The 72,089-nt window shown below is 30.8% G+C and overlaps 3 protein-coding genes and 2 pseudogenes across 3 annotated transcripts; 1 reads left to right on the forward strand and 4 right to left on the reverse strand.

Moving 5' to 3' along the window:
* The window catches only part of LOC131171129 (mitogen-activated protein kinase kinase kinase 20-like), a 934-nt pseudogene extending 746 nt beyond the window's left edge, over positions 1-188 (reverse strand).
* Positions 189-16,130: 15,942 nt separating this feature from the next.
* LOC110668002 (mitogen-activated protein kinase kinase kinase 20-like) lies at positions 16,131-17,317 on the reverse strand. Its single transcript, XM_021829029.2, has one exon. The coding sequence runs from the start codon at positions 17,315-17,317 to the stop codon at positions 16,421-16,423; it is 897 nt and encodes a 298-aa protein (XP_021684721.2). The 3' UTR covers positions 16,131-16,420.
* Positions 17,318-20,185: 2,868 nt separating this feature from the next.
* Positions 20,186-23,176, reverse strand: LOC110668000 (pentatricopeptide repeat-containing protein At1g71420-like; annotated as a pseudogene).
* Positions 23,177-30,764: 7,588 nt separating this feature from the next.
* Positions 30,765-34,198, reverse strand: LOC110667958 (pentatricopeptide repeat-containing protein At1g71420). Its single transcript, XM_058131257.1, has one exon. It carries the CDS (start codon positions 34,061-34,063, stop codon positions 31,769-31,771), a length of 2,295 nt encoding a protein of 764 aa, XP_057987240.1. The 5' UTR covers positions 34,064-34,198; the 3' UTR covers positions 30,765-31,768.
* LOC110667959 (major latex protein 149-like) lies at positions 34,144-35,826 on the forward strand. Its single transcript, XM_058130587.1, has 2 exons — positions 34,144-34,213; positions 35,552-35,826. Exons 1-2 carry the CDS (start codon positions 34,144-34,146, stop codon positions 35,824-35,826), a joined length of 345 nt encoding a protein of 114 aa, XP_057986570.1.
* The last annotated feature ends 36,263 nt before the right edge of the window (positions 35,827-72,089 follow it).

Raw genomic sequence — 72,089 nt, forward strand, 5'->3', positions numbered from 1 at the left:
TTCTGAAGCGAACTTGAGGAAGAGACCTCCGCTGATTTAACAGCCATAAGTGGTGGATAAAATGATTTTCTTAATTTGGCTTTCTTCAAAAAGGCGAGATAAACAGACCCAAACCCTCCTTTGCCAAGCAACGGCCCTCTCCGCCATCTGACTCCGTGATTATCCGAGGTATCTTCTTCGATTGCCATAAGCTCTTGGGTTCAAAGCAATGTAATCTGCGATGCTTCAACGATACTTAGTTACACAAGAGAAGGGATTTTACCACCATATAACATCGACGTGAAATTAAAGCTTTATATTCCTAGTTGCCACCATTTTGAAACCTAACTTGAACTAATAACTAATTTTATGTCTTTTGATCCATAAATAACTAAATAATTAATGTTAAATTACCAAAAAAGAAATAATTATAAATAAAAATATAAAACTCAACTTTTAACTCAATTTTTTATTTTAAATTAAAAAATTATTTTACCAAAAATTTTGGTCCTATAAATTTAAAAATAAAATTTTAATCTAGTAAGCATGCCTAGCTAGTCAACATGCCACGTAAACTAACTTAGATCACCTTAACTATTAATTGGCCTATTGCTAAATTTAAAAAAGATAATAAAATTTTTTGATAAAATTAATAAAATTAAAAAATTTTGATTAAGTATGGAAAAATATTAAAGATTTTGACTTTTTTAAGTCAATTCAGCCATAACTAAAATATACTTCTTACAAGAAATTGTCAGTAAATTTTGCCATTTATTTTGTAAATGCTTAATAATAATAATAATAATAATAATAATAATAATAATAAATTTATACAAACTTTTTTAATATATAAATTAATTAAATTTAAATTAAAATAAAATTATAATAAATAAAATTGAATTTAAATTGAAATAAATTTAATGTGAAAAAAAATTATAAAAAAATAATTAATAATTAGCAAACCTGGTCTAGAAAGTTTGCAATGGAATACTTGTAATTTTAGATTGTACAATTGCATATCTAAAATTAATGATAAAAATTAATATTACAAATTAAAAACTAAAATAAAGATTAAGTATAATTAAATAACAAAATAATTATATATATATATATATATATATATATATATATATATATATATATATTCGAATAATTATTTATTTTTTTAAATTAGGCGATGTTCGTTTTATTATGTATAAAAGATTAATTCTTTTGGATTTGTGGTTGTTTCTCTTTAACAGTATCTTTTCCAAAGATGAAATTGAAATGGGCCTTACTACTACATTAAACATTTGTTAATTTAAATAATTATTTTTAATAAATAATAATTTTATAATTGTATTAAACATATTTTTATTTGTTCACAAATTTACCCTCCCATTTATTTGTGTGTATATTAGTATATCCTTGAATTCTTTCTCTTTTAAAAAATAATAATCTTTCATTTTTTAAAATTCAATGGCTTATTATTAAGAGATAATAAATATATATTTTTTAAAAAATCATTAATTAATTTGTCTCTTTCTTCCGCTTTAAATTCAGAATCTCATATTTATGGAGATAATTTTAATATTTTTTAAAGGATAGAGATAATTTTCCTTCATAATTAGTCATATAATATTTATAATAAAAACTTTATCTTAAATTTTGGCTAAAAAACAGGACATTGTTGTCTCCACCAAAATATTTCTATGATATTGTATCTTTCTATTAATTAGAAATGGAAAATTTATAATTTGGTCTCTGAGTTTTGCCTTATATTAGGCTTTAATTTTCGGACTTTGAAAAATTAATTATTTAGTCCTTAATTTTGCATTATATCATGCTTTAGTCACTATAATTTAATGTATAGAATAATTTAGTCATTTTGTTAATAGATAAAATTTTTAGAAGCATTAAAATTACTGGACTAAATTATTCTATATATTAAAATTAAAGAGACTAAATAATTCATTTCTTAAAATTCAAGTACTAATGTAACGCCCTCACCATCGGTAGTCCATACATTCTACTGCCTCGGCGACTGACGTCTGTCCGGACAGTCAGGGTGTCTGGAACTACGCCTAAATGACAGCGAGGACACATAAAATGATATAACACATGATAGGAAAATACAAGAAAAATTAAGGTAAAATAAAAGACATGAAATGAAATTAGACTAAAAGAGCCGTGTCCCGGACCCCCGAGAAACCCTACAAACAAATTTTCGGAGTTTAATTAAAAATTTACCGAGGTGTAAATGACATTAAAAATGTCAAGGAATAATTTATTTAATTGATAAAAGTGAAAATAAAAAAAAATGACAGTGTAAAATTTTAAGGAATTGCCCGATCGCTAATTCTGAAAAAGAGGGACTTTAACTCGAAGAGGGCATTTTGGTCATTTGACACTTAAAGTTGACTTTTGACCAAAAAGTCCATTAAAAATTAGTGATACAAAATTTAGAAAATCCCATAAAAGCCCCCATGAAAACATGAAATTGCATTAGTGCAATTAAGAGAAGTTAAGTGGGGCTAAATATAATTTCCAAAACCCTTGATTATTATATTAATAAATTAAAGTTAGTGGAGGGGGTATAAAATGCTAAAGTGGGCAGATTTCTCCACTCAAAAATCCCATTTTTCTCTCACTCCCTCTCCCATGCCGATTTACCCAACTCCCTCTACCTCCATTGATGCCCCACATGCAAAGCTCCTAATCTCACCATTTCTCCACCTAAAGACACAACTCCCTTCATAAAAAGTGGTCCTTACCTCATGGGAAGTATATGGGCAGCAAGAACAAGAGAATTTGGTGAAGATTTTTAAGCTTGGGAAATCCTTGGTTTAAGGTTAGTGCATAATCTCTTACTTCCCTCTCTTAATTTCTTGATTTTAAGGCTAATTGAGTTATTGTGTTAGGAAAGTTTTAGGATTTGATGGGTAATTGGGAAACCCTAATTTGGTAGCCGTGGAACTAGGGGGAAATTGTTTAATTTTTCATGAAATTGATGTTTAGAAATGTTAATTAAGCTAAGTACATGAATTAGGATAGGGTTATATGTGGGTGTTTGAAGTTAATTGTGAATTAGGGTTTGTAACCCTAAAAATTTAGAGATTTTCTTTAGGCTTGAATCTGCCCAATTTGGCAGCCCTTATTAGCTTAATTAGTGATTAAATTAGATACATAATTGGTGAATTACAATGTTGATTAAGGTGATAAAGAGTATAGGAATCAAATTGCATGTATAAGTGTTGATTTGGATACTTTATCTTAGGGCTTTGAACAATTGTGAGTAATTAAGGATACTGCCCAATTTGGCAGCCTTGAGGAGCATAGAAAATATGTAATTTCATGACTTAAATGGTGAATTATGGTGTCCATGGATATGTGGAAATGAATTAGGCATTGGTAGTTGAAATTACATACACTATTCAATTATTTCATGTACATATTATTGACCTTGACCAAATTGAATTTAGAGTTTTGAATTGCTTATTATAGACTTATGTATACTGCTGGATATTGATTGATTAAGATGAATTGATGATATTAGAAGTGTCATGAATGTATACTTGAAGTTTGGGAGATGGTAAAATAAATATTGGGAGTGTTGTTTTCTGCAGGTTGTGACAATTGTTGATAACAGTGTATAAGTTGAGTTATAAGTGACCTTGTGTGACTCCAATTGGTATGAGGCCAATTGAAGATGAAAAATGACTTAAAACACTTCAACTTTCATGCAGAAACCATGTCTCAATTCTGCCTAAAAACTGACATGAAACTTGACAAAATCCGGATATGCAATTTTAGTGAACCCAGAAATGACCAATTGAACAGTATTCACTCTTTCGGTCATATCTCACTGTAGACAGGTCCAAATGACCTAAAATTTATATCATTAGAAAGCTTAGACATAGGGCTACAACTCTTGTAAAGGACACAAAGCCCAGAAATGCCATTTACCTAACCAAATTGCTTGTCTAATTTGAAGTACCAAATCTATCCAGAATTAACACTGTCCAGAATTTGCCATATAAGGACCACTTGACCAGTCTTGGCAAAGAAGCCATAACTTGGTCCATATAACTCCAAATGCCCTGAAACCAGTGTCAAATTTTCACTAAGACATAGGTCTACAAAAATGGTATTTTGACCAAAATCCAGAAACTTAGGGAACTAGGTCAATTAACTTGATTAGATTGGTATATCAAATCTAGAAATGGTTCAAATGACCATTAATTCCAGCAAAGTGTTTTAAGGATAACTCCTACTATAAGTCTTCAAACAAAATGAGGCATACTATTCTGGAAAGCTAAGAAATAGATCTCCAATTTTGGTTTAGGCAACTTCCTCACCTTATGAATGCAAAGAGCCTAAATATTGGGTCAAAACTACTGCACTAATTGAAACCTAATTTCTATAAGACACTTGAGACTAGTTCAATAATTTGACTATAAGTAACACAACAAGACTTGAAAAATTACAATAAAAAATTCTAAGTGACCATAAGACATAGGGTAACATATCCTATGAAGAGTAGTAGACCCAAATATGGCAGCAACTTACTCAAATAAAATAGATAAAGTATAACACCAAAACTGCCTATTAAGGGAACCAAAATTCAGAATTGACTAAGTTATGGTCAATTGACCATAACTTGAGTTATACAAATCTAAATGATATGATTCAAAAAGGAAAATAAAGGCAAGACATAGAAGAACAATTTCCTTTTAGGAAATGGGGCCAAACAGTGGCCACAAACTATCCAAAGTCATATGAAAAGTGAAATTCCCAAATCTAAACCTAAAGAAAGGTTCTTGAAAAATATTATTGGCTTATCCCTACTAAGTCACTATATGCTAAATTATTTAAGATAGGTATGTGAGACCTACTTTCCCACTACACATTGACACAAAAATTCTGTTGTCACTACATTACACTAAACGAGTATATGGGACCCACCTTCCCACTACAAAATGACATGAAAAGCCTCCTAAGAAGTTACTAATGCTTAACTGCCTAAAGTAAACCTAGGCTTATTATATTGTATGGATCGATTGGTATACCAATTAGGGACTACAGATAGCAGTACTGCCTACAGGAATAATCACTGATCGACAAAGTATGTCTGACATGATTGTTCTACAGGCTATATGCCTGATCGTTGGCCATTGTGCCTAATGATATTTGTGGCTTAGAAAGCCTACCCGCTGGCCTAGTGCCTGACATGACATGTGTATACAGGCCAGACATATGACTGTCTAACCAGTATACCCCTGCGTATCCAGCACTTATAGTCTATTATAGGTTACTTGGACACTGTTATAAATAAATCAAGACTGAAAATATATGAAATGACTAGAAAAGATACTTTTAAGTTAAATTGCTTCCAAAGTGTAGAAAATTCATAAATAACTTAGAAACTACGGAACTTAGCATAGAATGATTATTTTAATTGTTCAATTACATTTCTTTTAAATTATGCACCACTAAGCTATCAGCTTAGCGCGTATGGTTTTTCCATCACGTAGGTACTGGAGACCAGGCTCACCCGACACAGCCGCCACAGCAGCAGCCACCACAGTAGCGTCTGATAGAGCTCTGACTAGATCTGCCACAATCCAGAGTCACCTCCCCAATTATTTTGTATTTTGGTAGGGCCCATGTATAGACTAGTATTTTGGTTCATTGTGTATAAACATGATGTAATTACTAGTTTGTGATGTAATAAAAATTGTAAGTTTGTATTTTGGATTGTAATTAAAGTTATGAATTTCTGCATATGAATGTCTATATGAATGAATGAAATAAATGAATCAACTTGAGATTGTATAAGCTGAAATGAGATAATATGACATGTAGAAATATGAGACATGGTATTATTTTTAACAGATAATTTGTGGAAACCGCCAGATGCCAATTAAACAGAGAGGGTTCTGCCCGGGTATCCACAGAAATAAATTGTAATAAAAAAAAAGAAAACAAAAATTCACACATTTTCTATAAGTTTAAAATTAAAAATGAACAGGATAACATAAGATATGGTGCTCCAGCACTGAATGTGGCACTCCTCGTTTGGCTACACTGGAGACGAGTGAGGGATGTCACAACTAAAGTGTAATATTAAGTATAGCCTAGGAACCAAATTGTAAATTTTCCATTAATTCACCATTTTGACAAATTGTATCAAACTGCATTATTTCCATTGGTCCATCTTTTAATGTTCAAAAATCTTATACAGAGAGGGGGGAAAAAGTTTATCATAAGAAACCAAAACATTCACTATAGAAGAGAGATAATAAAATGAAAAATAAAAAATAAATTCCATAAAATATGAGAAAATCAAAGGAAATATGATAAAATATCATAATTTATTGAAAAATAGAAGAGAGAGCATTATCACAGGTGAAAATGGCTAGTAGTAGCTTAAAAATTTTTTTTCTTAATAGATAAAATAGAAAAGTACATACAAATATATGTGATTTCATGCTTTAATATATAAGGATTCGTGGTTTAATTTTTATCAATTTGATATTTTATATTTTCTTTTGTTAGAAAATGTGATTCAAACTGTTAGTTACTATTAAATGATATTAATGTGGTGAATACATGGCTTTGACGTGACGACATATTAGTACCATATGTTTGCCAAATAAGTGACATGTGGGCGTCTGGCAAGCACTATGTTTGCCATGTGTTTCTATGCTATCGCAATTTAATAATAACTAACAGTTTGGATTTAATTTTCTAAAAGAGGAAAATGCATGATATCAAATTGGTAAAAATTAAATTACGGTCTCTCATTTGTGAAAGTGCAAAATCATATATTATTTTTTTTTTTAACTTTCCAAGATAAAAAGTAAAAAAAAAATTTGACTACTTTGATATTATTAAATCAAAACTAAATAATTTTTATAAATATCTTATTTTAGCTAAGAAACACCATTTAATTATTATAAAATTGAAGTGTATGTACTGAATATGATGTATTTTTTCCCCTAATATATACAAAATAAACATGCTTATTAGGAAGGGAAAATTTATTAATAAATTACTTCTCAAATCCTGAGGTTTATTTCTAAGGCTATATTTTTTAAATTATCATTCTATTTTACAATAATTATTTAGACAAAATTATCTTTGTTAAATTATAAATTTTTTTTAACCTTTTAAAGAGAAAGGGGGTGTTTGGTTTACCTGTTGGGTGCAGCTGATAGCTGATAGACACCCAAACAGGCAATTTATAGTGTTTGGCAAGCTTAAAAAAATAGAGTTGATAGCTGATGGGCAACTGATATGATACCCATCAGCTGCAGTTTGTATCAGCTCTATTTTTAGAGCTATTTCTCATCAGCTGATAGCTGATTTGGTTTTGTTTTTTTATTTTGACCATATTATCCTTTTTTATTTAACTTGAAAATTAATATTATTAATATTTTTATTTTTTTATTTGTAATTTTAATATTTTAATTAACGTATTTCAACTTTATTAAAATATTTTTTTATTAATAACATAAAATATAAAATATTTATTTATATTTAAAAACTTAAAATTAATTATAAAATTTTCTATTAACAATAATAATTATTTATTATTTTATCTATATTTTTAAAATTATTTAATTATCTTAAAAAATAATTATTTTCTTATTTCAATAATAAAATAAATGATATAATATAAAAGATTAATAATTATATGTTTATTTAAATAATATAATATATTAATTTAATAATTATATATTTAATTTAATAATAAAATAAATAATATAATGTAATAAATTTATAATTTTATATTTATTTAAATAATAAAATAAATTATATGATATATACCCTTATTAGTCATTTCACGTATCAACAGCAACAGCTAAACATAATTTTATCAAACACTTAACATAAAACAATTATCATCAGCTATCAGTTATTAGCTATCAGCTAACAGTAACAGTTATCAGCTAACAGCTATCAGTTGTATTCAACAGTTAAATCAATCAGGCCCTAAGAAAACTCTATTCTTTAAGAGTTGACCCTAATAGATTAACTAGACTAATAAAATTAATAGAAGAACAAAAATCTAACAATTAAATTATATTATTATCCAGTATTTTTTTTTTTGGTAACTACAGAACAGATCCAAAAACTACCCTAGACACACTCTAGAGTAGGCCACCCCGATCATATCATGCACAAGCTAAGGGAAAATCTCCGAAGAAGGATCCAAAAGTTGTTGCACCCCCAAAGGAAATGAAGCTGCAATTTTCGCCAAACCATCTGCAACACTATTACCCTCCCGATAAACCAACACTATTTTCACATCCCAATTTCACTTCAATAGTTTTTGAATAACTTGAATCAGATGTTTAAGAGAACAGCCCTCCAAATAATGAGAATGGATAGACTTCACAATAGCAACATTATCACACTCATCAATAACTCTTCACTACCCCAACTGCCAAGCCAAACACAAGCCTTCCGCAATAGCTCTAGCTTCTGCCTGCTCCACTGTCATTTTACCCAAATTCCCAACAAAACTGACTTGCCAAATTCCCTTATCATTTCTAATAATGCCACTAGCTGAGGCAATCCCATTCCTATTTATAGCACCATCAACATTAACTTACTCTAGGAAGGCTGAGTAGGTGTCCATCTAATCCAACGCGCTACCCGCCTTTGCATCTGCCTACCACTTTGAGAGATTTCCATAAAAGTACAGTTAAACAACTGCACCTTACTTAAAATAAAACTTGCTAATTCTTGCTCATCGAAGGAAAAAGATCCAAACAACACCTCATTTCTTCTCCTCCATATCAACCAACATGTAGTCCCAAACAAAGAACTCCAAGCGAACCCAGAAACATGCACATCAACAGAATTCAAATTACCCACCAACCAGGCCGAGGCAACTCTTTCTTCGAAAAAATAGAATTTAAATCAGTCATTGACAACAAAATATCCCAAGTCTTCTTCCCAACCTTACAATCATAAAGCAGATGCAAAATGGACTCAGAATGTAAACTACACAATGGACAAATAGAAGAGCTTGCCATATGTCTTCTGCTACATTCCTCATTAGTTAACAATCTCCCATGCACACTGAGCCAAAGAAAATTCCTTACCTGCTGAGGCCCTTTCCAATCCCAAACCACTCTCCAACTCTTATCAGGAACACTCTGCATTTTACCCATAAGAGACCTATACGCCCCTTTCACATCTTTAACAAAAACTCACCAATCAATTTCATAAAAGATCACATCTTTGCCAAATATCCTCCATAAATTTAGAAAAATCACTATGAGAAATCCAAGCTACCAAGAACCAAAAAGGCCTATAGCATTGAGGAACTGGCACAAAGCTACTCAACCGAACGAACAAAGGCCTATGATTTAATCTTATCATAGGCAAATGGAAAACTGAAGCTTCAGGGTACTTGAGCCATCAATTGTCATTACAAATAACTATATCAAGTAAGCTTAAGCAAAATTTGGTCTGAACTGACAAACTAAACCAAACAAAGTAATTTCAATTCAATTGATTTGGTTTTTCAATGCCATCGGTGTGGTTTGGTTATAAATTTTTTAAAATATCAATTATTCGGTTCGATTCGGTTATTTTTATAAAAAACTGACAAAAAGCCAAAACAATCAAAATTCAATATTACATCATTTTAGCCCATATATATTATGTTTTTATCTATATATATATATATATATATATATATATATATATATATATAGATAAAAACATAATCTCTCATGTCAATATCCCTTTTGTTTTGCTCTCTTCCATTCCATTTCCCATATTCTTTTCCTTTTCATACACACCTATCTAACACTCATCTTCAGGCTAACAACCTTTCGGTGACACACATCTTCAGTCAGACTCACAAATGCCTTGCCATTAGTCCCTCACCCTCATGCCCTCACTCCCTCACCTTCACGTCCTCACACTTGTGTCGTTTCGCTTCCCTCCTTCATCTCGTTTCCTTCTCGATTTCTCACTCAAGTCACTCTCCCTTTACTGTGTAGTGCTTCAATTTTAATAGGCCCTTGCTTCCCTCGTCCACCCATCTACTCTCAGCTCTTCTCTCCTTTGCATGCATCCCCCCATTTTCATGATTCAAAGACCTAATCCTGTCCTCGATAGTTGCATGTATTGGGAGAAATGGGATTGATTTTTGCCCCGATGCTTATGGGTGGGTTCCTAGGTTACGATGATGCTCGGGTAAAGTTTGGTGTTCTAGAATTTGAGTTCCTGAGATTGATGTTTGGTGTTTCATTAAGTTCTCAATTTTTTTTTCATATTTTTGTGCTATTTTGATTTCTGAAAATTTGAGATTGAGATGTAGTTGATCTAAATTTGTTCCAATGGAATTGATTGATTAAGCATTAGTTCTTGGCTGGATATTACAAGTTTGGGATGTGCTGGGTGCTAGTTAGGGGAAGAATAAAACGACAGCATTTGGTGAATTAAATATCTATACAAAATCGATAAATCAAACCAAATTAAACTGAATTCATTAGGTTTGGTTTGACTTGATTTCTCTCAGTTCGGTTTGATTTCGATTGATATTTTTCTCGAATTCAATTTTGAAAACCAATATCAATTAAACTAGAATCATAGAACGAGCTAGAAAAAAACATTACACACCCCAGACCTCTTACTTGACCCTCATATACGCGCCTCAACATTCAAAATAGCATTGAAATCACCTATAATTACCCACTCTTTACTATCTCATTATTAATACAGTTCAGAGCTTCCCAAAGAAACCTTTTCTTATTTGGAATAAGACTGGCATAAACAACTAAACCTTCCATAACAAGATGTCCACTAGATAAAATTCTTAGGTGAACAAATTGCTCATGACTAAAAACAGGCTCAACAGTCCATTCATTATTCCAAAGTAACCAAATCCCTCCAAAAAAAGCCAAAGGTAAACCCAATCCGACTAATAACTTTGTCTGGTCTCAAACCACTTACCCTCAGCTCAAGCAAAGCAACTAAAGAGAGTTTATACTTCTACAACATAAGCTTCAGAGAGTGTAAAAAAGAGGAGCTACTAGCTCCTTGACAATTCCAAATAAAAATCAATATAAGAAACTATAAGCAAAAGAAAAACAACCTCAATCCCTTAAATAAGGGTCATCGTCTTAAATAAGGGTCATCGTACTCCCTAACATCATATTCTTCATCCTCTTCGGAATCAACATCTAACTGCTCTTGATCCGAAGCCTTAACATTTGACCCACACTAGGTTTCTGGAACCAACTCTATAGTCCCTCCTTAGTTAGGCAGTCTGCCCACTATCTCCATTTCACACTCAACTAAAATAGGTCCTTCCATATCCCAACTGAACCCATGCTAATAAGGAAATTAGGAGAAGAATCCATAACACCACTCACCTTTGCAACTGAATGAAAATTTGAGTCTAAAGAAGTTTAGGTCTTGTGAAGGTTATAGGCTAAAGGATTATTGAGAGCATAAGAGGAAAAAGCCCCACTCTCAGACCTTTGCTCTTTTGATCCTGATTTTCCTTTTCAACACTCAGCCCAAGACCACACATTAATCTTCTCCATATTTGACTTAGGGTCCACCAACTTAGACTTGCCTTTTTTCCTAGCGTTTCTACCCCTACCAACATGCTTCTCACCACTAGAAACCCTCCTTCCTCATTTACCACATTAGGCAAAACCTTCCCCACAAACCCCTCATGTGAATCCATCCCATTAATCTCAGAAAGGACGTTATAGCATGAATCGAAATCCCTGTCCATGTTACTAACAAATCGTCGACCCTGTTTCTGCACCACCATCCATGGCCCAAAAAGACTCTCATCATCACCTTTCTCCACCTGAACCCCCCTTTTGCCAACCCTTTTCATCCTCCCTCTCTTCAGTACCTTTCACTGGACAACAGGAATCCTTATGGCCTACTCTTCCGCAGGAGAAACAAACATCATGCAATGATTAATACTCTACTTTTTGTGTTTCGTCATTAAGATAAAAGTGAGAAACCAATGGTTCCTTGATATTAACGCTAAATGCCATTCTAACGAGCTTCCCTCGGAGCATATCTTTAGTATTATAATCTATTTTAACAACCTCACCCAAAGCCTCACAGATAGACCTCAGCACCTTCTTCTTGTATAGATGGAGGGGAAGACCAGGAAGTCTTACCCAAACAATAGCCATACTAATCTCCGCATTACATACGTCGAACTCCGGAGACCAAGGCTGAACCACAAGATAAGCACCAAAGATAGTCTATGGACCATTCAACATGGCATGAACATAATCCTTTTCACACAAAAAATGAACCAGAAAATTATCATTTCCAAGCTCTAACACTTTTGCATTCGAAGGATTACAGAGGCTCTAGGTCTTATTACAAAGCGTACGATAGTCATCTTTCTTCCCAACAAATGGAACACCACCGACAACTACCATTGCTTGCCAGCCTCACTTGTAACTCCCCAGAGACTGTCACTACCATAGTAGATCCCTTTCTCTCAATCACTGCATCTTCATCCCCCCACCATCACTTCTGCTTCCTTCATAAGCACATCCCCTGAACATCCATTTCCCACACCATTCATAACACAATCCTAAACAAAACACTAGCAACCCCATCCAACCCAAAAGGTTCCCTATGCTTTACCTTCTTCATCGCCCAATCCTCTTCATCCTCAAAAGGCCTTTGCTCTAGAAAGGAGTTAAGAGCATCCATCAATGTATTTTGGAATCTAATACTATTATCCAGTAGTTTTTAATTGTATTTTTAAAAAGGTTATAAACTATGCTTTTGCTCTAGAGTTTCTTGGTATAAAGGTGAAATATATGAGATGCATGGAAACAGCACATGAATATCCATAATTTCTCAGGTTTGTTTTTCTTACTTTGAATGTTTGTTATTTAATTTCTTTAGTTAATTATATCATGAATTTAAATAAGGTCTTTTGCCCAATAAATCCAAAATAACTTCCAAGTTTGAAGAATTTTTATTCAAAATTCAAAAATCATTCTGGAGATTTTTAACTTTTTACACACTTGGATAGCCATGTAGCATGCTATATCACAATTTCTATTTTTTTTTCTTCAATTTGATTCATCTTTCTCTCTCTCTGCCCCTTGTTCTATCACTCTCTCTACACCTTGTTCTCTCTTTCTCTGTCTCTCCACCCTCTCTCTCTATTCTTAGCAGTCAAGTTCACTTAGTATGGAATCCCAATGCTTTTGTTTAGAAAGAAAGAGTGAGAATGAGGGAGGGAGAGGTGAAGAGAGAGAGAGAGAGAGAGAGAAAATCAAATAAAAAAATTAGATGTAAAAAGTAAAAATCCCCAAATTAGTTTTTGAATTTTGGATAAAATTTTTTCAATTTTAAAAGTTATGATTAAATTATCCAAATTTAAAAGTTTTAAATATAATTGACAATCAAAATAATTGTTTAGATTTATTTAGCTAATAGACATTTAATTAAATATATAATTTTCTTTTTGTTACAGCTTACTTTCAGAATCGAATGGATATTAAAATCTTATAAGTGTTGATTAATGATTTTAGGCCATGAAAAGAACATACATAAAAAACAGTCTGGTCAACTTTGCATGGAAACAGACTCCAAGACCAAAGTGAGAAAAATAAAAATGATCAATTGAGAGAGTACAATAGCTTTGAGCTGTTTTAATCATCTTCAATCTGAGAGATTCAATTGTGTCATCATTCATGAGTTATCATAATACATTAGTAGTGAAGAAGGTGACATTAATTGATTCCATTCTACTTTCATATGTGTGTGTATCTGTTATCAGTTAGTACAATAATAACAGAATTTTCAAAACTAGCTACTTATGGATGCCATTAAATTCTAAATAAATAGTTTCCTCCAGGTTTTAAATCGTTTATCTTTATTTATTTTCTTCTTTGATCCATTCAATAGGGATTTCCCATTAGTCCTTTTGCTCTAATCTCAACGGGAATTGAATATGAGACTTCTTGATGAAAAATTTAATCAGTTACAATAGAACACAAAACTAAACATGTTTCATCTTGAATCCCTTATGAGGACTAATGTTTTTCCCTGCATAGAACATAACCAACATTTTTTATGGAGGATGATGCATTTCTGTTCCCAGATCATTGTATGTGTATTACTAATTAAAGAAAGCTTAGCTTTGAAAAAAAAAAAATTATTCATAGGAGTATGAACACATATAATGAACAATATCAAAGCCTTTTAGTAAAAAATTGGTTACATTGAAAAGTAAAATATAGGCAGCAAGTCCCTGGCTTAGCAGCTTCTGTAGCATAAGCAACAGTGCCTTGAATAAACAGGAGGAGATCATACCAGCTTTTCAAAATCAATGCTAATTCCAAATTAAATTTGTTCTTCAGACCAACTGGCACATTTTGGATAAGATCAGACATCACTAACGATGGACCTCCTCCACGCCAAACCTGCACCACTGTTTTAGGTTTCAAATAAGAAACCTGCAAGTGAGCTGAGATGAAACTTCATAGCTAGCAGAATTAGCATCTTTATCACTTAGCAACTTGCTGCATATCATATCATATCATATCATTATAGGCTCAAATTCACTTGGTAATTAATTCTCTTGGGAAACAATATTATTGATAATTCTCACATCATCAAATAACAGGGTCAGTCATGAGCACAATACCAATATCCAGAACCATTGTTTTCCTTCCATAATTGCACAGAGGAAAACATACCCATCCTAGCTTCATTTAGACCATATTCTTTGCAGTTGCAAGAAACCACATCTTCAATTCTTTCAAACATATGCCCAAATCTTTTCAGTTCCAATTGTGCACTGCTGAAGTTGGTATCCTGTCCAAATGATATAGTCAGTAGAGATCAAAGTGTTGCTTAACTTGGAATACCACACAAGGATTAATACTGTTTTGAAGTTAAAAAGGATATCAATGTGTACCAGTAGGAATGGTGAATTATATGGTATTACATTTCTCCACCATGTGTGAAGAAACAAGTGCTAGTGAATCAAATGCAAGAACATCTTTGTCAATGATAGCAGAGATTGGAGTACTAACTTCATTGGATTCCTGATTCTTTGGATTCAGGGAAACTTCAAAACAATCCACCATTGCTCTCTTTGCACTGAAAATGTATATTCTTATAATGCACACTCGTAAATGCTTTCATGTGTGTATCTGTTGTCAATTAATAGAATAATTTTGCCGAGTCACAAAACTATCAAACTTGTGGTAGAAAACTCTATATATTCAAATGGATCTTCTTTTATAAAATTAAATCATAATTTTTTAATATCAATATTTTATATTAATTATTAGTAGCGAACATATAGCTAAATTATATGATATATTTAGTATATTAAAAAATAGTACACTAAACACTCAAGAAGATGAGACTCACACTTTTATAAGTAAAGCTGCATATACATTATACGCACATAATAATTTGTTCAATATATAAGGGGTCGATTAATTTCTTATTAGTAAAAATAAATTCTTATAAAAAAAAGTTCAATACTTAAACTTAAAAAAATATTAATTTAAACCAATATATAGATACATATGACTGTTATATAGAAATAGATCGGCCACTGTTAATTATAGATACTTTTGACTGTTTTGTTAATTAGTGCAATATTAACGGAAAAATATATCAAAACTAGCTGTTTTATGGTTGCCATTAGATTTTATAAAATTAGTTTTTCTCCATATTTAAATTGTTTATCTTTATTTATTTTCTTATTTCATTAATGGAATAATGAACTATTTAATAGGGAATATCCTTATTTTTTTTATAAGCAAAGATTTTATTAATTAAAAATAAAGAAAAAACTAATGCTTTAATAGGGAATATCTCTACTCTTTCCCAGCAGTCCTTTCACTATAATCTTAATGTCAATTGAATTTTAGATTTTCCCTGTATTGATCACAAACAACATTTTTAAGGAGGATGATGCATCCATTTCTTTGCACAGATCAATGTATGTGTTACTAATTAAAGCAATCTTATTCATAGCAGCTGTGAACTCATAGGGCCATCCCTTTTCATTTCATAAACCAAAAATAACTTTTATTTGTATAATGAACAATATCAAATTGTAACCATCTTTTAGTAGAGAATTGGTTGCACAGAATAGTAAAATGTGGGCATTAGCTACCAATGAAATAATACACAACAGCATTCAATAAACAGGAGAAGATCATATCAGCTTTTCCAAAAGAATGCTAATTCCACTTATATGTTCTTGAAACCAAATGGCACATTTTGGATAAGATCAGACATCACTAAAGATGGACCTCCTCCAGGCCAGACCTGCAGCACTTTTTTAGGTTTCAAATAAGAAACCTGCAAGTGAGCAGGGATGAAAACTTCATAGCTAGCAGAATTAGCATCTTCAGAACAGGGATGAGTCCACGCACCCTTAATCCACAATCTCCCCACATTCACTGATTTATGTGTCATCTATTCCAGATACAAAAGGATGAATTAATAGCATCTCAATGGTGAATCTGAACTGATGATTCTTCACTAGACATCCTTTCAAGAAATCCTTGCCATCCTTTGAAATCCAAGAAGGAATTTTTGGCATTTCATATCTATCAGCAATCCTTTGGCAAGCTTCTTCAGTTGTTTCATCAGGGTTCGAACCCCAAAGTGATTTCCCAGTAAACATCTCAAAAACCATGCATCCAAGAGCCCAAATATCAGAGGGAAATTCCTGAATATTATCAACGAGAGTCTCTGGTGCCATATACATAGCAGTCCCTGCAATAGAACAATCAAACTTCCTCTTCTTCGTCTTCGGAACTTTCTTGGCCAATCCAAAATCCCCAATCTTGGGCACAAGGTCACCATCCCCACTAGGCACGAGCAGCACATTGTCCGGCTTCAAGTCACAATGAACATAATCATGACTGTGGATATAATCAATACCTTTAAGAATAGACCTTGTGTATCTCTTCACATCCGATTCAGGCAGCCCACAGCCATCCGACCTCTTTATAAGATCAGCTAGGGTTCCTCCAGAAGCGTACTCCGACAACAGATTGTAAAGCATCTTTCCATCCTTACTCATAGTAGTTTCTTCACCATAACACTCAAGAATGTAGGGACAGTCAGGAAGATGGTTGAAAACCTGTTTCTCCTTCTGAAGCGAACTTGAGGAAGAGACCTCCGCTGATTTAACAGCCATAAGTGGTGGATAAAACGCTCTTCTTGATTTGGGTTTCGTCAAAAAAGCGAGATAAACAGACGCAAACACTCCTTTGCCAAGCAACGGCCCTCTCCGCCACGCAACTCCGTGATTATCCGAGCTATCTTCTTCGAGTGCCATAACCTTTCTCTTCATTGCTTGGGTTCAAAGCAATGTAATCTGCAATGCTTCAACGATACCTAGTTACACAAGAGAAGGTAGTTTACCGCCATACAACATCGACGTGAAATTAACGCTTTCTGCCGCCATTTGAAATCTAATCTAATCTAATTAATGACTACTTCTACATACTTGAGCCTTGAAAATAACTAATATTTCATAATGGAAAAATAAATAATTACAAAATCCATTTTAATAATTTCTTTTTTCATTATTTTACTAGTTTTAGAACATTTTACACTTTAATTACAAAATCCATTTTATTTTTATTCATTTATTAAAAATTAAATGAGGATAATATAATAAAATACTTAGTTAAATTAGCTTATAAATACAAGGCTTATAAGTATCAAAATGGAAAGTTATCCCTTCAACTTATTTTTTGTAGCTTATAACCTCAATTGTTGTAAACAAACATGTCAGTTTATTCATAAAAAATTCATCAAAATGGAAATTAATTTCTTTTTTAATTTTTAAATATTTAAAGTATATAATAACAATTTATTCATAAAAAATTTATATTATCCTTTATTTTTAATAAATGAATAAAAATAAAATAATGATAAAAGGAATAAAATATTTCTCAAATAGGACTCTCATCCATTCCATTTTATGCCATTGGATTAGTATTTGTTTTTAGTACAGAAACTCGGGGGTTAATAGAAGACTAATAAACCTCTCTTCTTCTTCTCTTAATACATTCAAATTAATTACTAAGAATTTACAATTAAAAAGAAGCATAATGAACAGAAAAGCTAAACATTTTTGCTAAATTAGCAATAACATTTTAATTATAGACAGAAATGCCATTATATCTTAACCTTAAAATTAATTCGGGGAAATGTGAATTTTGTTAACAAAAAGAAGCAGTAAAAAAAAAAAAAGTTTATAGTTAATGCATTTTGTTGTCTACAACAAATTAAATTCAAGAATAGTTTTAAAATCTAAAATTTGCATTTTGCTGTTGCAGAATTACGATAGATCTTGAGGTTGGATACAATTGCTCTATCCAAAATTAAATGTTTATCAATTAGTTAGCCTTTATATAATGATGAAATTACTTAAACAACGAAAAAGGAAATTACCTTCTTTACTTTATTCAAAGATTGAACATACAAAAACTATCAGAAATTCTTCATCAGGCAGCAAAGGACGAAAGGAAAGATGAACACTATAACTAGGTTATCTTACTCTGATGTCATTCCATAGTTGCTTGATGCAGCTTCTAGACATGTCCAGTTCAACAAGTTTTTCTGGTTTGAAGCTTTGTGGCATTGATTTCAAAGCGTATCCATGTCATTCAAGATGTCGTGACTCATTATGAAGGAATTTTAAGCCTTGGAAAGTTGTACATTTGTGATTTTGAGAAGTATTATTAGTTTGTCCATCTTGGAGAAGGCCTTGGTGACACTCAACTTTAACTCTTTTTGTTTAAATAAATTAAAAGTCATCCTTTCAATTGCTTCTGTTCCCTGACAATTAAAAGCTAGGGACGAGCCAAGCGCAAAATATGAAGAGCAGCTTACAAGAATTAGAAATGTTCCTTAAGTTAAATGTGCTTAAGTATGTATAATCCACTCATAATTTTTTTGTTAACACATATGTGGTTGTCCAGCTTTGAGTGTATTAGGGAGGTCTATTGGCTTGCTATAAACGATGACATTAATACTAAGTTTTTCCTGGATGTTATATAATTTTAATAAAATTTCATTTAGAAAAGAAATAAAAATAGACATCGTCATCAACCCATCAACCCATAACCTGCTGCGCTTTCCTGGCAACAAATCATGCATCTACAATCCACTACAGTCAACAATAGTTATGAGAGATTTATCAATCAGAACATGAATTCCAATACGTGCATAAAAACCAAAACATTCAAGCATATTCATTACATAACTTTATCCGTCCCTTTGAAAAAATTTGCAAGATCTAGAAATATCTTTGGTTTTAGTCTTTCCGTTAAAATATTATAGTAAATTTTTATTGAAAAATTATTATTTAATCTCTATATTTTAATGAAATTAATTATTTGATCCATGTATTTTAAAAAACACTCTATTTAAGCCCTATATTTTACTTCCGCTAAATTATTGAGTCCTTCTATTAAATTTTTCGTTATCTATACTATTCATATTACTATTTAATTTCTTTATTTTAAGAAAACTGATTAGTTGATCCCTGAATTTTGAAAAACAACACCATTTAATCATTCTATTTTAGTAAAACTAATTAATTAGTCTACGTATTTTAAAAAATATAATATTTTAAAAATTCTCTCCATATATTTACTTTAGTATTTTTATTTCATTTTGTACTGTTGTAAAATGCATTTCATGATAAGTTAAAAAGATAAGAGGATGCAACATTGTTATTTTAAAACGAGAGGCAAAATAACAACTGCTTTTGTTAATGAAAAAATCTGAAATAAGAGCAGTAAACGGTGAGTGTAATCACAAATCATATAACAGATCTAATGAATTGTTAAGGCTGTACATGAGACAGGCAAGAACAAACACACACATGCAGGGACATTTAGAGATAAGGAAAGTGAAAAAAAAAAAAAAGAAAGGTTGAGCAATAAAATGCCACACCAAAAAGCTTGATTCTCAATTAGTTCTAATGTGATTATTGAATTGTTCAGTCTTTAAAGCTTCAATGCCCCATTTCCATTCTGTTTTTTGAGATGTTAGTGATTTAGTAAGGTAGGTTAGTACGTATGCAATTAAGGATGCGCTGGTCGAGAAAACTGTAACTTATGCAAGCAATTCTTCCAACATGATGTTTGTAGTTGCATGCACGAATTACTTTTGTCAAAGGTCTGGTTTAAATCACAGATCCTCAGTTGCTTTTCAGATCTATAGCATAGTTAAAAACCAACCTTTTTCAGCCAAACTTTACTGTCATGAGCTCTTCTACTCTCATAGAAAGATACCACCACAGTTCACAGGTTAATGAGGAACTTAAAGAACAACTCACATTCTTCCATGGATTGATGAACCAGAACAGAAACAGATAGAAAACCAAGTGCTTGTGTTTTTGTTACCAATAGTCATTACAAGAGCACATCCCATTTTTAAATTGGTGAAAACGGTTTGAGTCTCTCACAATAATTTCCTTACGAAGAAGATCTGATGCCAACTTCATGAAGCTGTGACAATCTACACATATTCGGATATTCTTTATGATTTTTATTACACTTCTGTCATGATGCAGACTACCCTCATTCATCATAGCAAACACCAAAGCTAGCTTCTCACTATGATGATACAACTGCTCCTCTTTATGCTCCTCCTCTATGTCATGCAACGCCAAGCTTGTTTCCGGCGCATAGCCTCTCCCCTTTAGCTGTCCAATCAGTAAATCGAGCCTGGTGCATATAGCCTCTCTTTGAGGATGGCGTCTGCCTCCAGATGCAAACTCATGCCTTACCAATCTCAATCCAGCTTAAACCAGTTTCCTTTCTTACTCTAGAGCATTCCATTTCTCTCCTAATTACCCCAGCTTCACTGTAACTCCCTCCAGAACAATAAATGTTAGACATTTGTACATAACCTAATGAATTTCTGGGCTCCAACTCTTTCAGTTTATCTGCCACTAACTTGGCCAGTTGTGTCTCACCGTGCTTCCTACATGAGCCAAGTAGCGCACTCCAAACCACAGAATCAGGCTCCATAGGCATTTTGCTTATTAGCACCTTTGCCTCATCAACTCGGCCAACTCGGCCAAGAATATCAACCATGCATGCATAATGATCTAGTTGTGGAAAAAAACCATGTGTATCAAAAATTGAATCAAAGATTTTGATTCCTTCTTCCACCATTCCAGCATGGCTGCATGCTGAAAGGAGAGCAATTATAGTTGCAGAATCAGGATGAACATTCATTCAGAAAAGAGACGTAATGCCTCCTTAGCTTGACCATGCAGAGCATAAGCCTTCAGCATTGAGTTCCAGGAAACTAAATTACGAAATCTCATTTCATCAAAAACTTTCTGGGATAAGGAAACGGAGCCACATCTTGCATAATCATGGATCAAGGCATTTCCAAGCACGGCATCAACCCCAAACCCAGCTTTAATTACTTGTGAATGAACAGCGTAGGCATGTCTCTCAGTGCCAAGACCTGCACAAGCTTTTAACACAATTGAAAATGTATACCGATCTGGAGCTAAGCCTTCCCTATGCAGTTGACAGAAAAGGAAGAGGGCTTCTTCAGGCTGCCGTTCTGCAAATGCTGTTATAATGCCATTCCATGAAACAATATCACGAAAACACCGTCTCCAAGAAAAGCCTGTGACAATCAGAAACCTCTCCGCCAAGATCTGAATAGGCTTTCACCAACGCAGTTGCAACTTCAATTTGCAACACCAAGGCACTTTTTATACTAAGACAGTGTAACAGAAAACAACACTTAAGACCCACATGCAAACTATCACTGTAGGTTTCACTCAAGGAAGACAAGACACTGACCAGCGTGGCACGATCAAACCCAATTCCATCACTGTGCTTTTGGCTAAAAAGACTTACAGCTTTTGACCCGAGTTTCCGGAGCTGAAACCGTGCAATCAATGAATTCCAAGAAACAAGATTACGAAACTCCATTGTCTCAAACACTGTCGAAGCTTCATCTATATCTCCACTATCACTGCCACTGCGATTGTAACACCTACAATACATGGAAATAAGAGCATTTCCCACGTAAATACTAGCACCTAAACCGATTTTCAAAGCAAGCGCATGCACCTGCTTGCCATGCTCATAGTCACCACAAGTAAGCACACTTGTAAAAGCAAATTCATTCGGCCTGCAATGCATTAGCATATCAGAAAACAAACGAGAGCACTCACAGGCTTAATAAGATTCACTGATCTTTTAGTATAATGATGTTAGATCTTTCCTACTTGAAAATGATATTGATAAAAGATATAAATCTTCCAAGTAGTCACTAGTTGTTTGATTTGAAAAATAAAATAATCTCTCTAAATCTTTTATACCTAGACTGTTTTTCCAGGAATATGATGTATATGATGTACAAAGATGAGTTCAAGCTACCATGCATTAATGGAGGAACATATCGCACTACTAGACTCTCTTGGTAAAGATCTACATTTGCAAATCAAGATGTAAAATCTACAACCAAATAAAACCAATTTATTTATAATAACTAAAATCTAGACCTTCACAATATAGGGAACAACCATAAAAATTGAGAGGAAAAAATTCAAGATCTATCAAAATGAATAGATCTAGGAACAAATTTCCAATATATGTTTCAAAAAGGCACATATTTGAGAGTTATTCAAAGAAAATATATAAAAACAAAAACACAAAAACAAGAAAAGAAAGGAAAAAGAAAAGATCTAAAGGAGGGAGGGAGGGGCTATCACCAACAAGAAGTAACTTCTCCCTCAGATCTAGTTGTGAGTTAACAAAATTTATGTAGATCTCCCTCAGATCTAGTTGTGAGTTGACAGAATTTTTGTAGAGAGAGTTTTAGAGAGAGTTCTATTTATTTTTTTTTCATCTTGTGCATTTTAGCCATATTAAATTTTGTTTAATTTGCACGACACATTTTAATAATTTTACAGGTTTGAAAAATAAGTCAAGACCTACAATAATCTTTTGATAATTTTAATATTTTAAAATAGATTTATGTGGGTATTTAAATCTCTCCCCTATGAGTAGGGGAGAGAGAGAGAGAGAGAGAGAGAGAGAGAGAGAGCACATGAGTAATAGCACGTGCAAGCTACCCTTTCCACATTCTTGACAGATTGAAAGCCTCCACTTTGTTTTGCATTGAAGCCATTTTTTTTCTTTGCCCACCCTCTTGTCATGTGTTATTTTTGTTGGGATGCATCACCATCCTCCTCCCCAACCTCTAATGAACACATAGGAATCAAAATCATTCAAAACAGTGGATTGTGGAGATTAAGCTCGTCAAGTGAGTCGTGAACCCTAATTTTCCTACCAATGGGATTTCATAGATTTTGGCTATTTTCAGCTACCTCTAGGGACGATACAACATTCAAATGACTCCCCATGCATTGGGAAACATGTAGGAACAAACCTTACCTTGAATTGTTAACCAAAATATATTTTAGGGAAGAGAAGAAATTTTCCTACAAAATATTTTGGTGAAAATTTAACTAAGCTACCTATCAGCTAGCATTCAGAGATTATCACTATAATCCTTATGTTGCCAGCTTTCATTTGAGACCAATGGTGAGTAGTTTTGTCTCCGAAAAATTTTGGAGACCCTTGAACTATCTCGGTTTATATGGTTAGTTTTTTGACATTTTGTCAATCTTTTTTTTTTTTAAATTGTACTTTACTAACTAACTTTTCATGGGCTTTCTATAGGTGTTTTCATATCGTTGAAATTCCATCAACACCTAGACTATTATTTTCCCAGACATGTGGGACTTGAACACTACTGGAAATCTAGAAAATCACTATGATATTATACTTGATATGATCTTAGCTATTTGGGACATTTGGCCGCAATCGCGAAGTTTAAAATTTACATCGGTAAACCATAATGCCAATTTATAAATTTGACATAATATGTTCTTAGAATTATTGGTGCTTCAATTGCTATAAATCGGGTAGTGTTAAAGCATGGACAATAATTATAAATTAGTACAATAATATTATGGATGTTGTGGCAATTGCCTATCCATCTTAGTGCATTTTATGGCAATTTCACATTTCACGAGTTAGCTTGTGGATCTTTAGTTTTGGTAGCTTGTGGTTCTAGCTTAGAGGTGTCCCTTCCTTGAGCTTTGGTTGTGTTTTCTTTTGCACATAATTTGCTTGAGCTGCTATGGTTTGGTCCTTTTGTTATCTTCTTAGTGGATCATTGCTTAAGGTTTTGGTTTTCATTTTGATTGTAGTTTTTCTTTGGTCTTTGGGTCTTTTTTAGTTGATTTGCTCTATTTTGTTGAGTCTTGTTTTTGTAGTTTGGCAAATGAGTTTTTTGTTTTGCTTGTTTGGACTTGCCATCAAAACTTTTGTTAGGAATGACAACGAGGCTGGTCGGGAGTGGGAATCGCTTCCTGCGTCCTTATCCTATAGGAGTTCGGGGTTGGAGCAGGGACTTCTCCGTTGGAGAGCGAAATGAGGCAGGTTTCCCAGTGGAGACTTTTCTTTCTATTTTTTTTTTAATTTTTCATTTTGATTCATTAATATATAATATAAATTTATTTATTAAAAAAATAAAATATATGTTTATTACTAATATTTTTATAATTTTCTAAAAATATAATATTTAAGTACATAAATACATAGAAATAAATTATTTTTTAATAAAAAATGATAATATGTTATTGTAAGGGGCAGTTACGTAGATTCGAAGTGGGCAAAAGGTCTCCTCATTTTTGCCCTGCGCAATATTGGGACGAAACCAGGTAAAAAAGAATTGATCGGATTCAACATAAATCAAATTGGATTCGAAAACTTTTGTCATCCCTAGTTTTTGTGTTTCCATTGCAAGGCAACGTTTATTTGCCTGTTTGCTCATTATTAATAAAATTGTTTGCCCTATTAAAAAAATAATATTGTGGAACTGAAAGTACCGAGGCCGAGGTCAGAGAGCTGAAGCCCGCGTTCTTCGCCGGTAATCAGCTGCATTGCCCAATGATGCAGTTCGGCCGTCACCGCATCTAAACAGGAGAACTTCTAATCTAATCTAATTAATGACTACTTCTACATATTTGAGCCTTGAAAATAACTAATATTACATAATGGAAAAATAAATAATTACAAAATCCATTTTAATAATTTCTTTTTTCATTATTTTACTAGTTTTAGAACATTTTACACTTTATTATACTTTAAAATAAAATAAAAATGATTATAAAATTTTTTTTCTTAAATGTTTTCTCATATTATTAATACCTGCAATTTGTTTCGAACCAGAAGTCCTATCATACTCGTTATGAAAATATTTTGATAACATTATTTTATCTTCTTATTGATCTGAATGTTATCAATGCTATAGCATTTTGTGAGTTTAAATCCGTATGATATAATAGGTTTACATTGAGAAATTGATCCTTCAATCAAGGTTCAAAAACTTTCACAAGAATAAGAAACGACTATTATATAATGTGTTAATAAGTGGCTGATAAGCAGTTAATGTGTTTGGTAAATAAATTTGTTAAATAAATTTTATTATTAAAATGATTAAAAAATGTATTGAATAGGTTTTATGATGAAAATTTAAAAATTAGATGATAAAATATTTAGTTAAATTAGCTTGTAAATTACAAGGCTTATAAGCACCAAAATGAGAAGTTATCCCTTCAACTTATTTTTTTGTAGCTTATAACCTCAACTCAAGTTTCAAAATTGTTATAAACAAACATGTCATCTTATTTAATTTTGTAGTTTAACTTTTCAATTTCCTATCACTTTTATTTGAAATTAATTTCTTTTCTAATTTTTAAATATTTAAAGTATATAATAACAATTTATTCATAAAAAATTATATTATCCTTTATTTTTAATAAATGAATAAAATAAAATAATGATAAAAGGAATAAAATATTTCTCAAATAGGACTCTCATCCATTCCATTTTATGCCATTGGAATAGTATTTGTTTTTAGTACAGAAACTCGGGGGTTAATAGAAGACTAATAAACCTCTCTTCTTCTTCTCTTAATACATTCAAATTAATTACTAAGAATTTACAATTAAAAAGAAGCATAATGAACAGAAAAGCTAAACATTTTTGCTAAATTAGCAATAACATTTTAATTATAGACAGAAATGCCATTATATCTTAACCTTAAATTTAACAAAAAGAAGCAGTGAAAAAAAAAAAAGTTTGTAATTAATGCATTTTGTTGTCGACAACAAATTAAATTCAAGAAATAGTTTTAACATTTAAAATTTGCATTTTGCTGTTGCAGAATTACCATAGATCTTGAGCTTGGATACAATTGCTCTATCCAAAATTAAATGTTTATCAATTAGTTAGCCTTCAATGATGAATTTACTTAAACAACAAAAAAGGAAATTACCTTCTTTACTTTATTCAAAGATTGAACATACAAAAACTATAAAAAAAATCTTCATCTGGCTGTAAAGGACGAAAGGAAAGATGAACACTAGAACTAGGTTATCTTACTCTGATGTCATTCCATAGTTGCTTGATGCAGCTTCTAGACATGTCCAGTTCAACAAGTTTTTCTGGTTTGAAGCTTAGTGGCATTGATTTCAAGGGGTATCCATGCCATTCAAGAAGTCGTAACTCATTATGAAGGAATTTTAAGCCTTGGAAAGTTGTACATTTGTGATTTTGAGAAGTCTTATTAGATTGTCCATCTTGGAGAAGGCCTTGGTGACACTCAACTTTACCAACTAAAATCTTGTTTACGTAATTGTAATTTGTGATATCTAAGTATCAGCCCATTAAATTTTTTTTTTATTATTATATTCTAGAATAAAACTAATTTTGATGAGGCCATACAATTAAATTATCAATTTAAATATTTTTGATAAACAAAAATTAAAAATACAAAATTAATAACATTAGCTATTTTTTAGATATTGGCCATATTATTTTTATTACTAAAATATGGGCCAAAATTAGGTGAGTAATTCTTTACATTCAAACTATGCTTATGAGTTTTTTTTTTTTTATTAAAAGGTTGTATTTTTATTAGCCTAATTAAATAAATTACTATATCTTTTAATCATATTTTAATACAGGTATAATATTAGTCCATTAACTAAATGAGCCCATATGGGGCTAATTTTAATTTAGAAAGTTAGGTATTATTTCTAATCTTAGTGGAGAGTTTAAATATTAAAAGTAATATTCAATTATTGATTTTGTTAATTTGATGGGTTAGATGTTTTAATATATTTCAATAAGACACATGGATTTATATATTTTAATTTTAATGGGCCATTTATTGTAATTTTCACAACTCATTATGGGCCATTTAAATTATTAGATAATTAGGCCCGATTAAAATTAAATATTTGGAAATTTAAGCTTCAAATTTTTTTTAAATTAAATTTTTTAAAAATTTAATTAAACTAATAAAAAAATTTCATATTAACCAAATACTAGAATAATTGTAGAGCCCATTCATATTAAATATCAGCTCAATATTAAATCAATTTTTAGCCCAAAATTTTAATTTTTAATTTAAAAGAATAAGCTTAGCTAGATAATGATTTTACATAGTCTCAACAATGTCTAGAATAAAAAAATTAGACCATATCACCTAAAATATATTTTATTTAGTTGGGCAGTTGTTATACTCAATAATAATGGATATGTTTTAATAACCACTTGGCCAGTTAAAATTAAAAGTCAATTAAATTAGTTTTAAATGATATGAATTAATATTTAAATTACTAGAATATAGGTTCATTAAATTTTTTGTTTTATTGGAATATCATAATAATAATTAACAGAATACCCGTGCTATGTATGTGTATATATATAGAGAGAGAGAATTCATATCAAATTTAATTAGGTTATTAAATTATTATTAATTAAAATATTATTTTTTAATTAAAAAAATTTTAATGTTACTATTTAAAATATTAGAACTCTAAAATGTTATTAATAAACTAAATGTTATTAATAAACTTTGGCCAAATAAGTTGGTAGTTGCTTTGAAATCAAAAGTAAACATGGATTTTGATTTTATTGCCATTAACATTTTCAAATTAAAAATTAAGAAACCTCATAATGAATTACAATTATATTTAGTAATTAATACTCTTTCATTGTTTAAATTGGAAGATCAAATTAATTAAGTATTATATTTAGAAAATTAAATTATATAATAATAGTTTATTATAACTTTTAAAAAATACAGAAAAAATTATCATCAATAAATTCAATTAAAAATTATTACTTGGTATAAATGTGATAGATTTAAAATCCTATCTCTCCTTGAATTTTTACAAAAAATCTAGACCACCTCATTATCAAGAAGCCAAAATGGAATATGTATAAAATTATTATATATGTTTATTGGGTATAATTAATAAATTAGTCTAATTAACTCTTAGTTTTTCCTATCTCTAATTAAATTGAACTTAATAATAATAATAATAATAATAAGTATAGTTATTAAAGTGTAATAATTAGATAATTTGTAACGTATATATACATAATTAGGAAATTAATAACTTAACCATAATTTAAAGAAATTATATAATTAATTAATAAAAAATAAAACTCGAAGAGGGAGCAGGTTTATATATATATATATATATATATATATATATATATATATATATATAATTTAAAAATTATATGATAAAATATTTAGTTAAATTAGCTTATAAATTACAAGGCTTATAAGCACCAAAATGAAAAGTTATCCGTTCAACTTATTTTTTTGTAGCTTATAACCTCAACTCAAGTTTTCAAAATTATTATAAACAAACATGTCATCTTATTTAATTTTGTAGTTTAACTTTTCAATTTCCTATCACTTTTATTTGAAATTAATTTCTTTTCTAATTTTTAAATATTTAAAGTATATAATAACAATTTATTCATAAAAAATTATATTATCCTTTATTTTTAATAAATGAATAAAAATAAAATAATGATAAAAGGAATAAAATATTTCTCAAATAGGACTCTCATCCATTCCATTTTATGCCATTGGAATAGTATTTGTTTTTAGTATAGAAACTCGGGGGTTAATAGAAGACTAATAAACCTCTCTTCTTCTTCTCTTAATACATTCAAATTAATTACTAAGAATTTACAATTAAAAAGAAGCATAATGAACAGAAAAGCTAAACATTTTTGCTAAATTAGCAATAACATTTTAATTATAGACAGAAATGCCATTATATCTTAACCTTAAATTTAACAAAAAGAAGCAGTGAAAAAAAAAAAAGTTTGTAATTAATGCATTTTGTTGTCGACAACAAATTAAATTCAAGAAATAGTTTTAACATTTAAAATTTGCATTTTGCTGTTGCAGAATTACCATAGATCTTGAGCTTGGATGCAATTGCTCTATCCAAAATTAAATGTTTATCAATTAGTTAGCCTTCAATGATGAATTTACTTAAACAACAAAAAAGGAAATTACCTTCTTTACTTTATTCAAAGATTGAACATACAAAAACCATAAAAAAAATCTTCATCTGGCTGTAAAGGACGAAAGGAAAGATGAACACTAGAACTAGGTTATCTTACTCTGATGTCATTCCATAGTTGCTTGATGCAGCTTCTAGACATGTCCAGTTCAACAAGTTTTTCTGGTTTGAAGCTTAGTGGCATTGATTTCAAGGGGTATCCATGCCATTCAAGAAGTCGTAACTCATTATGAAGGAATTTTAAGCCTTGGAAAGTTGTACATTTGTGATTTTGAGAAGTCTTATTAGATTGTCCATCTTGGAGAAGGCCTTGGTGACACTCAACTTTACCTCTTTTTGTTTAAATAAATTGAAAGTCATCCTTTCAATTGCTTCTGTTCCCTGACAATTAAAAGCTAAGGATGAGCCAAGCACAAAATATGAAGAGCAGCTTCCAAGAATTAGACATATTCCTTAAGTTAAATGTACATGAGTATTATATAAGTTAACTGCATAGTTCACTCATAATTTTTTGTTAACACAAATGTGGTTGTCTAGGTTTGAGTGTATTAGGGAGGCTATAGACGTTAATACTAAGTTTTTCCTAAATTTTATATAATTTTAATAAAATTTCATTTAAAAAAAAAATAGACATCGTCCTCAACCCATAACCTGCTGTGCTTTCCTGGCAACAAATAGTTATGAGAGATTTATCAATCACAACATGAATTCCACTACGTGCATAAAAACCAAAGCATTCAAGCAAATTCATTACATAATCTTTATCCGTCCCTTTGAAAAAATATGCAAGATCTAGAAATATCTTTGGTTTTAGTCTTTCCATTAAAATATTATGGTAAATTTTTATTGAGAAATTTATTATTTAGTCTCTATAGTTTAATAAAACTAATTACTTAATTAATATATTTAAAAAAAAAACTCTATTTAGTTCCTATATTTTACTTCCGCTAAACTATTTAATCCCTCCGTCAAATTTTTCATTAGTCATGTTATTCATATTACTATTTGATTCCTTAATTTAAAAAAAGCTAATTAATTGATCCTGAATTTTGAAAAATACCACTATTTAATTCTTCTATTTTAGTGAAATCAATTAGTTTGTCCATGTATCTTGAAAAATATAATATTTTAAAAATTCTTTCCATATATTTACTTTAGTATTTTTATTTCATTTTGTAATGTTGTAAAATGCATTTCATGATAAGTTAAAAAGATAAGAGGGTGCAACATTGTTATTGTAAAATGAGAGGCAAAATCTGAAATAAGAGCAGTAAACGATAAGTGCAATCAACATTCCATTCACTCTGCTTTCACCTACTGGTAAAGATAACAGTGAATCAACAACAATAGCATGTAATCACTAATCATATAACAGATCTAATAACTTGTTAAGGCTGTACATGAGACAGGCAGGAACAAACATACACATGCAGGGACATTTAGAGATAAGGAAAGTGAAAAAAAAAAAAAAAAAGAAAGGTTGAGCAATAAAATGCCACACCAAAAAGCTTGATTCTCAATTAGTTCTAATGTGATTATTGAATTGTTCAGTCTTTAGAGCTTCAATGCCCCATTTCCATTCTGTTTTCTGAGATGTTAGTGATTAGTAAGGTCGGTTAGTACGTATGCAGGAGCCAGAAAGAAGGAGGGTTGGGGAGCTGCTTTAGGATAATATGTACTGGACTGGTCTTTCCAAGAGAAATGCTGGCCATTAACCAGTCCAAAGCCATAATTGGGTCCTTGTGAACCTCAGGTGAAGGCATACTCCAACAGCATCTTTTGGGAAGATCAGCCTTAACGTGCATTTATCTCATATTTTTAGTCTCATTTCTAAAGTTTGAGTTACCAGTGATCCAGAGCCATAATCAGGTCGTTATGAGCCTCAGGTGAACGCATGCTCATCTTTTGGGAAGATCAACCTCAACCAGTCACATTATTTATCTCATGTCTAAAACTTGACACTCCAACAAGCAGCAATTCAAGAATCTTCCAACCATAAAACTCGTCATGCCTGGTGCAATCTCTACTGGAAATTCGAGCTAATGCAACATTTGCAATTAAGGATGTGCTGGTCAAGAAAACTGTAACTTATGCAAGCAATTCTTCCAACATCATATTTGTAGTTGCTTGCACAAATTACTTTTGTCAAAGTTCTGGTTTAAATCACAGACCATTGGCTCCTCAGTTGCTTTTCAGATCTATAGCATAGTTAAAAACCAACCTTTTTCGGCCATACTTTACAGTCATGAGCTCTTCTACTCTCATAGAAAGATACCACCACAGTTCACAGGTTAACCAGAACAGAAACAGATAGAAAACCAAGTGCTTGTGTTTTTGTTACCAATAGTCATTACAAGAGCACATCCCATTTTTAAATTGGTGAAAACGGTTTGAGTCTCTCACAACAATTTCCATATGAAGAAGATCTGATGCTAACTTCATGAAGCCGTGACAGTCTACACATATTCGGATATTCTTTATGATTTTTATTACACTTCTGTCATGATGCAGACTACCCTCATTCATCATAGCAAACACCAAAGCTAGCTTCTCACTATGATGATACAACTGCTCCTCTTTATGCTCCTCCTCTATGTCATGCAACGCCAAGCTTGTTTCCGGCACATAGCCTCTCCCCTTTAGCTGTCCAATCAGTAAATTGAGCCTGGTGCATATAGCCTCTCTTTGAGGATGGCGTCTGCCTCCAGATGCAAACTCATGCACTCTGTTCCCAATCTCAATCCAGCTTAAACCAGGTTCCTTTCTTACTCTAGAGCCTTCCATTTCTTTCCTAATTACCCCAGCTTCACTGTAACTCCCTCCAGAACAATAAATGTTAGACATTTGTACATAACCTAATGAATTTCTGGGCTCCAACTCCTTCAGTTTATCTGCTGCTAACTTGGCCAGTTGTGTCTCACCGTGCTTCCTACATGAGCCAAGCAGCGCACTCCAAACCACAGAATCAGGCTCCATAGGCATTTCGCTTATCAGCACTTTTGCCTCAACAACTCGCCCAGCTCGGCCAAGAATATCAACCATGCTTGCATAATGATCTAGTTGTGGAAAAATACCATGAGTATCAAGCATTGAATCAAAGATTTTGATACCTTCTTCCACCATTCCAGCATGGCTGCATGCTGAAAGGAGAGCAATTATGGTTGCAGAATCAGGATGTACATTCATTTCAGAAAAGAGATGTAATGCCTCCTTAGCTTGACCATGCAGAGCATAAGCCTTCAGCATTGAGTTCCAAGAAACTAAATTACGAAATCTCATTTCATCAAAAACTTTCTTGGATAAGGAAATGGAGCCACATCTTGCATAAGCATGGATCAAGGCATTTCCAAGCACGGCATCAACCCCAAACCCAGCTTTAATTACTTGTGAATGAACAGCGTAGGCATGTCTCTCAATACCAAGACCTGCACAAGCTTTTAACACAATTGAAAATGTATACCGATCTGGAGCTAAGCCTTCCCTATGCAGTTGACAGAAAAGGAAGAGGGCTTCTTCAGGTTGCCGTTCTGCAAATGTTGTTATAATGCCAGTCCATGAAACAATATCACGAAAACACCCTGTCTCCAAGAAAAGCCTGTGACAATCAGTAAACTCTCCGCCAAGATCTGAATAGGCCTTCACCAATGCAGTTGCAACTTCAATTTGCAACACCAAGGCACTTTTTATACTAAGACAGTGTAACAGAAAACAACACTTAAGACCCACATGCAAACTATCATTATAGCTTTCACTCAAGGAAGACAAGACACTGACCAGCGTGGCACGATCAAACCCAATTCCATCACTGTGCATTTGGCTAAAAAGACTTACAGCTTTTGACCCGAGTTTCCGGAGCTGAAACCCTGCAATCATTGCATTCCAAGAAACAAGATTACGAAACTCCATTGTCTCAAACACTGTCGAAGCTTCATCTATATCTCCACTATCACTGCCGCTGCTATTGTAACACCTACAATACATGGAAATAAGTGCATTTCCCACGTAAATACTAGCACCTAAACCGATTTTCAAAGCAAGCGCATGCACCTGCTTGCCATGCTCATAGTCACCACAAGTAAGCACACTTGTAAAAGCAAATTCATTCGGCCTGCAATGCATTAGCATATCAGAAAACAAACGAGAGCACTCACAGGCCTGCCCTTGTTGCGCGTACCCAGATATCAAAGCAGTCCAAGAAACTAAGTTTCTTTCTGGCATTTGATCGAACAGTTGCCGCGCGTACTTCAAGTCCCCGCATTTCGCATACATGTTTATGAGATGATTGGTTACGAACACGCTTGGTGAATAGCTACGATTATGGGAAAGCATGTGTTGGTGCAAGTACATGCCTTTTTGAAGGTATCCATGGCGGGCACATGCATGAAAAAGAGTGGCGTAGGTTTGCTGGGAGTACGGTAGCGGAGGTGGTGGTGATGCACTGAAGAAGAGTGAGAGCGCTTCGTCAATGCAGCCGCACGTGGAAAGGATACGCACCTCGTTGAGAATGCCGTTAGCTTTGGGTGCTGTGCTGCTAGATTGAAGAAGACTGCTGGAGGTGAAGGTTCGGAGAGTGAAATCCCAGGCGCGTATTTTTGGTAGTGACATTAACAAAGCTGGTGTCCTAGCTAGCATAGCAACCCCTGGCGTGCAGTCATGCAAACGGGAGGCTTTTGTTTAAGAAACTTAAGTTCAAGGATTTATTAATACTGGTGATGACCTTGTTGGCGGAGAATATAAATGGCCATGGACCAAATACTTCAAACGAGTGGGCCAATTTGTTAGGTTAATTTCCCTCATTTCTTTCGTTCTTTCGACTTTGATTATTATATCAATATTCTTACTAAATTTTAATTTATATTATAAAAATTATTAAATTTTAATTTAAATATTATTAAAATTTTTATAATATATTATTACATGTTTTTAAGTTAACTTATAAATAATTTTACTTATTATTCTTTAACTTAAATTGATTTATTAAATCATCTCTCAACTTTATAGTAATTTTAGAATTTTAAATCTTAATTTATTTTTATTTATTTAAAATAAAATCATAGTTTAGTATTTTTTTAAAATAATTATAATTAATTAAATATTTAATTTATTTTATATAAATATTATTTTTATATATATTATTTTTAATTCGATTTTAGATTAATATCTAAAAGATTTATATCTAATTTGCCTTAATTCCTTTAATTTATTTTAATATAAGAAAAAAATTAATAGCACATAATTATTTTACTTTATTTTGAAAATATTTAAACCTTAATTAAGTATGATTGATTTAATTTTTTATATGGAATGATATTGTATATATATTTTTTATTTATTAAATTAGCAAAATAATATATAAAATCTTAATTATTACTTAGTACATTTTATTAAACCTAATTTGGTGTGTTATTTAAGGGATTAGGACTGAAATTAAACCTAATTTGGTGTGTTATTTAAACATTTAATTAAGAACATCACACTTAGCGAGTGTTTGTCATAGCAAATTAGCTTACAAATTATACATATAGGCTGACCTATTTATTTATAATAAATTTTTAACATAAAAATTAAAGGTATTATTTTGCATTTTGAGATTGAAATATGTCCCTTTTTAATAACCTTTTCTAATGTTATATTTTATTATTTAAAAATTAAAATATTTAGAAATGAATACTTTGGTTGTCATTTCGTTTCTAAATGAACACTTCTACGTTTAAATTAACAATGAGTTATTTCGAAACAGAAAAAATCTATTTTTAATTAATTTATAGTTTGAATTAGAAACGAATTTTCCTTAATTAGAAAAGAAAAATCAAAAGGACCTTTTTTAGGTTTATTAAATATACTCAGTATATATAAAATTAAATATACTCAATATATATAAAAATAATATATCACATATTTATAAATAAATAAATTTCTTTCAAATATAACAAAAAATCTTGATCCTCTTTTATCGATTGAATTTCAATTTTACAACTCTGACAGTGATTCTAATATGATCAGCTTGCGAAAACTTGTAAAATTTTGATTTTGATTCCTTAGCTTGCATATGCGTTTGAGAATTTAGGTACATTTCTTGCATTTTAATGGTCTTTATGATGTAATAAAACCATTGCACAGATGGAGCTGAAGTCTTTAAAGAGAAGATTATGTTGGATGAGGAGAAGAAGAAAGAACTTATTGGCCCTGAAGGTGATGCGTTCAAGATTTACAAGGTCTATAATGGCATATGGGAACTCATACCCAAAGACCAGGGGAGCTTGGCAAAAGTGAATCTTGAATATAAGAAGCTGAATGAGAATGTTCCTGTTCCTGATAAATACATGGATTTCTTGATTAGCATGACAAGGAAATTAATGAAGGGATCTCCAAGCCATAAATGGAGTGAATCTTGAATATAAGAAGCTGAATGAGAATGTTCCTGTTCCTGATAAATACATGGATTTTTTTATTAGCATGACAAGGAAATTGATGAAGGGATCTCCAAGCCATAAATGGAAGAATATATATATATATATATATATATATATATATATATATATATATATATATATAGCTTTATCTTTTAACTCCGCCTAAGTTGCGCTTAGCCGGTCCCAAGCCCGGATAAAGGAGGAGAGTTGCGGTAGGTGACAACCAGCGTAAAAATTTCGTCACACCCTGTGATATGGATTCAAATGATATAAACGTTGGGGCGTCCTCTACTAACGACGTGCTACATCGGAGCCCGGGTGTAGTGAGAAATATGCAAGGGTGTAGGGCGTTCACCGAAAGCGATGCGCCATGCCGGCGCCCGGGTGTGGTGTTAAGTGAGCAAGGGTTCCCACATCATGGACGGGTGCGGGTAAAGAAGTTAGTCCATAGGACAGATAGTAGAATAAATAGTGGAACAGAACACAAGATAGACATAGAAAACAATAGAAGATATCATAGAAGGAGACCAATTAGGAAGGAGCAGGATAGGAGGAGGATCAGGGTTGGTACTTGGAATGTTGGATCACTTACAGGAAAATTAATGGAGCTTGTGGATACCTTGGAAAGGAGAAGGGTGAATATTGCTTGCATTCAGGAGACTAAATGGGAAGGAGAGAAAAGTAAGGAAGTGAGTAATTCATGATACAAACTTTGGTTTACCGGAAATGAGAGAAACAAGAACGGAGTGGGCATAATCATAGACAGGACATTGAAAGATGCAGTAATAACTGTGAAAAGAGTAGGAGATAGAATTATACTAGTAAAGTTAGTACTTGAAAGAGAAACAATAAATATAGTTAGTGCTTATGCCCCACAAATAAGACTAGACAGTGAGAGTAAACAAAGGCTTTGGGAAGATATGGATGATTTAATGTAAAGCATACCAAATGAAGAGAATGTTTTCATCGGTGGAGATTTGAATGGACATGTACGAAGTGATAGACAAGGTTATGAGAATGTTTATGGAGGTTTTGGTTTTAGCAGTCGAAATGAGGAGGGAAAAAGCATCCTGGATTTTGCTATGGCATACGACCTAATACTAGCAAATACCTACTATATAAAAAGAGAGTCACATTTAGTGACTTTCAAAAGTGGGCAACATAGAAGCCAAATTGACTTCCTCTTAACCAGGAAGACAAATAGAGCTCTATGCAAGGATTGCAAGGTCATTCCAGGAGAGGCTTTAACAAGCCAACATCGGATGGTGATCTTGGATGTCAAGTTTAGGAACAATTCAAGTAAGGTCAGAAGAAATAGTGTAGCTCGAACAAAGTGGTGGGAGTTCAAAGGAGTAAAGCAAGTGAAGTTCAAAAATGAGCTTCTCGAGTCCGAAGTATGGAAGCTGGATATGGAGGCCAATGATATGTGGATACAGATGGCATCAAAGATTAGAGAAGTAGCTAGAAAAGTACTTGGAGAGTCTAAAGGACATGAACCACCCTCAAAAGAGAGATGGTGGTGGAATGAGGAAGTACAAAAGGCAGTGAAGAGAAAGAGGAAATGGTATAAGAAATTACCTAAATGTGATAATAATGAGGCATATGAACAGTACAAGATAGCAAAGAAAGAGGCAAAAAAGGCAGTTAGTCAAGTAAGAGCACAGGCCTTTGAAAAGTTATATGAGAAACTTGGAACTAAAGAAGGGGAGAAAGATATTTATAGATTAGCAAGGAGGAGAAAAAGGAAATGTCAAGATCTCAATCAAGTTAGGTGCATTAAGGATAAAGAAGGAAAAGTATTGGTGAAAGATGAGGACATTAAAGAAAGATGGAGAAATTATTTTAATGATCTCTTTAATAATACTCAAAATGGTAATAGCGTAAATATAGATTATAGAACAATAGAAAAGAATGTGAATTATACTAGAAGGATTAGATCTTTAGAAGTAAAGGAAGCACTTAAGAGAATGAAAGTGGGTAAAGCTTGTGGACCCGATGAAATACCAATTGAAGTGTGGAAGTATATAGGAGATATGGGAGTGACATGGTTAACTAAATTATTTAATAAGATTCTAAACTCAAAGAAAATGCCTGATGAATGGAGGAAGAGTATTTTAGTACCTATTTTTAAAAATAAGGGAGACATACAGAGTTGCTCAAACTATAGGGAAATTAAACTCATGAGCCATACTATGAAGTTGTGGGAGAGAGTTGTGGAGTATCGACTACGTCATGATACTTCTATCTCTCTCAATCAATTTGGTTTCATGCCCGGTCGTTCAACTATGGAAGCGATCTTTCTCATTAGAAGCTTGATGAAGAAATATAGAGATGTGAAGAAAGATCTACACATGGTTTTTATTGATTTGGAGAAGGCTTATGATAGTGTTCCAAGAGAGGTCTTATGGAATGTGTTAGAACAAAAGAGGGTATCTATTAGGTACATACAAGTATTAAAAGATATGTATGAAGGAGCAACTACTATTGTGCGCACAGTGGGAGGGGACACAAGAGATTTTTCGATCTCAATTGGATTACACCAAGGATCAGCCATAAGCCCTTACCTTTTTACATTAGTTTTAGATGAACTGACGAAACATATACAAGATAGTATTCCTTGGTGCATGATATTTGCGGATGATATTGTTCTGATAGATGAGACACTAGAAGGAGTCAATAGAAAGCTAGAGCTTTGGAGAAGTACTCTAGAGTCAAAGGGTTTTAAGTTAAGTAGAATGAAGACAGAATACATGCATTGCAAGTTCAGTGAAGGCCAAACTGATGATAGGGAAGAAGTTAGTTTGAATGGAGTGGTACTGTCCCAAAGTAATCACTTTAAATATCTAGGCTCAGTCCTTCAAGTAGATGGGGGATGTGAGGAGGATGTTAGTCATAGGATTAAAGCCGGATGGTTGAAGTGGAGACGTGCCACGGGAGTTTTATGTGATCGTAAGATTCCCAATAAATTGAAAGGAAAATGTTACCGTACAGCCATACGACCGGCTATGTTATATGGTAGTGAGTGTTGGGCACTGAAAGAGTCGTATGCATCTAAGATAAGAGTTGCAGAGATGAGAATGTTAAGGTGGATGAGTGGACATACTAGACTAGATAAAGTCCGTAATGAGAGTATTAGAGAAAAGGTAGGAGTGGTGCCAATTGAAGATAAGTTGAGAGAAGGGAGATTGAGGTGGTTTGGTCATGTGAAGCGTAGACATACGGAGGCTCCAGTTAGACAAGTAGAGCACATTAGGTTAGAGGATAGAAAGAAAAAAAGGGGTAGACCTAAATTGACTTGGAGGAGAGTAGTACAACATGACCTAAAAGCATTATACATTTCTGAGGATTTAACCCAAAATCATTCAGAGTAGAGAAAGCGAATCCATATAGCCGACCCCAAATTTTTGGGATAAAGGCTTAGTTGAGTTGAGTTGAGTATATATAGCTTTATCTTTTCAAATTTGAATAAGCTTGGCTTGGCTCGTACAATATATGTATCTATGCTTAAGCTAGCTGCTCGATTTTTTTTTTTTAATATCTATTTATTCATTGAAATGTTCTCAGATTATGTGTATTTTTATTTGAATAGAGTATACTTGCATTAAAATTTTAAAATATTAATATATAATAAGAAGTATATTGATTTAAAAATATGTGAATCGAGCAGAAGATCTCATCAGGTTGCCATTGGACTCATGAACTGACCCAATCAATTCTTGACCTTCTCGACATCGTTGATCACTATCGTTCACTTTGACTTGGCCTAAGGAAGCTTTTCCAACTAATAGCAACATAAACCGATGCCGGCAGGCACCAGATATAGGAGAGAGAAAATCTAGCCTCCAAAGTTTTTCGGTTGATTCAGCTAGCTACTCTCTCTGCGAATTGAGGCCACCATGAGACTTTATCTGATGATGTAATAGGTAAGATGGAGAATGAGTTTGGACATCCCTGGCTGAGGAGTTCGAGACAAAATATGGACTTCTAAGATAAAGCACAAGCCAGGAATAATGCACATGAGACTTTATGAGCGTTGCCCCATTTTGGTTTGCTACAAGGTATTTAAGCAATATTTATGATTTGGGCAAACATCCTTTTTTTTTAACTAATTTTTGAGGTAGAATTAGACCTCAAAATGAAATATATATTTTATTTGTTTTTGTCGTGGGCTTCTTAATAAATTTGATTGTTTGGTTGAGAAATTCAACAGAAATTTGATGGTGGACTCTTGATATAAAGATTATTATGGATTCATTTGGTTTCATTATTAGAAATAATATAGCTAATAATTTATTATTTGTTAAATTTATATGAATGGTGTTATTTATATTCTAAATGATCATTAAAAATATACATACACTTACATAACGTGTATTTGATAGTACAGCAAATTGAATTTTTTTTTTAATTATTAGGAAAGGTTATTTTAGTAATATTATGTTTGTTTTAATAGTTTTATGAAATATTCATTTGAAGTGATATTTCATATGTTCATCGCAGTTTTTTTTTTTTTTAATTAAAAGTCAAACTTTGTAATAGAATGGACTAGATTAATCTGTTTACACCGAATAGGCCCACTAAAGGGTAAAGCGCTCCAAATAAATATCGTCCCTATTCACAAAAATGAAATATTCGATTTCATTTAAAGAATAAAAGTATCTAATCACTCATACTAAATGACCATTAGTAATAGGTAAACATACTATAAACATATATAAATTGTGTCAAATCCAAATATCTCCATAATATTGACACGATAAATTAATTAATTTTGAACCGTCACCCAACATATAATACGTCCAAATGTGAAAATGATGTGCCATTGAATTCTAGCCATCACCAAACAGCTGAAATTGTAAACCCAACAATATATGCTAGCCTACCCAATTCTGTGCCATATGCATCCTTCTACTGACATATAGAAAGCCATGGCTGTCAAGGGGAAGTCGGAGACTGTCCTAGAACTCAAGTCAAATCCTGAAAAATTCTTGAGCCTCTTGAAGGAGCAAGCCCGCCAGGCTCCTAACCTTTATCCTACCAATATTCAAGGAGCTTATGTCCATGAAGGTGATTGGGTCACTCCTGGCTCCATCAAGGTCTGAAAGTATCCTATAGGCACAGCAACAAGAATAAATCTTGATCCTTTTTTTCTTTTTAACAATTGAGTTTCGGTTTTACATCTCTGACGATGATTCAAATATATCAGATTGCGAAAACTCATAAAATTTTGATTTTAATTCCTTAGCAAGCATGCATATTGTTAGAAGAAAGAATACAAGTAATGAAGAAAAGGATTGTGTATTTGTCTGTGTCTCATTTACAGAGATATTACATCTATTTATACATGAAAATATGAACTAATTTGGACAAGAATAATAATTGCTATAATTGTGCTACACAAATCTCCTATAATCATGTTAATTGCTATAATTATGCTACACAAATCTCCTATAATCATGCTAATTGCTGTAATTATGCTAACACCCCCCCTCAAACTCAAGGTGGTAGCACAGGTGCCAACTTGAGTTTGCTTAAGAGATCCTGAAAGCAAGCGGGAGGATGCGTTTTGGTGAATATATCAGCGGTTTGGTGAGGAGAGCAGAATCAAACATATGGTGCCATGAGCAACATGATGACGTACAAAATGACAATCAATTTCGATGTGTTTGGTACGCTCATGAAATACATCATTATGAGAAATCTGTATGGCACTTCTATTATCGCAATGAAGCATTGTGGCAGAAGAATGAGTGACACCCAAATCAGTTAATAACCACCGTAACCAAAATAATTCAGATGTAGCATCAGCAAGAGCACGATATTCAGATTCTGTGCTAGAACGTGCAACAACAGTTTGCTTTTTGCTACGCCAAGAGATAAGAGAATTTCCCAAGAAGAAACAATAACCAGTTGTAGAGTGACGATCAGCCGGATCACCATTGTCGGCATCGAGTAGCGGATAATACTAGGGAGGAGGTAGCGAAAAGTGCAAACCATGAAAAAGTGCCTTTGATATAACGAAGGATTAATCTGCAGAGAAATGAGTTGAGCGAGGAGCGGACATAAACCGGTGACGGATGAACGAGATATGAAATATCGTGTCGAGTAATCGTGAGATAAACAAGACTCGACAAGTCATCGATATAAAGTAGGATCATCAAGAGGAGTGCCATCAAGAGGTGTAAGTTTGCAATTGAGCTCCAATGGGGTTGATCTTTGTTTTGCTATGATGATGCACCTTTCGAGAAAGTAAGTCGGATGCATACTTTGCTTGAGATAGATAACAGCCATCAGAATTTTGAGAAACTTCAAGACCCAAAAAATAGCTAAGAGAACCCAGGTCTTTCATTTCAAAATGTTGATTGAGATAATGTTGTAACTCTAGAATACCAGATGAATCATCTCCTGTTATTATCATATCATCAACATAAAGCAACAGAAGAATAATACCACTGTCAGTTCGGCGAGTGAATAATGCAGAATTATGTGGACTAGAGAGAAAACCAAGTTGAGCAAGAGTGGAACTAAATTTGGCAAACCAGGCCCTGGGAGCTTGTTTTAATCCATATAAGGCTCGTCAAAGTTTGCAAACCTTATGAGGAGAATGATAACCAGGTGGAGGATGCATATAAACCTCTTCTGTTAAATCACCATGAAGAAAAGCATTTTTGACATCCATCTGGAAAAGTTTCCATTTACGAACTGTAGCAATAGCTAAGACACTGCGAATAGATGTTAATCGGGCCACTGGAGCAAAAGTTTCTTCATAGTCGATACCATACTCTTGAGTGTACCCTTTGGCTACTAAGCGAGCTTTGTAGCGTTCAATAGTTCCATCAGAACGGGTCTTGATTTTGTAAATCCATTTGCAACCAATAGGGGTCTTGTTTGGTGAAAGATCAACTACATCCCAAGTATGAGTTTTCTCTAAAGCCTGAAGTTCGTCAGTCATAGCTTGCTGCCAAAGAGGGTCAGTACTTGCCTTACGATAAGAACGAGGCTCGTGAAGGGTTGCAATAGTAGAATAACAGTGAAAATCAGAAAGATAATGAGGAGTTTCTCTTACACGGGTAGAACGATGAAGAGTAGTGCTAGGAGGAGATGTAGGCGCAAGTACTGGATCAACAACTGGTGCCAATTCAACAGGGGCAGGTGTAGTTGGGCTAATATTGAGCACATCACAATCACCTGGATCAGGACTTGGAAACAGCTCTTTGGAGGAGTCAGTGAAAAATAGAGAGTCGATGTGTGAGTGATGAAATTTGGAAAGAGAAGAGAACATAGTATTTTCCCAAAAGGTAACATGACGAGAGATGCGTAACTTATTAGAAACAGGATCCCAACAACGATACCCTTTGTGTTCAATGCCATAACCAAGAAAACAACATAGACGAGCACGGGGTTCTAATTTGGTATGTTCATGAGGTTGTAAAAGAACAAAAGAAACACATCCAAAAGGTTTAAGGATGGAATAGTCAGGAGGTTATCCAAACAACTTTTCAAAAGGAGATAAATTATGAAGAACCAAGGTAGGAAGACGATTAATAATATAAACAGCATGAAAAGCTGCTTCTCCCCAAAATTTTTCTGGACATGAGGCAGAAAGAAGAAGAGTACGTACAGAATCAAGAATATGGCGATGCTTGCGTTCGGCTCGCCCATTCTGTTGAGAGGTGTGAGGACAAGAACGTTGAACAACGGTGCCTTGTTGACTAAGAAACTGAAGTAAAGAAGAATCCCGATATTCCATGGCATTGTATGCATTGGAGAATTTTAATGTCACAAGAGAACTGAGTTTTAATCATTTTTGCAAATGTGATGTAAATTTGTGATAACTCAGATCGATGTTTCAAAAAATATATCTAAGTAAACCGAGAATAATCATCAATAAATATTACAAAATAACGAAAACTATTTATTGAAGAAATAGGAGAAGGACCCCAAATGTCAGAATGAATTAAACCAAAAGGAGTGTCTGAAGTAGTATTATTATGAGAAAAAGATAATGCAGGTTGTTTTGCAAGCTGACAATTTAAACAATTAAATGACTCAAACTTAGTATATCCTAATAATCCACGAGAAATTAAAGGTTGAATTTTACTGGTATAAGCATGACCAAGACGAAGATGCCATTGGTGAATGGAGGAATTAGGGATTGTAGCTGCAGACACAAATCTCTGAGGAAGATGTAAAGATGTAAGCTCAAATAATCGACCCACTCTGCGACCCTCCCCAAGAATCTGTCCCGTTTATGGATCCTGTACCTGGACACCATGGTGAGAAAAAATAACATTTAGTCCTTTTTCACACAACTGACCAACAGAAATAAGATTGAGTGCCAAATTAGGGATATAATAGGTGTCAGGGAGATGAAGATTTGAGGTAGACACATGACCAGTATGTGTGATGTTCATTGTAGTACCATTTGCAGTATGGATTGGTGGTAAGGAAGATACAGGTTTTGCAGAAGACAAGAATTTAAGATTAGTGGTCATATGATTACAACATGCAGAGTCAAAAAGCCAATAAGAATTACCCGGAGTGGCAGACATGGCAGCAGGAGAATTAGAAAAGATAACCTGTTTGAATAGTGCCTCAAGATCACTCATGGTGATGGCAGTAGAGCCCTCAGTAGTAGCAACAGCAGTGACAGAGGAAGATCCAGGCTTTGAGACATTCTTGAATTTAGACTGCCCTTCTTTTGGTCTTGGAGGACGTGTGGGACAATGTTCAAGAATATGACCGTAACCATGACAATATTTGCATTTTATAGTAGGACAATATGCAAAAGCATGACCAATTTGATTACAATTCTTACAGAGTTGATTGCCAGATTTCTGATGTGAGGATCGAGTAGTTGCAAGAGCAGCTTCAAATTGAGGAGTTTTATCCAAACTGAGACGTGTCTCTTCAAAAATAATCTCTTGAATAGTAGTTTTCAATGATGGGAGTGGATTTTGATGTAGCATGGACGCTCGAACGGCCTCATATTCTGATCGAAGAGCCATTAGAACTTGAATGAGATGAAAATGATCTTCACTGATTTTGGCCTGAGATATTTGATTCCAAATAGGTTGGACCTGGGCAAGAAAATCATTCACAGATTGACCTGCTTCTTGCTTCAGATTATGAAGAGTAGTCCACAACTGATAATAGTGGGCAAGTCCAGTGGTCTGATATCGATTAGCCAAAAAATCCCAGATTTCTTTTGCAGAGTCATAATTAGCAAACTGGATGTGGATGGATGAGACAGAGGTATTGCGAAACCAGGTGATGATCTGATGATTTTTACTATCCCAATCCTCAAGACGGTCAGCAAATTTTGCATCAGTTTCATCGTTCTCTCTTGTCGGCGCAGTGATATCTCCGGTAACAATACGCCAAAGCTTACGACCTATCAAAAAACTTTTCATTCCTTGAACCCAAAGATTATAGTTGGAACCAGTCAGAACTGTTGCAATAGGTCTTGAAATATCAGATTTCTCCATTGATAACAAGATGAGGAGAAAAAAAAAATGGTATAATAATAGGTATGAAAGAATGAAACAGAACAGGTTGTAAAGAGAGCAGAGAGACTCAAAAAACTAGAAATAAAAGCTTTATGGCTCTGATACCATGTTAGAAGAAAGAATACAAGTAATGAAGAAAAGGATTGTGTATTTATCGGTGTCTCATTTACAGAGATATTACATCTATTTATACATGAAAATATGAACTAATTTGGACAAGAATAATAATTGCTATAATTATGCTACACAAATTTCCTATAATCATGCTAATTGCTGTAATTATGCTACAAAAATCTCCTATAATCATGCTAATTGCTGTAATTATGCTAACACATATTTTGGATAATTTTAGGTAAATTTCTTGCTTTTTTATTGCTCATTATGCTGTCATAAAACCATTGCACAGATTGAAGAGCCGAGGTCTTTAAAGAGAAGATTGCATTCGATGATGAGAAGAAGATATTATCTATTGTTGGTCTGGAAGGTGATTTGTTCAAGATTTACAAGGTCTATACTGTCTCCTGGGAACTCAAACCCAAGGGCCAGGGAAGCTTGGCAAAAGTAAATCTTTAATATGAGAAGCTGAATGAGCATGCTCCTGCTCCTGATCGATACATATATGGATTTTGTGATTTAGGGTGACTAAGGATATTGATGAAGGAATCTCCGAGGCATAAATGGAAGAATACATATATATATATATATATATATATATAAGGACAACTTTATCCTTTCAAATTTGAATAAGCTTGACTTGTTTTGTATTATATATGTATCTATGCTTAAGAGCTACCAAACATTAGGCTGTTGTGAGCGTTTTCAGTGTTTGCAATATTGTAATATAATTGTGTGGTGTTTTATATTATAAGTATTGAATAAATAAAGGGGGAAGCTTTCTAGCAAGCTATCTAGCTGCTTGGGTTTTCTCTTTGCTATATTTTTATTCACTGAAATGTTATGAGACAATATTTTTATTTGAGGCCAATTGAATAGAAAATGTCAAATATTTTCACTAATTGGAAATTATAAATAATTGTTTAATTTAATTTTTAACCACATTTTCAATTTTTAATACTAAGATCAATTGTGGTAAATTTTCAATATCTATAATAACAAAATCAAATATTAATGTGTTAAACTGTTATTTGGGTTCATTTTGATATCTACAACAAAATGTATTTGCTATATTTTTTTTTCTTTTTATTAACAAAATTCAAAATTTTCCAAATTGGTTCTCAAATTTGGCTATAATTGTTTCAAATCTTAAAGATTAGAATATATGATCTAAAACTAAAACATTTAGATATAATTGCCGATTAGTGAAAATATACAATTTTTTTCTATTTAATAAGCTATTATTTGAATAGAGTACACATGAATTAAAATTTTTAAAAAAATTAATATATGAAAAAATTTTAAAAATTTTGATATATCATGAATTCAAAATATAATATATATGATTTGATTAAGATTTTTTTTATGATGACTTTCGTCGTTGCATATAAGCATGAAGTGATGATGATATATATGATAAGTGATTGAAATGGTCCTATCGTATGATGTGATTGCTCATATGAAGTCACTATAATGAATGACAAAATTTTTATTGAAATTCAAATGACTGAACAACATTTATTTGAATTTTTCTTATAATTTTTAACCATAAACCACTAAACTATAGATTTAATGTTGTTTTATATTACTGTAATGATGTTGCAAGTCAGTGTATGATCATAATCATGATCAACATAAACATAATTGCAATTAGCACCATTATTTGCATTATCTGTAGCAACGATGATAACAAATCGTTGTTAATTGGTATTCTAGTGTGAATTTTTAATAATGATAGGAAGGGATTCTCAAAACCAACTACAAGATTATATGCAATCTGGTCTTTATGATATTAGTGTTCTTTATTTCCAACATGGTCATTGTTCAGAGGCCATTTGGTATTGCTTAGGTAACGATAAATAAAATGTGAATTAACAATCTATATGCATATAAAGCAAAGTGGTGTTTCTAATGAAATGTCATGTGACATTTTTCTTGAAAAACTTATCATGTGGTACTTTCTATTAATAACTTTATTTAATAATAATAATTATTTAATTTTTTTTTATTTTTTTTAATTATCAATATTATTTATAATTTTATCTTAATATTTATTATTTATATTATTATTTTTATTAAAATTTAATTTTTAAAAAATTAAAATCTTTTATGATTAAATATAATATTTAAAAATTATTTAAAACATTATTTACCACATATCACCTTCAATAATAATTTAAAATAAAAATAATTTAACAATAATAACAACAACATTAATAATAATAAAATGTTAGTGATGACCATTAACTTAAAAAAAATTGACCATTAATTTATGATCTCATAATAACTATCATATAATTTAATCGACCTTAAATTATTTCGTATATTTAATAAATGCTTTTATTATATTATTATATTTTCTATTATTTTTATTATAAATTTTTTATTAAAAATTTGAAAGACAAAAAGTGTAGTTTATATCAAAAGTTATAAAAATAAAATATAGAGATTTAACTTATTTATAATTAGTATGCATTAATTTTTATGTTAATAATTTAATATTCTTTTTATTTCACTTTTCTATGATTAATTAATAATGCTTATTATTATTATTGTTATTATTATTATTATGGCTAACTTATGGCCATTTAATTGAAATAGCTAAATAAATGAAAAATATTTTAATATTATAAAAATTGATTTTAAATATTTTTATTACTGTTTTTTAATTAAATAATATTTAATTATAAAATTAAACTTTTATTTCAATGATTTTCAATTATATGTCCATATATAATATATTGTATAAGACATTTAACACTTATCAATCATTCTCCTCTCACCAAATATTTTCATTTTACCTAAGTGCACTCAACTTTTTTTTTATTTACCCTTTTTTTATTATTTATTTCAAAAGTTATTAATTATCATTCTTAAAATTTATTTATTTAAATATATTTAATTAATATTTATTTAATTACTATTTTTTTATAAATTCTCATTTAATATTTCTTAAACTTTTTAATATTTTATTTCATTTTAATTATATATTCAATGCAATTATAACTAATATTTTTATTATTTATATTTTATTATAGTTAATTTTCAACCGAAATATTTTTAAATTTTAATTAAATATTTAAATTTTTATGCATATATTATCGCTCAATTATATTTTTGTATAGAAGTAAAATTTTAAAAATAAAATATAAATATAATTATATCAAAAATTTAACTATAAGCAAAAATATTAAAAAAAATAAAGTTATAATATTAAAATTATGGAATCTGTCTTTTGAAAAATAGAATGTATTTTTAATTTTTATTATATTAATAAAAAATAATAATATTTGAAAATTTTAATTTTTATGAAATATATTTATCTTATATCATAAATTTATATAAAATAATAACCATTTTTGTGAAAGGATTATTTTATAAAAAAAAAAAAATACCAGATTAACCAAAAGGTTTACATTTTATAAAAATTAAAGATAAAATATTTTTAAAAAATATATAATAAAATATTATTTTTAATTAATAATATTGTTATATATTTTCATTATTATTAAAATTAAATAATTCAATTCAATATTAAAAATTTAATATATTTTTTTATTATAATTTTTATTTCTCTTTTAATTATCATTATTATTTACAATACTACTTAATATTTATGATTTAAATTATTTTTTTTAATTTAATTTTTAAAAATTAACACCTTTTATAATTAAATGTAATATTTAAAAATTTTATATATTATTTTATAAATACTAATTATTATTTATTTTTTTATCTTTTAATTATTATTATTATTTACAATAGTACTTAACATTAATGATTTAAATTTTTATTTTCTTTAAAATTTAATGTTTAAAAAAATTAAGAACTTTTATGATTAAATATAATATTTAAAAATTATTTATATTATTTTTTTATAAATTTATTTATGCAAAAATATTATTTACAACATGTTATCCTTCTTAATAATAATAATAATAATAATAATAATAATAATAATAATAATAATAATAATAATAATAAGTCATTGATAGCAATTAGTATAAAGAAAATTTACCATTAATTTGTGATCTCATAATCAATCATAAATATTTTCTTTTATACTAATTATTATTTAATTTTTTTTATTTCTCTTTTAATTGTCATTATTATTTACAATACTACCTTAACATTTATAATTTAAATTATTATTTTCTCTAAAATTTAATTTCTAAAAATTAAGACATTTTGTAATTAAATATAATATTTAAAATTATTTATATTATTTTATAAATACAAATTATTTTTTAATTTTTTGTTTCTTTTTTAATTATTATTATTATTTATAATACTACCTTAACATTTATTTTTTAAATTATTATTTTTTTAATTCGATTTTTAAAAAATTAAGACCCTTTGTGATTAAATATAATATTTAAAAATTATTTATATTATTTTTTAAATAAATTATTTAAATATATTTAATTAATATTTAATTAATTACTTATTTTTTATAAATTTCTTATTTAATATTTCTTAAATTTTTTTTATATTTTATTTCATTGTAATTATATATCGAATGCAATTATAATTAATATTTTGATTATTTATATTTTATTATCATTAATTTTTAACCGAAATATTTTCAAATTTTAATTAAATATCTAAATTTTTAGGCATACATTATCGCTCAATTATATTTTTGTATAAAAGTAAAATTTCAAAAATAAAATACAAATATAATTATATAAAAAATTCAACTATAAGCAATAATGATTAAAAAAAATAAAGTTACAATATTAAAATTATGCAATCTGTCTTTTAAAAAATAGTATGTATTTTTAATTTTTATATTAATAAAAAATAATAATATTTGAAAATTTTAATTTTTATGAAATATATTTATCCTATATCATAAATTTATATAAAATGATAACCATTTTTTAGAAAGGATTATTTTATAAAAAAAATTACCAGTTTAATAAAAAAAAATTTACACTTTATAAAAATTTAAAGATAAAATATTTTTAAAAAATATATAATAAAATATTATTTTTAATTAATAATAATGTTATATATCTTTATTATTATTAACATTAAATAATTCAATTCATTATTAATAATTTAATATATTTTTTATTATATTTTTTATTTCTCTTTTAATTGCCATTATTATTTACAATATTGCTTAACATTTATGGTTTAAATTATTATTTAAAAATTTTATATATTATTTTATAAAAATTAATTATTATTTAATTTTTTATTTATCTTTTAATTATTATTATTATTATTATTATTTATATAGCACTTAACATTTATGATTTAAATTATTATTTTCTTTAAAATTTAATTTTTTTAATAAATTAAGACCTTTTATGATTAAGTATGGTATTTAAAAATTATTTATATTATTTTTTTATAAATTTATTTATGTAAAAATATTATTTGCCACATGTTATCCTTCTTCTTAATAATAATAATAATAATAATAATAATAATAATAATAATAATAATAATAATAAGTCATTGATAACTATTAGTTTAAAGAAAATTGACTATTAATTTTTAATCTCATAATCAATCATAAATATTCTCATTTATATTAATTATTATTTAATTTTTTATTTCTTTTTTAATTATCATTGTTATTTACAATACTACCTTAATATTTATGATTTAAATTATTATTTTCTTTAAAATTGAATTTCTAAAAATTAAGATATTTTATAATTAAATATAATATTTAAAAATTCTTTATATTATTTAATAAATACTAATTATTATTTATTTTTTTGTTTCTTTTTTAATTATCATTATAATTTATAATACTACCTTAACATTTATGATTTAAATTATTATTTTCTTTAAAATTCAATTTTTGAAAAATTAAGACCATTTGTGATTAAATGTAATATTTAAAAATTATTTATATTATTTTTTATTTTTTAAATAAATTCATCTATACAAAATTATTATTTGCCACATGTTACCTTCCATAATAATAATAATAATAATAATAATAATAATAATAATAATAATAATAATAATAATAATAATAATAATAATACTTTAAAATAAAAAATAATTTATGATGATGATGATAATAAAATATCATTGATGGCCATTAGTTTAAAAAAAATTGACCATTAATTTGTGATTTCATAATCAACTATCATATAATTTAATCAACCTTAAATTATTTTATATCTTTAATAAATATTTTTATTGCATTGTTATATTTTCTATTATTTTTATTATAAAATTTTTATTAAAAAATTTGAGAGACAAAAAGTGTATTTTACATAAAAAGTTATAAAAATAAAATATAGAGATTTAACTTATTTATAATTAGTATGTATTATTTTTTATATTAATAATTTAATATTTCTTTTATTTCATTATGGCCAACTTATGACGATTTAATTGAAATAGTCAAGTAAATAGGAAATATTTTACTATTATAAAAATTGAATTTGAATTTTTGTTACCATTTTTCAATTAATTAATATTTAATTATAAAATAATTTTTATTTAAATGATTTTCATTTGTTTGTCTATACATATATAGTATGTCATAGGAGACATTTAATACATATTAAACACTCTCTTCTCACCAAGTGTTTTCATTTTACCTAAATGCTCCTAAATCTTTTTTTGATTTGCACTAATTTTTATTATTTATTTCAAAAGTTAATAATTATCATTCTCAAATTTTATTTATTTAAATATATTTACTTAATATTTGTTTAATTAGTAATTTTTTTTATAAATATCTTATTTAATATTTTTAAACTTTTGATTATTTTATTTTATTATAATTATATATTGAATGCAATGATAACTAATATTTTAATCATCCATATTTTATTATCATTAATTTTTAACAGAATTATTTTTAAATTTTAATTAAATATCTATATTTTTATACATAAATTATCTCTCAACTATATTTTTATATAGAGGTAGAATTTCAAAGATAAATTACAAATATGATTGCATTAAAAATTTAGCTACAAATAAAAATGATTAAAAATAATTAAAGTTACAGTATTAAAATTATGGAATCTATATTTTGAAAAATAATATATATATTTTTTATATTTATTATATTAATAGAAAATGAAGATTTTTTAAAATTTTAATTATTATGAAAATGTATTTATTTTATATTATAAATTTATGTAAAGTGATAACAATTTTTCTCAAAAAATTAATTTATAAAAAATATATCAAATTAATAAAAAATAATTTATACTTAGATATAGTATTTTTAAAAAAATAATATAATAGAATGTTACTTTTAATTAACAATAATGTTATATATTTTTATTATTATTAAAATTAAATAATTCAATTCATTATTAGTAATTTAATTTTTTATTATATTAATAACAAAAAATATTACATTTATATATTTTTAAAATAATATTATTTTATTATTAATTTAACGTATTTTTTATAATTTATAAAAAATAAATATTGATTTACATAAATTATGAGATAAAATATAAAAATTTCATAAAATTTAAATTTTTTTTTGAATAAAGTTTTTTTATTATATTTTAAACGAAATAATCATGAAAACTACTATTAATATATGTATAAAAAGAATTAAATAAATATTTTAATTAATTATATTGTAAATTAGTTAAAAATTTATTATTATAATAAATAAAAATTTATTTAAATTAAATTAAATAAAAGAGAAATCTTAATTTAAAATTAATTTGATAATAATAATTTTTCTTATTTAAAATATAATTAAAAATTAAATTAAAAAATAAAAATTATAAATTACCCATGCATAGTATGGGCATTATGCTAGTTAATAAGATAAAGTAGAATAATGTAAATCAATTACATGAATGTGAGTAAGAATGCAAGTGTACCGGATGCACGGACTAATTTTTGTTTGGGATATGTTCTTAATGAGCCTAAGCTGCATAGGCTTTCTCTAAACCGATTGGTAATGGTGTGTGATTTGGTTTCCAGTTTAGGGTATGCCTAGAATCAGAACAAAAATTAACTTCTGGTACAGTTTCTGTTTGATTATTCAATCATTTGGCTCAGGTTCAGTTTGGCTTAATTGATGTTTTGATTCCTGAAATAATTTTATGCAATTATTGTTATGGAAAGTCTACCTAAATTACTAATTAAGCTTTAAGGTTGTTAATACATAGTATATCTATATTATATAATATATATTTTAGATATTTCTTAATTATGTTGTTTTTAACTATACAGTATATGTATAACTAAATATTAAACATATTATATAATATATTAATACACTTATAATTAAAAATTATAAAGTGATTTAATGTATTTATAACAAAAATTATGAAGAAAATATATAGAAATAAAAGATAATATTATGTTTTATATATAATTTTTTGAAAGTATATAATATATCTAAAAATCATAAGAAAATATATGTATAAATTTAGTTTTTTTAGTTTTGTACGAGTCTGGTATAGCTCTTATGTGATTCCAGTTCATTTCTTCGTTGTTGTGTACAGTGGAAGCGTGTAAATTGCAAAAAAATAAAGCAAATGAACAAAATAATAATATTTATGTGGTTCACCCTCTCAACATAGGGTTCCATCCATGGACATGCCATCTTCCACTATTTTCAAATAATAAATCATAAATTACAAGTTCAAACCATACTACCCATAAACTCAATTACACCCAATAGAATACATATTACATCAAACTGCTTATAGTAAATATATTAGTTAGTCTCTCTCAGTTTTCTCTAGCATAACCCAACATATTTACTATTACAACACCACACCACAAAGAGTGCCTTCAACTATATGGGTAGATAAGAATCCCTTCCTCTTGAATAGGGGTGAGCATTCGGTTCAAACCGAATCGAACTGAACTGAACCGAATTATATATTTTAGAAATCGAATCGAACCAAAATTGGGTGAAAAACCGAATCAAACCAAACCATTCTATTTCAGTTCGGTTCGGTTTAAACCAATCGGTTTTGATTTTTGATTGGTTTTTTAATTTAGACTTGATTTTTAAGTTATTTGGTCTAATTTTAACTTTGGTTTGAACCTAATAACTATTAATCAATGAAATTAAACAATTAATATATATATAATTAAATATAATTCATAAATTTTCCATTAAAATAAATCAATTTAAAAATCGATTATGTTCGATTTGGTTCGATTTGAACATATAAATTACTATTTAGTTCTATTCAGTTTAACTCATTTTTTTCTCTTCAAAATCGAATCGAACCGAAATAACTGAAATTTTTATAATGTAAAACTGAACCGAATCGATTGAATTTTAAAACCGAATCGATTGAGCCGAATTGACTCGGTTCGGTTTGGTTTTTTGGTTTGAACAGAAATCTCCTCACCCCTACTCTTGAATTCTATATTCTTTCTCCACCTTAGAGCCAAAGCCTCTGTCCACTGCAATGGGCAAGTACCCCTCATCGATGAGCAGAGTCAAATCATCAGCAATTGGCAAAGTCTCTCTCTACAATCGATCACAACCCTTCGCCTCTCCATGGGCAAAGCCACTCCCGATGGGCAAAGTCATTCTCTTCAATGGGTAAAGTCACTCCCTATGAGCAAAGCCAAATAATATTTCTACTATTCTTCTATTTATAGTGTTAATTTTCTCAATCCTGATCTAATTAAGATTCTCACTCAATTTAGGAATAATATTAAAATAAGAGTTCTACTCTATATAGGAAATAGACATCCACCCTATTGAGGAATATTTCTCCAACTAAAATTAGGAAAAGGTCTCCCTCCAAATCCCACTAAGAATTTGAGTTATAATTCTAAAATTAGTAAACCAAATTAAAAAAAGTAAATCAAATTTCAGGACCTTCAAGATAAGATACACACCCTTACTAATAGCAATCACGTAATCTATATGTTTCCAAGTAGTCCTTTTCAGTTTCGAGCCATTATTCATTTATTTGTGCTGTGGCTTTTGTGCTCGTCCAACAAGAGGGGTTCGTTTGGAAGCCTAACTAGGCAGTCTGTGTTAGGCCGTGATAACCAAAAATTACTTCATTTTGAGCATAAGATAATGCATATTGCTTGGAACGATCATTCATTACTTAGTAATAGAAATTTTAGAAATTATCTCCTCATGATTAGCAGCGTCCTCTTGCTTTTGATTTTTTTAATTGAATTATCCCTTGATATGAAGTGTATGGCATTTCTAATTTATAAAGAAACTTTTCATACTTAATTAATTTATTTTTATTAACTTTAAAGTAGGGTTTATGATTTTCATTTAAAATTATAATATATTTCTTAATTATTTCTGTATACATGAAAAATTAGTGCTAATATGAACTAAAAGATAATTAAATTTTTAATTCGATAATCAGAAGTAAGGATTGAAACCCATTTTAATATCTTAATAAACAATTATTGGCGAGCAACTAGCCTAAATCAACGACTTATGATTGCTTTTGAGCCTGTTTTGTAGAAAAGTAAGACAGAAGAAGAAGAAGCGTGTGAAATTATAAGAAAAGTAAAATCACTGTGAAAAAGAAATTTATTATTTTTCTTATAAATTTTTTCCATAAAAAAAGAAAGGAAAGAAAGTGATTTGTGTATTTTTTATGATTTGATGGAAAGAAAAGTGAGGAGAGAAAATAATTACATTTTTACTATTATGTTTATATTGAATAAATAAAATTATATTAAAGAATGATTATGTTGAATAGTATAATATAATTTTATAATAGAATAATTGTTTTTATTCATATGATTGTTTGTAATATAATTTTACTTACAATTTTATTTATAATTTTAAATAAAATTGTAATAGTAAAATAATAATTTGATCACAAACCAAATCTATGTTTTGATATATATATATATATATATATATGAATAAATATTTTAATTATTCATATGTTCATTTTGTAATTAAAAAATAAATAATATAGTTTATAAAATTAAAAATTAAAATAGAATAAATTAATTTTTAATTGTGAAAGTGCATGTGAGCAGGTGGTAAGGACACAAAGAAACCATTCATGAATAAATTCTTCGAAGAAGTACATGAAAAGAAGGACATAGAGAGAAACAGAAAAATTAACATTGTATTGCTCAATTTCCATAGAAAATAAAATGGCTCAAAAATTTTTACACAAAATTTCACAATTTTTCCTCTTTTTTTTTTCCCCCTTTTTACAAAATGGAAGAATTGGATAATTAATTTTTCTTTATTCCTTTTTCCCTGCAACAAAATAAGAGAATTTATTTTTTTGGCCCTTTCCCTATCATTTTCTTCACTACAAAATATGCATATTTAGTATTTTTATAATTTTTTAAATTAATATTTTAAGATTTTTTAATAATAAAAATACCACATAAGAAAAGTTCACCTTCATTTTCTCATTTCCTTTTTAAAAAAATTATAAAAATAAATAGAAAATAAAAATAAAAAATCCGAAATTATTAAATTTTTATTAAAACGATGTCTTATCTCGACTAGAATTAGGGGACAAATTTCAACAACCGTCCCTAAACTTATATAGTTGTAAAACTACAGTCCTTCAACTTTAAAATGTAACATAGGACCCCCTAAACTTTTAAATTTTGCATAGTAAAATCCCTCTGACTTTCAATTACTGATTTTTCAATTAGAAACTGACGTGAACAGCTCTCACATGGCGCTTAGTCAACATTTCTCTCTCATCTCTTATGTAAAGTGTAAAATTATTCTCTCTACACGTGAAAATTTATTCTATCTACAGAGAGAAAAATGATTCAATTTACACATGACTTGAGAGAGAAAAGAGAAATACTGACTAAGCTCCATGCTGGAGTTGCCCAAGTTAGCGTCTAACTAAAAAAACCAGTAATTAGAGGTTAGAGGGATTTTACTGTGCAAAATTTGAAAGTTAATGGGGTTTTATGTTACATTTTTAAGTTAAGAGATTATAATGTTACAACTACATAAGTTTAAGAACAGTTGTCAAAATTTATCCAGAATTAGGTGTATACCACAAACCTTTTTTCTAAAAAATATACAAATCCAAAACAATATGTATATATATATATATATATATATATATATATATATATATATATATATATATATATATATATATATATATATATATATTAAAAGTAATTTTTCCTTTTTTATAGGCCAATTGGACAAATAATGCTAAATATTTATGTTAAATCATGAATATATCCAAAACTTCAATTTTATATGAAATATCCAAACATTTAAGATTTGTCAAAATTGTATCTAAAGGGAATTTGAAAAGTTAATAGTAATATTAGATTTATGACCCAAAATCCTAGTTGATTTGAAAGATCATTTCCTAATTTGAATGGAAGAAATATTCCTCAATAGGATGGATGAATATTTCCTATGTAGAGTAGAATGCTCTTACCCATTACAGTCCCATTGAGGGAGAAAGGCTTCATGAAGAAAGGTCATAGAATCCAAAAGGAAGAAATTCTTCTCCATAGATGAGAGGGCTCTTGCCCATATAGTTAAAGACACTCTTTATGGTTTAATAGTTAAAGTAGTAAATATATTGTATTATATCTAGAGGAATTGAAAGGACTAACTAATGTATTTACTATGAGCAGTTATATAGTGTGGGTTCTCTTTGGTATAACTGGATTGATGGGTTGTATAGTTTGAACTTGTAATGCTAATTATTTTATGGATAGTGGATGATGGCAAGCCCATAGATATGACCCCATGTGGAGAGAGTGAACCATGTAAATATTGATAATTTGCATATTTACTTTATTTCTTTGTAGTTTACAAGCTTTTGCGGTGCATAACAAAAATTATAATATAATACTTGGAATTTTATTTGATTAACAATAAAAGTTTTGAATATAATCATGATTTAACATAAATATTTGCTATTTTTAGTCTATTGGTTAAACTTTATATTTAAAAATAAATATATTTTATATTTATTTTAATTGAAATTTTATACCAAAAAATATTTTTATTAATTTCAATTAACATAATTATCTTTTGAATCAAGCCAAATAAAAAATATTTCCCACATGAATTGTAACATCCCTTAAATAAAATATGTATTTTATATGTAGTTTAATTAATATGTATATTTCATTTAATGAATGCTACAATTCATGTTAAATTGGGTTTAAATACAAATTTTTTTACCCATTTTTTCCCCTTTTCTTTCTTTTTCCTTATGAAGAGAAGATTAGAGCTGTAGAACCATGCATATTATTGCATTGAGTTTTCTTTTTCTCCTTGAATTAGTATTCGAATTCATTGATGAGTTTTTCAAAGAATTAGTGAGTAATAATTGAAAAAAAAATTATACGTAGTGAATCAAAATATATGACAAATAATATTAAGACATAAATTTTATATAATTTATATGAGTTCTTCACATTGCAAATCTCGTGAAAATGAAAAAGTAAAATATACGAGCTCTTGACAAATTTTCATATAATTACTTTTTCACTTCCTTTTTCTTTTTTTTTTCTTTGTGAAAAGAAGAATAGAATTATAGAACCATGCATATTATCACATTGATTGTTTTTCCTTTTTTTTTTTTTTTCATTTCTCTTCAATTAAATCAAACTCATTAATGGGTTTTCAAAATTTTAGTAAAAAAGTTAATGAAAAAATTTTATGTTTAAACCCGATTTATCATAAATTGTAGCATCAATTTAATAAAATACACTTGTTAATTAGAGTAAACTATATATAAAATACATATTTTATTTAATGAATGCTGTAATTCATGTGGGATACATTCTTTTCAATTGTATATTCTTATCAAAATTGCTTTGTAAAAAGGTGTAAATTTATTTTTGCATTTTATATTTGGATATATAGATTTGTTTGGCTTGATTCAAAAGATAATTATGTTAATTTTAATTAATAAAAACATTTTTCAGAACAAAATTTCAATTGAAAATAAATATAAAATATATTTTCTATTGAAATATAAAGTTTGGTCAATGGACTAAAAATGCCAAAATGTTTACATTAAATTACGATTATATTCAAAACTTTTATTTGTTAATCAAATCAAACTTTAAGCGCTACATTGTAATTTACTGTTAACTTTTTAAATTCAATTTTACCCATTTGGAAACAATTGTGACAAATCATAAAGGTTTAGAATAAAATTAAAAGTTTTAGGTATAATCACGATTTGACTTAAATGTTTGGTATTTTTTTGTGCAATTGGCCTTTTTTATAATGTTAAAATGCTTATATTTTTTTTTAGTATTTAATCCATTTTATTAGTTGAGTTAATGTGTTTTGCATTAGTTTCTATAAGAATGTGACAACACATTTAAACCAACGATTTTCAAGTGGAGGGTTTTTTTTTTTTTTAATTCCCCTTATTTTCCCTCAAAATTAGTTTTGCTATGAAATAGTGTTCTTAAGGAGATTTCATGTTTAAAATTTTTTTATTAATGTTATGCATATTTATTTTATGATCCACCATAAAAATAGCAAGTAGGAAATTTTCACTTTCATTTTGTTATTTTCTTTTAAAAAATTATAAAAGTAAAAAAGGAAAAAAAAAAAAAAAAAACTCAAATTTCTTAAATTTTCAAGGTGAATTTAGTTTGGGTTCATGAAAGCTAGCCTAAAAATATCTCTAACCATAAATATTGAAAAAAAAAAACACCAAATTCATAATATCATATATCAAATATATATTTTTCATATTATATAATGTTGACTAATTCTGCTTATATGAGATTAGCAAAGTATAATTGGTCCCAAGCTCGAGGAAAGGTGGAGAGTTGCAGCATAATACTCAATCAATTCTCTTGAGTATGGATCATTTTAATATAAACGTATGGATGTGCCCAGCTAGGCATGTACTACATTGGCACTTGATCGAATTTAGTGTTAAATAAGCAAAGAGTTCTAGCATATCACCACTATTAGGTGTGTCAAAGTATAAGCAACAGTTCTAACATCATGGACGAGTGTAGGGAAAAAAGTCAATCCTACCACATCGGCCATTGGATGTGGTGCAAAATAGGCAAGGGTTCATACATCTTTGTCGCAATGTATTTTGCGGTCGCCTGAACGAATCCTCACCGAAGTGGGAAAGAGTGAGGAGTCGCCACTTTAATTTTGAGAGAAATTAAAGAGAACCATTTGTGAAAATAAATTAAAATAAAACCACTTCAAAACAGAGATTCTAGGTTCGGGGTCCGTAAACGGGTGGGGAAGGTATTAGGCACCCCACCTCGTCCCTCAATAAGGGTAAGCAGATTTAACTTCACGTTCTTTATAAATTAGAATTAGTAGTTAGGAGGGCTTGAGTGGAAATGTTAATCCTTTTGATAAAAGGAACACTTGATTTTTCACTAATTTGGAATACCCAGATACACAAGTAAATGAGACAACCTTAGTGAATTGGTGTCATGTAGCGTTTTTATTTTTTAGGATTATTTTACGTATGTGTTAAAGTTTGGTTTGAGAATCGGATAAGAACTCTCCTCCGATCTTTATTAAGTAATTATTAAAATTCTGATTGGAGATCGGATAAGAACCCTCCTCCGATCTCTTTTAAATATTCATTAAAAATTGAGAATCGGATAAGAACTCTCCTCCGATCTCTATTAAATGTTATTAAAATTCTGAGTGGAGAGGATCGGATAAGAACCCTCCTCCGATCTCTTTTAATATTTATTAAAGTTTTGGGTGAGAACCGGATAAGAACTCTCTTCCGATCTCTTTTAATATTTGTTAAAGTTTTAGGTGAGAACCGGATAAGAACTCTCTTCCGATCTCTTTTTAATATTTTTTAAAATTTTGGGTGAGAACCGGATAAGAACTCTCCTCCGATCTCTTTTAATATTTGTTAAAATTTTGGGTGAGAGCCGGATAAGAACTCTCCTCCGATCTCTTTTAATATTTGTTAAAGTTTTGGGTGAGAACCGGATAAGAACTCTCTTCCGATCTCTTTGGGTATTTATTAAAATTTTGGGTTGAGAACCGGATAAGAACTCTCCTCCGGTCTCTTTTGTTTTACTGGGAGTCGGATAAGGATTTTTTCGACCACTCGAAATTTAATTTCAATTATACCTCGTAAGAGCCTAAGACTAAGGGTTTTGGCATTCGAAGATGACGGGGATCGGAATAAGGCTTCTTTCGACTCATTAGTACCTTGTGACTAGACCGGGGACACTAAACTGAATTTCCCGATCTTCTTATGTGGTCACCTTACCAGTACCCTCCGATACCCGGTTTATTCCATTTATTTACCTAAGGTTCGGTTTTATCCTGCCTTGTGACGTCTTACCCGATTGTCTTTTGTGTTATTTCAGTGATCCGGCCTAACTATTTTCCTGACTTATTACTCAGACCTTTCATTACTTTTAAAGAGGCCCTTAAGATGCCATTACCTACATTTTATCCGACCCTTTATGCACTATTCGAGACTAGAAGACTTACATTCAGAAATAACAAGGATTAACAAAAAGGATGGACTGATCAACAAAGAAGTAAACCCGAGAGTAACCTTCTTTGTATTCTTCAGTGCAATATAAACTTAGAGGAAACTACGTACGTAAAAGAACAAAGGAAATACGTAAAATAAGGACGAGCAATTAATGAAATGGCAATATGAGCACTCACCTGTAGGGAGCCGAATCTACTAAACTAAGTATGGAATGACCAAAACGTAGTAGGACTGCAGATTGATAACCGAAAGGTTAAGGTTCGCCTTGAAACGAAAGATGCTTTGCTAAAATGCCATCGGGTCGAAATGATAACCGAGTTTAAATGAGGTTGAGCCTGAACAATGGGAGTGGAAATAAAGAAAACAAAGAGCTGAAAATGAGAGCACCACAGGATAATGAACAAACTGAAGATAGAGAGTTTCAGTATCCAAGAATCCCTTTTGCAAGAAAACACTCTAGAAAACTGGTTTCAAAAGTTTTTCTTATGAAAGCTTAAAAAAATAGCAGAGTAACGAACCGAATTAAGTTTCAGAGTTCTTCCACTATAGTCACTGCCCTTTTTTTTTTCGTCCGTCCCTTGAACAGTTTTCATGCAGGTATTTATAGGAACCGGGAGCTTCCCATGAAGGGTCAGGATTTTCCTTGAGGGAGATGGAGGGCCTGGATTTTGAAGGACATGATCGGATACTTGAGAATTAAAGAGAATCAAAATGAACGGCTGAGATCATTCTCAGGATACTTGTCCTTTACCCCTTCTAATCTGACGGTCCCAAACTTTGCTGACCTGAGCGATCCAAGGGCTGGGAATAAAAAGCGCCGGCCTTGTCGTCTTCTTCTTTGATCCGAGGGCTCCGGGCTCGTCCTTACAAGTGAGATCAACGGTGGAGATTGGTGTGTACAGGACTGTCATGACATACTCTGGCGCCTGTCAGCATTGCGGGCGATTCTCAGGCGTGCGGTGGAGATCTCGTCTGCAACGCTTTAACTACCTCGGCTCTGATTCTGATGACAGTTATGGTAAGTTGTCTTATTCTCCTAGCTTTTCGATCTCTTCTTTTTCGATCTTTCCAACACGATCGCTTTTCCGATCTTATGCTGGCCTCCCTTGTTCTGATCTCTAGAGATCGCCCCGATGATGTAATCCGATCTTTCAGAAATAAAATTTTATCCTGTCAATTATTACTTCATTATTATTGCTTTGGTTATTTTCCGATCTCTGATGTGTTTATCCGATCTAGTTCCTAATTGAATGGTCTTTAACCGATCTGTAATTCAAAACATTTGCCTTAATTAGCCGATCCCTAACTAGCCGATCTCTCCTTATGGAATTTTTGGAATATTCGTGAGACGTGTCAGCACAGCTGGCGAGTCCCGCTAACTGATGCGTTGCCTGGAACATCGTGAGCATTAAATGCTCGGACGAGTATAAATAGGGGTGGGGTTAGCCAATTGCTCCCTTATGTCATTTTCAGTCTCTCGCGAACAACTTCAAAATTCTCTCGTTTTCTCAAGTTCTTTCGATACCGATCAAGCTCCGATAAGGGTTTTGATCCTTCCTTTAGTTTAAATTCTTTATTTCCTTTGAAAATGAGCGGCGCCGAGGGTCAGAGAGCGATGAGCCCTCCTTCCATTCAGTTCTCGTGGTCGTCTAATGAAGTAGAGGTGGTCGGGCCAAGCGCGCGACCCGAACCTCCTAGGGTCTCCGTTCCAGCTCGGGGGCAAGCAGCATCATCAAGGCATGTACCTTCTTCAGGGAGGGAAAATCTTCCCATGGACGAATTGCCATCGGTCCTTCAAGAGACCGACCTGCAGTTGTTCAGCCAAGAATACAACATTCACCCTGATTCGTTCGAACTCATTAAGTGTCACGGCAATCTTCGAGCCGATCACTTCTTTGAGGAGAACGATATGATCATGGTCTACGAAGAACAATTAAAAGCCGATCTACAGTTCCCTTTGGACGACTTCTTCAAGGAAGTTTTAAAATATCACCAAGTGTGCATCGCCCAAGTTCACCCGAACTCATGGTGGATCTTAATAGCCTTCCGAGGCCTATGCCGAGCTAAGGGACTCCGACCTACAGCTAAGGTGTTCACTGAACTGTACAGGCTAACTCGTCGAAAGGACGATGAGTATTGGTTCTTCTAGGCGAAACCCCATTGTGGGCTTTTTACCGACCTGCCTTCCTCCCTGAAGAATTGGAAGAACCGCTTCTTCATTCTGAGGAGAAAAATTCCGAATGGTTTTGAGGGCTTCCCTCGGAGCTGGCTGCATCAGGGGCCGTTGCTTACGAAGCATATTGCCTTAAATAGGGAAGAGGGTGCAATGGTGATGGAGTTGAAGGAACAGGCCTCTAGAGAGAAGTTCTCTTATTTGGATGCGGTGACGGCCGAGCTGCACCATTGGACTATGCAGCTGGTCACTGGCCAAGATCGGGGGCTTCAGCTCTCTAACCTTAGACTCGGTATTTTTTATATCTATGAACCTTAAGCCTTAGCGATCTCACTGACCTTTTCTTTGTGCAGGTATGGCGAGAGACGAAGCTTCCAAGGAGAGCCAGAAGCGAAAGAGAGAGATCTCCCTGAAAGTGCGGGAGATGAAGCGATCCGAGCTGCTCCAAACGCCCGGGCATGAAGCTGAGGAGATGCAAGGGGGCTCATCTCAACCTTCGGGGCAGCCGATCCCCGACGTCGAAGTGATCCGCTCTCCTCCTCACCCAGAAGAGCCGCCTCCACCTCCCCCAGTTGCTTCGAAAGCGGAAGGGGGCCCTTCCCAACCTGCTGTGAGGACCCTTTCCCACGGTGCTTAAGTGCTTATTCATTCTTTGGAGAAGAACCGAACTGTTCGGGAGAATCTGGATTTAGCTAAGGTTCTGAGGGCCTCTATCTGTCTTCGGGAGGATCGGGACAGGCTGTCTCCGGACAATCTCGATGACATCCTGACCCGATCCATGAGTCTGAATGTGGAGTGCTTGGTGAATCAGCACATAGTCCGAGAAAAGACTCACCGCCTGGGTAAGGAGGTCGAGAAGAAGAATCATGAAGTGGCTTCCCTCCGATCCCAACTCTCATCCGCCCAGAACTACATATCCGACATTGAGGGGCGGATGAAATTTTACGAGGATAAGCTAGCCGAGCAGACTCGTGTTCTGGACGAGTGAACTCGTGTTCTGGAAGAAGTTCAGGCGCTTCGGACTGATAAAGTTGCTCACCTCGCTCGCCTTACTGAGGAGCTCAAGGCGAAAAAAGAAGATATGGTGACAGGAGTGGCCGGTGCATATGTGAATGTCCACAGGGACCTCTTGGCCGAGCTCAAAAAACGTTATCCCGAGGAGGACTTCTCCTGGATGACCGACATGGCTCCCCAAGATGAAGGCGAGGAGAGTGAGGAGGAGGCCGAGGGTGAGGGAGAAGGCGAGCAAAATGTAGATCTGGCTAGGGGTGATCCTTCAGCTGAATGACTTGTAAAAATTTTTTAAATGAAATGAAAGTTTCCCTTTTGTTGAATGAATGTGATCAGTAAATCTCTAAGTCGCATAAGCACTTGATTGTCTAAGCATATTAAAACAACTAAAAGTGATTATTAATCTAAGTGTGAGATCGGAAAACACAATAAGCATGAGATCGGTAAGGAACCAACGCTAAACGGGATTTGATTAAAATTGGAAATTTGGCTTAAACACTTAAGATCGGGATCATCATTAAACCAGATCGAAACCTTAACTTTATTATTCCCAAACTTTTAAATGAGAGATCGGCGATAAGACTGGTGGCACGAAGGCCTAATGTTGGTCCAATCTCGTTTGAAGAACGGAAACATAATTGACTTGATCAGGGGACTTGACAATCGATTCGAGAGATCGGTGAGGCTTTAAATGATATGGTGACTTCAGTATTGATCGGGTTCCTTTTGAGGAGAGATCGGAAATGTGATTGGGGGGGCAAGGAAGGTCAGGAGTCGGGGATCGGCTCCAAAGTTTGTTGATTTCGGGGATCGGCCAAAATATGGTGTCGACAATCTTGATGGATGAGTGCAGGAAAAGAAACTAGTCCAAGAGAGTAGGGTTTGCCTAGGTAGTTGGAAACACATAATCATTGTTAGGAAAGTCAATGGAACTTATGGATATTATGAAGAGGAGGAGAGTTAACATAGATAAGTGGACGGGGGGGAAAGGCAAGAGAGATTAGTGGCATAAGTTATAAGTTATGAAACTCCAAGGTTGAGAAGAATCGAAATGGGGTCAGAATATATTAGAACTAGGATTTAAAAGTAAGGTGGCGAAAATAAAGAGAATTGGTGATAAGATTATCTACTTCAAATTAGCATTGGGAAAAGAGACTATTATCATCATTAACGTATATGCACCTCCAATAGTCCTAGATTAGGAAGTGAAAGTAAGTTTTAGGAAGATATGAATGTATTGCTTCAAGGGTTTTCTAATGATTACAAGCTTTTTTGTTGGGAGAGATTTGAATGGACACATGGGTAGTGGCAATGATAGTTTTGAATGAGTGCATAGAGGGTTTGGATATAGGAGTAGGAATGGGCAAGGAAGACCATTCTAGAATTTGCCTTAGCTTATAATCTAGTTTTGGCAAACACCTTTTTCAAAAAAAAGGAATCACAATTGATTACCTTTAAGAGTGGAGGTAACCATAGCCAAATAGAATTCTTCCTTATTAGAAGAGGCAAACAAAACTCTATGTAAGAATTATAGGTTATCACTGATGAGGCTTTAACTACTCAGCATAGCCTAGTTTTATTAGTTGTGAAAATAAAGAGCAGAATGAAGAAGGAAATGAGATTTGTGCAATCTAGAACTCTATGATGGAGCCTTAAAGGCATGAACCAAATAGCTTTTAGGAAGAAGCAATAGATAGAAGGTGTATGAAATTTAGGCAATAACATTGATATTTCATGAACAGTGATGGTGAGCTGCATTAAGAAAGTAGCAATGGATATACTGGCCATATCCAAAGGTAAAAGACCATGCTCATAAAATTCTTGGTACTAGAGTAAAGAGTTTTAAAAGGCTATTAAGATGAAAAGAGAATGGTATTGAAAGTTATCAATAACAAAAGATAGGGAGGCCTTTGAGAAATATAAGTTGCTAAGGAGAAAAGCTTAAAAAGTAGTTAGCGAGGCTTATGGTAAATCTCTAGCTAATTTGTACTAAAAGTTAGGGACACAAGAGTGGGAGAAGAATATGTACAAGTTAGCACAATTGAAGGAAAACAAGAATAGAGCTCCAAACTAGGTCAAGTGCATTAATGGTGAAAATCAACAAGTTTTGTCTGGAGTTAGTGACATTAAAGAGATGGAGACACTAATTTGATCAGCTGTGCAATATGAGTCATGATTATTACTTTTCAAACCTTAACATTCCTTTGACATAAAAGAACCGTAACTACACTTAAAGAATCATGTTTTTTGAAGTTAGGGAGGTCCTGAAGAACATGAAGATAAGGAAAGCTTGTAGCCCTGATGGTATCCCTATAGGAGTATGGAAGTGCCTTGGAGAGCTTAGTTAACCAAGCTATTTAATGGCATACTAAAATCTAGAAAATACCAAATAAATAGAGGAAGAGTACTTAGGTTCTTATCTTTAGGAATAAAAAACACATTCAATGTTGTACACACTACTGGGATATTAAACTGACGAGTCACATAATGAAATTATGGGAAAGAGTGATTAAACACATACTTAGCGATACTACTCAGGTATCAGAGAACCAATTTGGCTTTATGTCTAATAGATCCACAATAATGCCTAGTAGATCCACAACAAAACCTATCTTTCTGTTGAGAAGATTAATGGAAATTTATAGGGAGAAGGAAAAGGATCTTTATATGGTATTCATTAACCTAGAAAAATACATGATAAAATACTAAATGAAGTTCTTTGGTGGGTGTTAGGGATAAAAAGAGTCAATCTCAAATATATAAATGTCATTAAGAACATGTATAAGGTGATAGTTATAAGTATAAGAATTGCAGGAAGGAATACAAACAAGTTCTCCATAATAGTGTGTTTACATCAAGATAAACTTTGAGCCTCCTATCTGTTTACCTTAGGTATGGATGAGTTAACTAGTCATACTCAAGATGATGTCATATGGTGCTTTTTATAGGTGATGTTGTCTTAGTGGATGAAACTAATGAAGGAGTTAACCAAAAGTTAGAGTTATAGAGAATGACACTTAAGAGTAAGGGTTTTACACTTAATAAAAGGAAGACAAAATACATACAATGTGAGTTTAGCTTTCATAGAAGGAATGGAGGGAGGCTTCATTGGATGTTGTTTTGGTGTCAAAATGCAACCAATTCAAGTATTTAGGTTTTATCAATTAGAAGAACAGAGTAATAGATAAGAATATAACTCATATGATCAAATAGAATGAATGAAATGAAGGAATGCAACAGGTGTACTATGTGATTGAAGGGTCCATCACAAAGTGAAAGGTAAATTCTATAGAATTATTAGTAGGTCAACTATGTGAATGGGAATGAATTTTGGGCATATAAGGTTTAACATATTCATAAGATGAGTGTGATAAAAATATGGATGCACTTGTAATATTCTTTGTTTCAAAATTAAATAGGTCCTTTTATTCAATTTTTTTTTTTGAATTTGTCGATTTGCCTACAATCAGATTGAATTAAACTGAACCAAACTAAACCACATTTGATTCAACACAAAACCATCAAAAAATTGAAATTGTCTTCAAGCCTAATTGAAATCACTAAAGATTGAAATCATTTTGAAGTTTCATTTTGAAATTGCCTCACACCATGTCTAGCTATATGAGGGTGTATCGAAATGGGAAATTTATAGAATACTCCAGATGTTCTAAAAATAGTGCACCTCAAACTCTCAAAATTTAAATTCTTATTTAAAATATGGAGTGTGGATCCCACAAGCATGTGAAAGAAGGAACATGTGCTCTAGGAGCATGGAATAATTTCTCATTGATATGTATATGGATACTAGGCGTTGCATCGAGCAAAAATTTATTGAATACACTCACAACAAATGAAATTCCTCTGCAAATGTAATGAAACTCCACTATAAATAATATATAGAGCAATGGTGGTGCCTCATTTCCAAAATAACAACAACAACAATAATATAAAAAATATAAGGAGTAAAATATGCTAAATTGTTGCTAATAAATGAAAAGGGAGAATGTAAGTAAAATATAAAAAATTGGATGAACTTATTTGAACAGGGCGATCCTAAAATTTTTTCTTAAAGGGCCAATTTTATATATAAAGTTAATTTTAAAAAGTAGTTAATTACACTCATTGTTATGTATATTGAAGGGATCAGTGGTATATATTAAAAAAATGTCACAATAGAAGAAAGTTTTAAAGGGTTGGAGGGCCATGACTCCCTCTTGCCTCATCCCTTTGCCCTATATATTTAATTATGGTTAAACATTTGGATTTGAATGTATGTTCTTAAAAATAAAGGTAAATCGCTATTGAGTTCTTAAAGTTTATCAGTGGACACTTTTTTTTTTTTTTTATCCCTGGAATGTATACTTTATAGAGGCAATGAGGAATCCTGTGAGAACAATATCACTGAATAGTGAGGAATCTATAGTATTCAGGAAGGTATGGAATGGTAAAAATATTAATAAAATAAAATAATTTGTCATTTTAGAAAGTAACACATGCATTTTAGTTAACTAATTTAATTTTGGTTAACTAATATTCATTTAAGGAAATTGCTAAAATGATTTTAGTTAACTAAATTCATTTTTAGTTGACTAATTTTATTTTAAGAATTTTCTTTTTAGGAAAGACATTTTAGGAAGTTTATTATATTTTTGGAAATTAAAAGGTTTTTTTTTTTTATGAAAGAAGCCTAAAGGCCTATTCTATTTAGTTAAGTTTAATTTAATTTTCTCTAAAGACTTAAAATTATATTAGCTAAATTAAATATTTAGGCCCATTAATTTTATTATTTTGGTTTCAAATATAAAAGAATAAATTTTAATAACTATCCCTAGGCTTATATGGTTGTAATGCTATAGTCCTTCAACTTTAAAATATAACATAAAACTCCTCAAACTTTCAAATTTTGCATAGTAAAATTCATCTGATTTTCAATTATTAATTTTTCAGTTAGAAACTGATATAAATAGCTCCCACATGATACTTAGTTAACATTTCTCTCTCCTTTCATATGCAAAGTGTAAAATTATTCTTCTTACACATGAAAAATTATTCTATCTATAGAGAGGAGAATGATTCAATTTGCATATAGCTTGAGAGAGAAAAGAGAAATACCGACTAAGTTCCATGCTGAAACTGTTCAGGTCAGCGTCTAATTAAAAAATCAGTAATTAGAGGTTAGAGAGATTTTACTGTGCAAAATATGAAAGTTGATAGCATTTTATGTTATATTTTTAAGTTGAGAGACTGTAATGTTACAATTAAATAAGTTCAAGGACGGTTGTTAAAATTTATTCAATGTAAAAGTGGGCTTTATAAGCAATTTGGGCTTATTAATAAAAAAGAAAGTTTTAATAAAAAATTTTATGCCTTTAAGATGTTTAGTGTTGGCCTCTATGTTTGAATATATTAAATTAATTATAAATTAATACAAATAATTTTTACAAAATTGTTGCCCCATAACGGCTGTTTGTTGTTTTTCTCCATTAAATATTGGATGTGATTCTTAATGTGATTAAATACTAATACAAATAATGTGATTCTTTTTACTATATTTTAATTTTATGTGTTAGATATCATGTGATAAATGTTTAAAATTTGCTAGGCAAATTTGCTATTTTTAGTGAATTTTGTTAATTGCTCAATTTTGTCATTTTTGGCAAAATTTGAGCTTTAGTGTAAATAGGCTTCTTTTATTTCCTAATTGAATTTTTTGTGTTTTGCATGAGTTAGAGGACCTAAAAGAGTTAGAGATAGTGTAGAAAATTAAGAGTTTGACAGAGAAATAATTTCCTAACTAAATTCAAATTGTAGGAGAGCACCAATATGATTCTTTTCTCTTAAGAATTTTATTTTAATTTAAATTCTAACTTATTTTAATAAGTATCTCTACTTATTTTGTTGTAATTTATTCAATTTCCTTACTATATATTTCCGTTATATGGACTTTTATTAAATAATTTTAATTATTTTAATAATTAATAAATTTAAATAAATGCAAACCCAATTAAGAAGTAAAAAAGCCTTTAGAGACACAAATGAAATAAGATGGACCCAAAGGTGGATCAAGCCTAAAATCAAAAGCCCAAGATGAATTTCAAAGCCTCTTACATAAGATTATCAGGCCTAAAAGGTCTTGTAATGGTTGTAGCACTTTTATTGAGTATGTAAAGGTCATTCTAACTTCAATTCTATTTTCTCCTCCCCTTTCTTTAGTCGTAGGTCTTATTTATTTTATTTTAAACTTTGAATTATTTTAATCATGTTGAAATGGACATAATTGGACTTAGTAAATATGCGTATATGGAAACTTGGTAATTAATAGGCCTAAGTATATAAATTAGAAACCTTGGCATGACTAGCAACCCCTTTATGTGTGCCACATGAATAAAGTGCCTTTAATGTTTATTCCTTGTATTTCAACTATGTTCATGTAAATTGAATTGACTTATAATTAACTTAGTTAAACATGCAAGTAGGATAAGTTGATAAATAAGGTAACATCAATAAATTTAGTAACCTAATGTGATTAGAAATTATGTGTTTGTGATTTTACTTATATGAACAAGAAGTGTGTGTAATGATTTAGCTTGCATAAATGTGTGTTAGGAAAATTAATAAAAGAAACAATAAGACATACTTTAAAAATCATTAGTAGAGTTTGACCCTCATTCTAATGCAAGTCCAGGTAGAGAGGATGCCTAGCACCATTTTTTTCTCATACCTACTATGCCGAACCAAGGCCATTGGGCTTATGGCAAAAGAAAGGTAGTAGACCACTATAAGGGGTAAGTTGCCGCTCACATCCATTGTTATGAATTTATCTCACTTATTACCTTAGTGACAACTTCTTTCCTCCGCCTTTGTCGCTTTAATATCTTAGCATCATAGTAATATTATGGTATGATAATGCTAAACCAGCTAAAATGGGTAGTGTCAATCGAGACACCTCACACAATCATAACTCAATTACTATATTTTCAAAATTAAATTAATTAGTTTCTATAAATTGATTATGCTAACACTTTAATCTTTTTATTCAAATTT

Source organism: Hevea brasiliensis, chromosome 12, assembly GCF_030052815.1.
Source record: "Hevea brasiliensis isolate MT/VB/25A 57/8 chromosome 12, ASM3005281v1, whole genome shotgun sequence".
NCBI classification, from domain to species: domain Eukaryota; kingdom Viridiplantae; phylum Streptophyta; class Magnoliopsida; order Malpighiales; family Euphorbiaceae; genus Hevea; species Hevea brasiliensis.

Excerpts from the sequence above, each read along its gene's own strand:
- LOC110668002 (XM_021829029.2), bottom strand. The coding sequence starts at position 17,317 with ATGAAGAGAAAGGTTATGGCACTCGAAGAAGATAGCTCGGATAATCAC.
- LOC110667958 (XM_058131257.1), bottom strand. The coding sequence starts at position 34,063 with ATGCTAGCTAGGACACCAGCTTTGTTAATGTCACTACCAAAAATACGC.
- LOC110667959 (XM_058130587.1), top strand. The coding sequence starts at position 34,144 with ATGACCTTGTTGGCGGAGAATATAAATGGCCATGGACCAAATACTTCA. Across the intron at positions 34,214-35,551 it reads CGAGTGGGCCAATTTGTTAG|ATGGAGCTGAAGTCTTTAAA; the intron begins GTTAATTTCCCT and ends ACCATTGCACAG.